A 72089-nucleotide genomic window follows, 5' to 3' on the forward strand; every position below is an offset into this window, starting at 1 on the left:
GGGTCCCCCCCAAATTGGATCACCAGTCAAGGTGAAGCGGACAGCTGTGGTCTGGTATTCTCAGGGTGGGAAGGTCCATAGTTATTGGGCCTTCACAGCCTAAAAATAGCAGGCCGCAGGCACCCCAGACGTGGCGCATCCACTAGATGCGCCAATCCTGGCGCTTCACCCCAGCTCATCCCGTGCCCTGGTGCAGTGGCAAACGTAATAAATCGGGTTGATACTAGCTGTAAAGTCACCTGAGATCAAGCCCAGCAGTTTGTGATGTCATGGCGTCTATTAGATACCCAACATCATAAACTGTCAGTACTAACAAAAAAGAAAAAAAAAAAAAAAAAATCGACAAAAGAAATTTATTTGAAAAAACAGTCCCCAAAACATTTCCTCTTTCACCAATTTATTGTAAGAAAAAAAATAAAGGGGTCCCACGACGACTCTGGACCGTCTAGAATATGGGGGTGGGAGACACTCAGGGAACGTATCCCCCCGGGTCCACAGCAGCAGAGTCCATGTCGTAATGGTTGCTACCAAAGCTGCAATGCCCTGCTCATGAGGTAAGGGCATGCCTAATCAGGAGAACTATTCTACATTTCCAAATATTGGTATTTGCTGATATTATTGCTATTCCACCTACTATATATTGGGGATAGGATCTTGGAGATGGAATACCCCCTTAAGTCCAGTTATCCAGCTGAATGAATACTTAACAACAGAGCTCGCTATTTAGATGTGTTTTCTTGTGACGTATAACGGACTTTCATGTTTGGTAGTCGTTCAGCAGGGAAACTATAAAAGCAAATCCCTCCATTTGGAAATGTAGTATATAGCTCTCCTGATCAACTATGTTCCTTACCTCATGAGCAGGGCATTGCAGTAATAATAATAATTTATTCATTTATATAGCGTTATTAATTCCATGGCGCTGTATGTCTTTGGAGTGTGGGAGGAAACCGGAGTACCCGGAGGAAACCCACGCAAACACGGGGAGAACATACAAACTCCTTGCAGATGGTGCCCATGGTGAGAATTGAACCCAGGACATCAGACCTGCAAGACTGCAGTGCTAACCACTGAGCCACCGTGCCGCCCATTTAGCTTCCAGATGCATAACCACCACTCACTGTGTCTGAACACAGGAAGCTGAGCTGACAGCCGCTCTGTGCATGCGGCAGTGTCTATTGTGAAGGAGAGGGCCGTGGGGGGATCAACGCTGCACAGGTACCGTGGGACACCGGGGAACACCGGTGGGGTTATAGGGGGTGACCTTGCAGGGCCTGGGGAGGAGTTTGGTACATGGCACATGCGACAGAAATCAGAGGAATAGGTGAATGCGGCCGGCGCGCTGCTGTGCGCGCGGCCATCTTGGATTTCTGGGAGGGCATCAGGGGGGGCACTTTGGCGACACCGGGGGACCGGAGGGGACCGGGTAGGAGATTTATCATGTTTGTTCATGCCAGATGGGAGATAAATAATTTTTTACCGGCGCTGTCATTTACTGTAACGTGATCATCGGTGTACGGTGTATACCTGTGATCACGTGAGCGGGGACCGGAAAAACCGTCCTGAATCATGATCTCCAGGGTCTCAGCTAGCCCTGAAACCCCGGAGATTTTCTGACGCTGGGGGGGCGTTATTCACTTATTTCTGCCTGCTGTTTATAAACGGCAGATCAGAATAAGGCTACATTAACACGACCGATCCATTTTTGTGGTCTGCAAAAAACAGTCCGTTTTTTTTCACGGGTGCATCCGTGTGGCATCCGTTTCCGTTCCGTAGACGGTCCGTATGTCATCTGTTTGTCATCCGTGTGCCTTCCATTTTTTTTGTGTACTGCAAAAAAACTGAAGGAGGGAAAATACATAAATTTACCCAGGATCCATAGCTTCATCCTACATGAGGCGGTCACATGTTCACTCCAGTGCCATTTTCTACTGCTTTTCACAGCGTAGAGCGCTCTGGTGATTTTCTTGTGCTTGTGCACTTCATATCAGTCTTTTCTGTCATTATAATGGCAGAAAGACACATAATGTCCCACTCTCCTGCATTTTGTAATTTTGCACCCTTTGGTGCCTTTCATGTGGCACTAAGGCAGGGGTGGGGAACCTTTTTACTGCCGGGGGCCATTTGGAATTTTCTACCAACCTTCGGGGGCCGCACCAAATTATCAACTTGAAAACGGCCAGGCTATATTTGGTCAAACAATTAATTAACTCACCCCTAATGTGGTGGCTGGAGCGGCTGTGATGTTCGGTGATATTGATCATTTTGTTTCTCACAACTGCTTTTCCAGGTTTGTCTTGGTCTGGAGAGGCTAGGGGCATACACATCCCAGGAGAAGCTGGGGCATATACATCACAGAAGACACTGGGGCGCATATACATCACAGGAGACACTGAGGCATATACATCACAGGAAACATTGAGGCATATACATCCCACGACAGGCTGGGGCGTATACATCACAGGAGGAGCGTATAGATCACAGGAGGGGTGTATACATCACAGGAGATGCTAAGCATGGACAGCACTAGTGGCGGGCACAGACAGCACTAGTGGCGGGCACAGACAGCACTAGGCGGCGGCACAACGGACAGCACTAGGCGGCGGCACAACGGACAGCACTAGGCGGAACAACGGACAGCACTAGGCGGCACAACGGACAGCACTAGGCGGCACAACGGACAGCACTAGGCGGCACAACGGACAGCACTAGGTGGCACAACGGACAGCACTAGGCGGCACAACGGACAGCACTAGGCGGCACAACGGACAGCGCTAGGCGGCACAACGGACAGCGCTAGGCGGCACAAAGGACAGCGCTAGGCGGCACAAAGGAGAGCGCTAGGCGGCACAAAGGAGAGCGCTAGGTGGCAGCACAGAGAGCGCTAGGTGGCAGCACAGGGAGCGCTAGGTGGCAGCACAGGGAGCGCTAGGTGGCAGCACAGGGAGCGCTAGGTGGCAGCACAGGGAGCGCTAGGTGGCAGCACAGAGAGCGCTAGGCGGCAGCACAGGGAGCGCTAGGCGGCAGCACAGAGAGCGCTAGGCGGCAGCACAGAGAGCGCTAGGCGGCAGCACAGAGAACGCTAGGTGGCAGCACAGAGAGCGCTAGGTGGCAGCACAGGGAGCGCTAGGTGGCAGCACAGGGAGCGCTAGGTGGCAGCACAGGGAGCGCTAGGTGGCAGCACAGGGAGCACTAGGTGGCAGCACAGAGAGCACTAGGTGGCAGCACTAGGAGGCAGCAGGGAGAGCACGATGTGGCAGCACTGACAGCACTAGGAGGCTGCACAGATTACACAGCACTAAGGGGTTACACACAGTACTGGGGGGTACACAGCACTGGATGGGCGGGCAGCGATGGGTTGCATACTCACAGTACAAGGGGAGGAGGAGGAGTTACATAGCACAGGTCCGGGAGGCATGTACAGCAGGAAGGCATCTGCACCTCTTCTGCTTTGACTGGAGCACAGCGCGCTGTTTACCCCGCCCTCAAGGTAAACCCTCAGCATGCGAGCACAGTCCCGGGTTCAGTCTAGAATGTACGGGCTGTAGTCAGGTCCCGAAAAGAGCCCGTACATTCTAGTACGGGCTGCAATCAGGATCTGTAAATAGCCCGTACATTCTAGCATCTACCCATAACGCACTGGGATTTTAAAGGGCCGGCGGCTGGCAAAAGCGCAAGTGCCGCTCGAGCACTGGGGTAGCCTGGAATGTGCCCGGGGGCCGCATTAAATGTCATCGCGGGCCGCATATGGCCCGCGGGCCGGAGGTTCCCCACCCCTGCACTAAGGGGTGCTTGCTTAGCTTTGTATTTAGCCAAAAAAATAAAAAAAACAAATGACGTAGGGTTCCCCCTATTTTTGTAGCCAGCTAGGGTAAAGCAGACGGCTGCAGCCTGCAGACCACAGCTGGCGCCTCACCTTGGCTGGTAATCCAAAACTGAGGGCACCCCACGCTGTTATTTTAAATTAAATAAATAATTAAAAAAAAAAAAAACACGTAGGGGTCCCCCCAAAATTGGATCACCAGCCAAGGTAAAGCAGACAGCTGGGGTCTGATATTCTCAGACTAGGGAGGTCCATGGTTATTGGACTCTCCCCAGCCTAAAAATAGCAAGCCGCAGCCGCCCCAGAAGTGGCGCATCCATTAGATGCGCCAATCCTGGTGCTTCGCCCCAGCTCATCCCGCGCCCTGGTGCGGTGGCAAACGGGGTAATATATGGGGTTAATACCAGATGTGTAATGTCACCTGGCACAAAGCCCTGGGGTTGGTGAGGTCAGGCGTCTATCAGATACCCGACATCACCAACCCAGTCAGTAATAAAAAAAAATAGACGACAAACACATTTTTATTTGAAAAAACACTCCCCAATACATTCCCTCTTTAACCAATTTATTAGAAAGAAAAACAAATCCAGGTCTGCTGTAATCCAAGGGGTTGCCATGACGATCCACACTGTCCCAGTCAATGAAGAGCAGGATGTTCCCCATTGGCTGGGAGAGCAATGCAGTGACCTGAGCTAACATCAATGGGTCAGCCCAGGTCACTGCAGGGGATGACAAGTGCTGCTGTCAGCGAGGTACATTACCTGCGCTGATCTCCTGCACACTGACTTCAATCATCTTCACAGCCAAGTATCGCGAGCGGCCCGTGACGTCACTGCTAGTCAGTCTCGGGTCGGAAGCGAGAGAAGGTGATGTGACAAGCGGCGGCCATGGAGGACAGTGACAGCGCTAAGGTCGGGACTTCATCACCGCAGGTTAGCCGAGCGGGACCATGTGTGTAGAGTGCCAGGTGGGCGGAGCCTAGCGGCGCAATGTGTGCAGAGTGCCAGGTGGGCGGAGCATACCGGGACCATTTGTGCAGAGTGACAGGTGGGCAGAGCCTAGCGGGGTAATGTGTGCAGAGTGTCAGGTGGGTGGAGCCTAGCGGGACGATGTGTGCAGAGTGCCAGGTGGGCGGAGCCTAGCGGGACCATGTGTGCAGAGTGGCAGGTGGGCGGAGCCTAGCGGGGTAATGTGTGCAGAGTGCCAGGTGGGCGGAGCCTAGCGGGACCATGTGTGCAGAGTGACAGGTGGACAGAGCCTAGCGGGACCATGTGTGCAGAGTGCCAGGTGGGCGGAGCCTAGCGGGGTAATATGTGCAGAGTGCCAGGTGGGCGGAGCCTAGCGGGACCATGTGTGCAGAGTGACAGGTGGGCGGAGCCTAGCGGGACCATGTGTGCAGAGTGCCAGGTGGGCGGAGCCTAGCGGGACCATGTGTGCAGAGTGCCAGGTGGGCAGAGCCTAGCGGGACCATGTGTGCAGAGTGACAGGTGGGCGGAGCCTAGCAGGATCATGTGTGCAGAGTGCCAGGTGGGCGGAGCCTAGCGGGACCATCTGTGCAGAGTGCCAGGTGGGCGGAGCCTAGCGGGGTAATGTGTGCAGAGTGACAGGTGGGCGGAGCCTAGTGGGGCAATGTGTGCAGAGTGCCAGGTGGGCGGAGCATACCGGGACCATGTGTGCAGAGTGACAGGTGGGCGGAGCCTAGTGGGGTAATATGTGCAGAGTGTCAGGTGGGTGGAGCCTAGCGGGACCATGTGTGCAGAGTGACAGGTGGGCAGAGCCTAGCGGGACTATCTGTGCAGAGTGGCAGGTGGGCGGAGCCTAGTGGGGTAATGTGTGCAGAGTGACAGGTGGGTGGAGCCTAGCGGGACCATGTGTGCAGTGACAGGTGGGCAGAGCCTAGCGGCACCATGCGTGCAGAGTGCCAGGTCGGCGGAGCATAGCGGGGTAATGTGTGCAGAGTGACAGGTGGGCGGAACCTAGCGGGACCATGTGTGCAGAGTGACAGGTTGGCGGAGCCTAGTGGGGTAATGTGTGCAGAGTGACAGGTGGGCGGAGCCTAGCAGGACCATGTGTGCAGAGTGACAGGTGGGCAGAGCCTAGCGGGACCATGTATGCAGAGTGCCAGGTGGGCGGAGCCTAGCGGGGTAATGTGTGCAGAGTGACAGGTGGGCGGAACCTAGCGGGATCATGTGTGCAGAGTGACAGGTGGGCGGAGCCTAGTGGGGTAATGTGTGCAGAGTGACAGGTGGGCGGAGCCTAGCAGGACCATGTGTGCAGAGTGACAGGTGGGTGGAGCCTAGAGGGGGTAATGTGTGCAGAATGACAGGTGGGCGGAGCCTAGCGGGGTAATGTGTGCAGAGTGACAGGTGGGTGGAACCTAGCGGGACCATATGTGCAGAGTGACAGGTGGGCGGAGCCTAGTGGGGTAATGTGTGCAGAGTGACAGGTGGGCGGAGCCTAGCAGGACTATGTGTGCAGAATGACAGGTGGGCGGAGCCTAGCGGGACCATGTGTGCAGAGTGCCAGGTGAGCGGAGCCTAGCGGGACCATGTGTGTAGAGTGCCAGGTGGGCGGAGCCTAGCGGGGTAATGTGTGCAGAGTGACAGATGGGCGGAGCCTAGCGGGGCAATGTGTGCAGAGTGTCAGGTGGGTGGAGCCTAGCGGGGCCATGTGTGCAGAGTGACAGGTGGGCGGAGCCTAGTGGGGTAATATGTGCAGAGTGTCAGGTGGGTGGAGCCTAGCGGGACCATGTGTGCAGAGTGACAGGTGGGCAGAGCCTAGCGGGACTATCTGTGCAGAGTGACAGGTGGGCGGAGCCTAGTGGGGTAATGTGTGCAGAGTGACAGGTGGGTGGAGCCTAGCGGGACCATGTGTGCAGTGACAGGTGGGCAGAGCCTAGCGGCACCATGCGTGCAGAGTGCCAGGTGGGCGGAGCATAGCGGGGTAATGTGTGCAGAGTGACAGGTGGGCGGAACCTAGCGGGACCATGTGTGCAGAGTGACAGGTTGGCGGAGCCTAGTGGGGTAATGTGTGCAGAGTGACAGGTGGGCGGAGCCTAGCAGGACCATGTGTGCAGAGTGACAGGTGGGCAGAGCCTAGCGGGACCATGTATGCAGAGTGCCAGGTGGGCGGAGCCTAGCGGGGTAATGTGTGCAGAGTGACAGGTGGGCGGAACCTAGCGGGATCATGTGTGCAGAGTGACAGGTGGGCGGAGCCTAGTGGGGTAATGTGTGCAGAGTGACAGGTGGGCGGAGCCTAGCAGGACCATGTGTGCAGAGTGACAGGTGGGTGGAGCCTAGAGGGGGTAATGTGTGCAGAATGACAGGTGGGCGGAGCCTAGCGGGGTAATGTGTGCAGAGTGACAGGTGGGTGGAACCTAGCGGGACCATATGTGCAGAGTGACAGGTGGGCGGAGCCTAGTGGGGTAATGTGTGCAGAGTGACAGGTGGGCGGAGCCTAGCAGGACTATGTGTGCAGAATGACAGGTGGGCGGAGCCTAGCGGGACCATGTGTGCAGAGTGCCAGGTGAGCGGAGCCTAGCGGGACCATGTGTGTAGAGTGCCAGGTGGGCGGAGCCTAGCGGGGTAATGTGTGCAGAGTGACAGATGGGCGGAGACTAGCGGGGCAATGTGTGCAGAGTGTCAGGTGGGTGGAGCCTAGCGGGGCCATGTGTGCAGAGTGACAGGTGGGCGGAGCCTAGCGGGACAATGTGTGCAGAGTGCCAGGTGGGCGGAGCCTAGCGGGACCATATGTGCCGAGTGACAGGTGGGCGGAGCCTAGCGGGACCATGTGTGCAGAGTGACAGGTGGGCGGAGCCTAGCGGTACCATGTGTGCAGAATGACAGGTGGGCGGAGCCTAGCGGGACCATGTGTGCAGAGTGCCAGGTGAGCGGAGCCTAGCGGGACCATGTGTGTAGAGTGCCAGGTGGGCGGAGCCTAGCGGGGTAATGTGTGCAGAGTGACAGATGGGCGGAGACTAGCGGGGCAATGTGTGCAGAGTGTCAGGTGGGTGGAGCCTAGCGGGGCCATGTGTGCAGAGTGACAGGTGGGCGGAGCCTAGCGGGACAATGTGTGCAGAGTGCCAGGTGGGCGGAGCCTAGCGGGACCATATGTGCCGAGTGACAGGTGGGCGGAGCCTAGCGGGACCATGTGTGCAGAGTGACAGGTGGGCGGAGCCTAGCGGTACCATGTGTGCAGAATGACAGGTGGGCGGAGCCTAGCGGGACCATGTGTGCAGAGTGCCAGGTGGGCGGAGCCATGTGTGCTGGCGGCAGAGTGCGAAGTGGGTGGAGCCTAGCGGGGTCATGTGGCGCTGAGGACGTCAGTGTCGTGGACTGCTTGGCTGGGGACAGGTGTGTGTGAGTGTGTGTGTGTGTGTGTGTGTGTATGTATGTGTACATGCCGCGGGCAGGAGGGGGCGGAGTGAGCTGAGCGGGGAAGTGTGGGCTTCCTGCACGTAACTAGGATAAATATTGGGTTACTAACCAAAGCGCTTTGCTTGGATACCCGATGTTTATCTTGGTTACCAGCTTCTGGCAAGCTGCCAGCGATGGCTCCTGCACACTGTAGCTGTAAAAAGCCCTGCTTTTTGCTGCTAGAACCGTTCTCGAACGTAACTAGAACTATCGAGCTTTAGCAAAAAGCTCGAGTTCTAGTTCGATCTAGAACACCCCCCAAAATCACTCGAACCGCGCTCAACTCTACACCTGACCCTGCGTCTCTTCCAAACTCTTCCCTTGAGGAAACAACGGAAATATTCACTTGTAGATATCGTAAGATGCCAATTGAGTGCATCTTTCATTCACCACCCCCTTACACAAGAGCGCACCTATTCTTTGTATGAGAAAGTTGCCAACAGACATGTTGGCCAATGTCTTATCTCCAGGTGAGCAATGCAGTCGGCAGTCTGAAATTGGACATGCACGATCAACATCTCTCCCGACTATGGGGCATTCCTATACATATTAGACCATTGGCTGAAACTGTTGATATCAGTGGGTTTGTCTGACATTAGTATAATGAGTATACAGGCATTTAGAGTCTAAGGGGAAAACCTTTCTCCTTGTGGAGACTGACAAACCAATCTGGCATAAATCTTAAATCATATGACAAGACTCGTTCATGGGTTACTTTTGACTTTTAGGATTGCTACTTCCATCAGCGGGCATCTAGAATGACAGCACCTAATCAGGGTTTGCAGACTTTTCCCTGACAGTGGTGTCACAGGACATCAGATTAAGACAGTTTAAAAATCCAAACCTGTAATTTCAGGTTAGATAGCCGCTGCCAGTTTTGCCTGTCTGTGAAGTTTTCTCCTCCCCAAGCGTTCATATTTATCATTTTTCTATATGAATCATTAGAAGCTGTGGAAATGAAAAAATGGCGCTAATCCATGTTAGTATATAATATACATTTTTTCAGCAATTTGGTTCCTAGCACTTACCAAATTCAGACTATGCTTATATTTTGAATTATACTTTTACTATAATTTAGGTGTTTTTTTACACTATAAACAGTTATGATTAAAGACATGTCCTTCTGTTATTTTATCCCACTATGGTATTTTGTGATGTTACATTGCATTCACAGAATACTGCTTTGTAGTATCTTATCACAGAATACATGGCTAGAAAATAAAATATGATTCTGTGTAACAGCTATATAGTTTGTGTTTGTCATTTAGGCTATGTGCGCACGTTGCGTCGGAGTACCTGCAGTTTATTCTGCACGTTTTCCTTTCCTTGGTTTTTGACCAAATGGCTTTTGACCATTTTTTAGCGCTAAAAACGCATGCGTTTTTACCGCGTTTTTAGTGCGTTTTCAGCGCTTTTTACCTGCGTTTTCACCTGCGTTTCTGCAGATGCGTTTTGTAGATCAAGACACTGAGAAATAAAGTTGAAATAGTCAAAAAGAATGAAAAAAGAGAAAAAAAGTATAAAATTAACTTTTAATAAAAATATATGGGAAATTATCAATTTTAATGAAAAAATAGCGGTTATGCACATTTTAACAGAAAAATAAGTGAAGTTTATTATTTTTTAACATTTAAATTTTCAGTTATTGTGTGTGTGTAAAGGAACATTAGAACCCATTAATTTTTGGCCAGAAAAGCATGCGTTTTTGGAGCCAAAAATGCAGTGGAAAAGCAGGTAAAAAGCATGAAAAACGCAGGAATTGTGCTTTTGGGTGCATTTTGCCATTTCTCATTGACTCCAATGTTAAGGAAACGCTGCAGAAATGGCAAAAACAACTGACATGCTGCTTCTTTTTCAGCATGGTTTTTGACCACAAATATGCAAATTAAACGCTGCAGAAAAAAAAGCAAAGTGCAGACAGGATTTCTGCTTTTCCCATAGACTTTGCTGGAAAACAAAAACGCATGCGTTTTAGCGCAAAAACGCTGCTGCTAAAAACGCTGCAGAAACGCAGTAAAAAACGCAACGTGCGAACATAGCCTTAGACAAATTCCTTTTTTAGCCCAAAGCAATGAGCTGTGCACAATGTTCTATGAATGAATTACGGTACACCTTATAGTTTTTAGTTGTGTAACTACTATTGAGGAGAGGGGTTCTTGATGGTTAGCATTATCTAATTTCTCCATAATAAATATAATTTTCTATATTGCTGCTGTTCCTCTTTAATTTACCTTTGTCTTTAATTCTCAGAATGATATGTTAATATGTGGTTTATGTTCCCAGTCATGTCAATGTGTCATGTGAAACAACGGTTTTCTGTCTGTTCCTGCTGAGACTGTTTGCCTTTATTTTTTTCTATCTTCCTGAAAAACCTTGGCCTCAGAACATGTGTATCTTTCACAACACACCTCAGGCTCACATCCTTGCTGAATTCATCTATCATTTGGTAATGTTGTGACTGTTCCTGTTCGTAACTGAAAAAACTGCAAAAATGAACTGAACACATCACACAGCAAAACATTAGGACCCGATTTTTCAAAGGGTTTGTACCAGAAAATCGGCATATAACACTTTGAAAAGTCTTAAGATTTTTGCACAACGATGTAACTACATCACTGTGTCCGTAAAAGTCTGATGTATCAAAAAATAAAATAATTAACCCTAGCTGTTATCACCATAAGAAGAAAAAAAAGTCAAAATGCCAAAATTGTGTTTCCGGTTCTAGCAATGGCACAAAAAATGCAATAAGAAACTATCAAAATGTTGTATGTATTACAACATGGTATCTATAAAAACATCTACTTGCCCTCAGACAGCTCGTCTGATGAAAAATAAACGGGTTCCAGAATTTTTTTTTATCCATTTTTTTTACAAATTGTTTATGATTTTTTTTTTAACCACTACAGCAGCAAAAAACCTCCAAAAACCTGGCAAGTTTGGTATCATCACAATTATCCTGACATGGAAAATCGTAATACCAGATCATTTTTACCATATAATGAACATCAGAAAAACAAATTTCAACACGGGTAGAATTTTATTTCCATTCTTTCAGGACATTTGTATGGTAAAATAAATTATGTTATTCAAAAGAACAACTTAGCTGTCAAAAAATCAAGCCCTCATGTCGGTGTGGATTGAAAAATAAGCAAATTATAGCTCTTAGAAAAAGGAGGAAACACCCGTCGGTGGCCGAGAAATTGCCCCGTCTCAACCTTTTCCAATTTTTAGGCGGGCTTTGCACGCTGCGACATCGGTAACAATGTGTTACCGATGCTGCAGCGATAGTCCCGCCCCCGTCGCACGTGCGATATCTAGTGAAAGCTGCCGTAGCGATTATTATCGCTACGGCAGCTTCACACGCACATACCTGCCGTGCGACGTCCCTCTGGCCGGCGACCCGCCTCCTTCCTAAGGGGGCGGGTCGTGTGGCGTCACAGCGACGTCACACGGCAGGCGGCCAATTGAAGCGGAGGGGCGGAGATGAGCAGGATGTAAACATCCCGCCCACCTCCGTCCTTCTCATTGCAGCCGGGAGGCAGGTAGGTGATGATCCTCGCTCCTGCGGCTTCACACACAGCGATGTGTGCTGCCGCAGGAGCGAGGAACAACATCGCACCTGTCGCTGCACCGGCATTATGGAAATGTCGGAGGCTGCAGCGATGATACGATAACGACGCTTTTGCGGTCGTTCATCGTATCAAAAAGGTTTTACACGTTGCGATATCGACTGCGACGCTGGATGTGCGTCACTTTCGATTTGACCCCATCGACATCGCACGTGCGATGTCGCAACGTGCAAAGCCGCCCTTAATGGCACCCACCAGGGTTGCCCACTTTCTCCATTGCTCTTTGCTATGTCTATAGAACCTTTGGCTGCGAATATCCACCTTAATCCAGATATAAAAGGAGTAATGATAGAGATAAAGAATTTAAACTATATTTATTCATTGCCGACGTGCTATTGACTCTGACCCAACCGCATACTACCCACCCCAACTTACATGCACTTTTGAAAGAATTCAGTCAGCTCCCGGGCTATAAAATTAATAAAACAAAAATGGAAACCCTTCCTCTTCATATCCCAGACAGGTTATTGAGCTCATAAAAAGGCAATTATAACAACCTGAAGAGATAATGCCCTATAATATTTAGGAGCTCAGCTATCCTCTAGCTACAAATTATTATTCAAGCAGAATTACTCCCTACTGTTTGCAGAATTGAAACAACTACTGTATATTTTGTTATAAGATGCACCGGATTATAAGACACACCCCAAATTTAGAGAGAAAAAAGGGAAAATATATGGGATCCATCGACGAGACCTCATCTGCACATGCATCACCTCGAGACGCCATTTTCTTTAAGTCCGATGCAGGGAGACCAATGGGCTGGAGGCGGCGCGTGCGCAGATGAGATCTTGAGCCAAGAGCTCCATGTGCGCATGCGCCGACTCTGGACACCATTATTTGTAGTTTTCAGAATGGTGGCCCCTGCCTCACAACCCACAGCACAGCCAGTGTATTTCCCGCAGTAAGCCTGTAGCACTGTGCACCGCCCGCAGCACAGCACACCGCCCGCAGTAAGCCTGCAGCACAGCGCACCACTCACAGCATCTCCCCTGCCTCTTGTGACCCCACTCCTCCACCCCCCTGTAAGCTACATTCGGTTCATAAGACGCACCCCTCATTTTCCTCCCAAATTTTTGGAAGGAAACGTGTGTCTATTAATCCTAAAATACGGTACTTAATAACTGGAATAACTTACCACTATCTCTGTTTGAGAGAATATCAGCAGTTAAAATGGCTATTCATCCAAAGCTATTATATTTATTTGAGACCTTGCCAGTTCCGGTCCCTAATAGAGACCTGAAGGGTATTCAGTCCTCTATGATCCACTTTATCTAGGATCATAGGAGGCACAGAATCAAAAAATATATTATGCTAGCTAGTAGAGATAGAGGGGGATTGGGTGTCCCGGACATCATTAAATATTATTGGGCAACTCTTAAGATGCATTCCGACCTGGTCTGTGGCTAGGTCATTCTCTAGGTAGATGGAAATAGAAAAGTTTTGGGTAGCTCCAGTCCATCCAAACTCTTACCTATGGGCAACTACTGTACATCAAATAAACCCTACTCTCACACACTGGGACCAATAGCTTATGGCAGGGGATCTGGAGAAGAGCTGCTAAGACCTCCACCTCTTATATGTATAAGGAAATCAATATAAATTACTTATGTTCTGGTATCACACTCCTTCATTATTGCATAAACTTAACCGTAATATACCTAACCAATGTTGAAGTTGTGGATCCAATGATGGAGACTTAACCCATATTTTTTGAGAGTGTTAAGGTGGTGTCACACACAGCGACAACGACGTCGCTGCTACGTCACCATTTTCTGTGATGTTTCAGCGACGTCCCGTCGCTGTCGCTGTGTGTGACATCCAGCAATGAGCTGGCCCCTGCTGGGAGGTCGTTGCTCGTTGCTGAATGTCCTGCTTCATTTTTTCGTCATCGCTCTCCCGCTGTGAAGCACACATTGCTGTGTGTGACAGCGAGAGAGCGACGAAATGAAGCGAGCAGGGAGCAGGAGCCGGCGTCTGGCAGCTGCGGAAAGCTGTAACCACTGTAAACATTGGGTAACCAAGGGAAGACCTTTCCCTGGTTACCCGATATTTACGGTACCTTCGTTACCAGCCTCCGCCGCTCTTGCTGCTAGTGCCGACTCCTGCTCTGTGCACATGTAGCTGCAGTACTACACATCGGGTAATTAACCCTATGTGTACTGTAGCTAGGAGAGCAAGGAGCCAGCGCTAAGCAGTGTGCGCGGCTCCCTGCTCTCTGCACTGTGACATGTAGCTGCAGCACACATCGGGTTAATTAACCCGATGTGTACTGTAGCTAGGGGAGCAAGGAGCCAGCGCTAAGCAGTGTGCACGGCTCCCTGCTGTCTGCACTGTGACATGTAGCTGCAGCACACATCGGGTTAATTAACCCGATGTGTACTGTAGCTAGGAGAGCAAGGAGCCAGCGCTAAGCAGTGTGCACGGCTCCCTGCTCTCTGCACTGTGACATGTAGCTGCAGCACACATCGGGTTAATTAACCCGATGTGTACTGTAGCTAGGAGAGCAAGGAGCCAGCGCTAAACAGTGTGCATGGCTCCCTGCTCTCTGCACTGTGACATGTAGCTGCAGCACACATCGGGTTAATTAACCCGATGTGTACTGTAGCTAGGAGAGCAGGGAGCCCTCGCTAAGCAGTGTGTGCGGCTCCCTGCTCTCTGCACATGTAGCGACGTTATGATCGCTGCTGCGTCGCTGTGTTTTACAGCTAAGCAGCGATCATAACAGCGACTTACAAGGTCGCTGTTACGTCACAGAAAATGGTGACGTAACAGCGATGTCGTTGTCGCTGTCGCTATGTGTGACACCAGCTTTACGCTATACAAAGGTTTTGGAATTAGGTCAAAAATTTAATCTTTGAGGTCACGGGCCTCCACATTCCATTAGACCCTAAATTCTACTTGCTTAATATTCCCCCATTTCGGATTGGTAGTTGGACCGAACAGATTCTTCTGCATTTGACTACAGCCGCAAGATGTTTAATGGCAAGGAATTGGAGGTTGGCTCGTTGTCCTTCACTCTGTGAGTTGAATTCTCAGGTGCAGAACATTTGAAGTGTGGAACATCTCACAGCTTTAATAATTAACATGTCTGAACATTTTACAGCAACATGGAATCTGTGGGATGTCTACTGGGCTCAGAAGGTTTAATAAGGGTGATTACTTAGCAAATAATATCATCAACCCTCTGGGTTCTTCCCCCCTTTCCTTCCTCATGTTTCAATGTCTTGTTAATTCTATTTGTTTTTATTAAGTTTGTTACATGGTTTGCATTTAATTTCTGTGTGCACTGTATAAAAAAAAGAAAAAAGGGAGGAGAAAACAACATACAAAAACTGGCTTTGTTGGAGAGGGTTAATTGTTAAATTGTTCATGTAAAAGCTGAATTCCATATACCTTCCAGAGGTAGAAGATGGAGTTACCAATGACAATGTGGGTGAAAAATCACCTTTTTTCCCTGCATGAAAATTGAACAATTTTGCTTACGCTTGTCTGAACACAGCCTAGTCCTCCAATGTCATACAGAGACACATGTAGGTTTTTCTGTTTGATTATATATAAATAATAATAAGAAACGCATATTCCATGTTATCTTATAGGGTCTCATTTATCATTGCTGTCTAACAATAAAATGTTTGTCGCCCATAACATCCAATCAGAATTGAGCTTCCATGTTTCCAGCTCTCACTTCCTATTGATTAACTTGTTTGGTTTGAAGGCGTTTGGTTTGAAGGCGTTTTAACTTGTTTGGTTTGAAGGCGCATGGGATGTCACAACCCCACGTGAGCCCTGTCAATGCGAGCCAAAACATCGCTGGAAAGGCACTGGCATGTAGAGGCGGCAACGGGCAGTTGTAGTGACAGGCAAGGGTGGACCCTCGCTGCAGGGTAGCCCATCATATTCAGTCTCCACCACAGCCACCTCCACAGTGAAATGGATGAAGTGTGAATAACATCTTCTCAAACATGCTTCTTACAGAGCCCACAGTCTTTAAAAACAATCTTTGATTGGTAACGTCTGGTAACTTCCAAGTACTGGGTCATTACGGGCATTTGTCTTAACCATTACAAAAATAAAGGGGACTACAGGCTGATATTAACAGGCGGGGAAAGCCTATGGTTATTTGGGCCTTCCCAGCCTAAAAATAGCAGCCCGCAGCCATCCCAGAAGTGGCGCATCCATTAGATGCACCAATTCTGGTGCTTTGACTGGTTCTTCCCAATTGCCCTGGTGAGGTGGAAATTCGGATAATACTTTAGGGGTTGGTGTCAGCTGTGAATTAACAGTTGGCAACAAGCCCAGAGGTTAATAATGGAGAGGCAACAATCAGACTACTTACTTACCATTACTAACCCGCTAAGTAAACTGTTAAAAACTACATACATTGGAAAAACTAGTTTATTTGAATAAATACTCAATGAGACTCCCTCATTCATCAATTTATTAATTTAAAAAATCCTTGAAGTTCCAAGATAATCCAATGGGGAAAAAGACTCCCTCACACTCCTTCTTTCACCAATTAATTAATTTAAAAAATCCTCTAATTTCTGATGTAATCCAATTGTGCAATGTCCCACAACATCCATTGAATCCTATGGAACCTCATTCTTAGAAAGTAGGTCACTCCCAGTCAGCGGTAGAGTGAGACATTCTGTACCTGCCGCTGAGCTGGAGTGACCTATGGATCGTCACTCTGAGAATGTTCTGAGAATGCCGGAGGGTGTTTATAAGAGAAGGGGCATGTGACTTAAATTTAAAGCGCCACTCCATCACTGAAAAAAAAGCAAACAAATGCGGGAGTGGTGCTTTAAGGGTTGTAAGTTTCTAAGACCATTAGTTGACAAATAAAGAATATTGCTAACTCTGCAGCATTGACTAATAAGTTACTTTTACAGCCACAGATCACCTCAGCATTGAACCAGAGACTAGCAATTAATTGCAGGAAACCAGGACAGCAAAATATTCATGGAAAACATTAAAGAACAGCAGGAAATGGGATGGAAACCTAAACAGTGTAACATGTGATCAGCACCCTGCCAGGCTCTACACTGCTATGTAAAGGGACTGGTATACTGGCAGTGACTCTAAACTGAGGTTGTGTAAACCTTATTAACATGTAACAAAGATAAGAGCCCCTACATAGATATATAAGGTAAAGTGAAGAAATGCAGATAAAAAGTGTCCTAACTCATGATTTCTATACACTTTAGTTCAATTTAATTTTAGTGCAATTCCCGTATTTATTGAGAATGTCCTTTATGGGACGAACAAATCTTTCCCATGATATTTGTGATCTTTTTCTTATTTGTAAACTGTCCATCTACCATTTGTCATGGTGGGCTAATTAATAAATATAATACCCCATTAGAAGTGTTGAAGAAAGGAAACCATTAACCAGAAACCTGGTTTAGATCTTTGTAGGAAGACGGAATCGCCGAAATGAGAAATGACGGTTGACAAATGGTCACACTTCATCCTCCAAGGACTGGGAAATCCACCACAGCACAAGGATTAAGTAACTTAGAATCATCCCACAGATATACATATAATGTATATATATATATATATATATATATATATATATATATGTATATATATATATATATAATTTGTATATATATATATGTGTATATATATATGTATATGTATATATATATGTACATGTATATGTATATGTGTATATATATATATATATGTACATGTATATGTATATATATATATATATATATATATATACAGTCATATGAAAAAGTTTGGGCACCCCTATTAATGTTAACCTTTTTCCTTTATAACAATTTGGCTTTTTGCAAGAACAGCTTCATATATCTAATAACTGATGGACTGAGTAATATTTCTGGATTGAAATGAGGTTTATTGTACTAACAGAAAATGTGCAATCCGCATTTAAACAAAATTTCACCGGTGCAAAAGTATGGGCACCCTTATCAATTTCTTGATTTGAACACTCCTAACTACTTTTTACTGACTTACTAAAGCACTAAATTGGTTTTGTAACCTCATTGAGCTTTGAACTTCATAGGCAGGTGTATCCAATTATGAGAAAAGGTATTTAAGGTGGCCACTTGCAAGTTGTTGTCCTATTTGAATCTCCTATGAAAAGTGGCATTATGGGCTCCTCAAAACAACTCTCTAATGATCTGAAAGCAAAGATTATTCAACATAGTTGTTCAGGGGAAGGATACAAAAAGTTGTCTCTGAGATTTAAACTGTCAGTTTCCACTGTGAGGAACATAGTAAGGAAATGGAAGAACACAGGTACAGTTCTTGTTAAGCCCAGAAGTGGCAGGCCAAGAAAAATATCAGAAAGGCAGAGAAGAATGGTGAGAACAGTCAAGGACAATCCACAGACCACCTCCAAAGACCTGCAGCATCATCTTGCTGCAGATGGTATCAATGTGCATCGGTCAACAATACAGCGCACGTTGCACAAGGAGAAGCTGTATGGGAGAGTGATGCGAAAGAAGCCGTTTCTGCAAGCACGCCACAAACAGAGTTGCCTGAGGTATGCAAAAGCACATTTGGACAAGCCAGTTACATTTTGTAAGAAGGTCCTGTGGACTGATGAAACAAAGATTGAGTTGTTTGGTCATACAAAAAGGCGTTATGCATGGAGGCAAAAAAAACACGGCATTCCAAGAAAAGCATTTGCTACCCACAGTAAAATTTGGTGGAAATTACATCATGCTTTGGGGCTGTGGGGCCAATGCCAGCACCGGGAATCTTGTTAAAGTTGAGGGTCGCATGCATTCAACTCAGTATCAGCAGATTCTTGACAATAATGTGCAAGAATCAGTGACGAAGTTGAAGTTACGCAGGGGATGGATATTTCAGCAAGACAATGATCCAAAACACCGCTCCAAATCTACTCAGGCATTCATGCAGAGGAACAATTACAATGTTCTGGAATGGCCATCCCAGTCCCCAGACCTGAATATCATTGAAAATCTGTGGGATGATTTGAAGCGTGCTGTCCATGCTCGGCGACCATTAAACTTAACTGAACTTGAATTGTTTTGTAAACAGGAATGGTCAAATATACCTTCATCCAGGATCCAGGAACTCATTAAAAGCTACAGGAAGCGACTAGAGGCTGTTATTTTTGCAAAAGGAGGATCTACAAAATATTAATGCCACTTTTATGTTGAGGTGCCCATACTTTTGCATGGGTCAAATTTTGTTTAAATGCGGATTGCACATTTTCTGTTAGTACAATAAACCTCATTTCAATCCAGAAATATTACTCAGTCCATCAGTTATTAGATATATGTAACTGAAATAGCTGTTGCAAAAACCCAAATTGTTATAAAGAAAAAAGGTTAACATTAATAGGGGTGCCCAAACTTTTTCATATGACTGTATATATATATATATATATATATATATATATATACAGTATATATGTAGAAAGCAGACTTTATTGGAGACATAACTGGAGATTATAACTCTCTGAACAGCAATTTTGAAATATGATTTTGAGAAAAAAACAATGCAGATTTTTTTTCTGTAATAATACTGCAAATTTGCGGCACATTTTGTCCTTTGCATTCCAATGTGTGAAATACAGTGGTATCCGCAGTATAAATTGACAGTGTGCATCAATTTACATGGAGGATTTTCTGTATGCATTACATTTTATGAAATGTTACATACATGCTGCTAGTATATTACGCAGCAGATTTTCACTGAATGTATCTGAAAGGCTTATACAGCTTGTAGAAATATGCCCTCATTTTGAATGTATATTGATGTCATACTGGTACATTGTTTAACGTATGACAATGATATAGCAATAAATAAGAACCTGTTTATATGTATATCCAATCTTAATTTTAAATAGATGGGGACTTTATTAGCCCTTGCAACTATTTGGTCCTGTAAGTTAGGGCTTGCAAATGGCTGGGACGATGCATAGCCCCCTCATGTGGAAATTCTACGCAATGCAATTTTTTCTTTGAAGTCTAGTAAGGAGGTTCAGTTATCAGGATCATGGAGATTACACCCACCCAGACTCCCATTCACAGTGCTGCTTCAGCCATGAAGGCAATGTCTCACAAGAAAATGTGGTGCTAAAGAGTCGCCCAGGGAAAGGGGTACTCGGTCCTGGGCGGTTACAAATGGGTAATGTCACTTCGGGTGGCCGTTGCCCTGTCCCGTGCCTTGGGGATGCTTAATGAAATGGCAGGGGCTATTTACAAGGGATAATGAAATTAATGTTCATGACGCCACCTGCGATAGTGCGGCAAGGGAATGGGTGCCGCCACTGCTGCTTGTGAGGGACTGTAGCTGATGAAATCAGCAGCGAGTGTGTCATCTCCCTCCGCAGGTATGGTAAACCTCAGTGTCCTCTAGGTGCTGGATGAGGTGGATAGTGCAGGAACAGGCTATGAGACTTCTTGGTGTTGGATGAGGTACACAATGCAGAAAACAGGGACACACACTGCTGGTTACCGTGGTGCCGAATGAGGTGCAAGCTGTAAGGAATCCAAACAGGTAAAGTCCGAGTGAAACAGGGAGTCTCTACTGATGATTTTTACTCACAGGTTACACTCCCCTGGTGCTGGGGACAGATTCTTGGTTCACTTTGTCCCGTCTCTGTTTGTGTAGCCTGGCTATGGCCCCTCCGTGCACTTCTCTTGCACAGCTCTGTCAGAGTCCGATGCAGACCCCGCAGCCAGCTTCTTCTCCTCTGGGCCTTGTGCGATGATCCTCAGGCCTCGCACCCAGACCTGACACCCAGCCGGGCGTCCTCCTCCTTCCTTCTCCTCTCTCTGTCACTGTCTGGACTTGTCTAATTTTCTCCTCCACTTCACTCACCAACCCCTCCCCTTCCCTCTAGGGACCTAGTTACAGGAGGGTTGGATTTACACCTCCTAGGCAACCTCCACTTCCTAGACAGGCTTTACACCATAGGATGGCCAACCCTCTTATGGTTCAGGATTGTGTGAGTGTTTTAGGTGTGTGCGGGTTTAGCCAGAGCTAGGACTCTAGGAATCAGGTTGCAGATTTTAGTAGCATGACCGCAGGGGCGCTACACTAACAGAAATTGTGGTCGCTACGATCATGCAGAGTGGAAGTGTTTAGGTCTGACAGCAACAAGCAGCCTTTTGTTTGAGGGGCATTATGAACACATGACAGGTCCATATGACAACTAAGCAGGAGCAGAGAATAGGATAAGTGGTGCCTCACCGGAAACCAAGGAACACGGGGGCCAGGAACAAGTGGCTGGAACAACTCCTTAGTAGAGTTGATCGAATCCGCCAAAATCTGGGAACAGCGGATCCCTGCTGGATTGAAAAAAAATCCGGAACCACTCCGGATTCCAGTGCCTATAGAAGTCTATGACGACCAGAATCTGGAGATTAAAAACGGTGGTGGAAGGGATAGGGGGGTAGGAGCGCACATGCGGTGTACTCCCCCGAGGCTGTGTCATGGCGGCACACTCCTTCCGGGTCACGCTTTTCCCTTCCAGAGCCGACAATTCAATATTCATCAATGTATAAAGAGAAAAATCCGGGGCACTACTCCGCATTGGTACATAATGGCATGAATCAGTACAGCTCTGGGGTGCACATTTGTGTGGAGACAATATAACATCAACTTGCAAGAGAGAATGGCACTCACCAGATGTATGCTGTGTAGAAAACGAATTTATTCAAACTTGGAGGTTACATGTACAGGGCGGATAGGTGGGGAGGGGGAGCTGAGCACGTCCGACGACGACCGTTTCGCACTTACAATTACCTTACCTGTAGGACGAAAATGGTGGTGTACGTCATATATTGTCCATGCCATTATTTTTACATCGGCAAAACTATACGACAGTTATTTGTCAGGATTAGAGAGCACATAAACTCTATTATGAGTGGAGTGGGGGCTATGCGATTAATCAATCATGTAAAAATTTACCATGAAGCTGACTGTAATGTCTTGACTTTTGCAGGTATAGATTTGGTTGAACCCGCAGCTAGAGGTGGTGACACCCATAAGACTTTACTTAGACAGGAGGCAGAATATATCATGAAATTCAATGCCACAGGCTCGCTAGTTTTAATTACAAGAATGATCTGAGTGTGTTCCTAGGATGATTCTTCTGTGATTTTTCTATTGTAGAAAATTATATCTTGTTTAATTGGCTGTTATATTTCCAAGTTTTGGTGAAATACTATGTTTTTACCTATTTAATTACCTGACATCAGCCACATGTTCCATGTGGATAAAACGGACATGATGTCATGTTTACCCAGACCAGCTGAAGCACTTTGTAAGTGCCAAATGGCCGTCGTCGGACGTGCTCAGCTCCCCCTCCCCACCTATCCGCCCTGCACATGTAACCTCCAAATTTGAATAAATTCGTTTTCTACACAGCATACTCACAATGGTGAGTGCCATTCTTTCTTGCAAGTTGATGAATTCAATATTCATTGTTTTACCCGGCCAATGGTGCATTTAATTAGTTGCGGTTAGATGCGCCCCCACCCTGAGTGTCAGCGTGGCAGTTGACTGCAACCAATCACAGGCGGCAGGACGGCTGGTGGGCAGCGAAAGCAGTGCAAGTGTCTGCGGGTCAGTATGGTGAATGTGCATGTGTTTCAGAAACACATGCACGCTCATGTCAGAAGTGTATGCGGCTGTGTCGGTGATGTGCTGTCAGACTTGTACAAGTCTGACATGACATCAGCCGGCACAGCCTGTGCTCTCTGAGCATGAGCGTGCATGTACACAGAAACAGATGCACGCTCCTGTCAGAAGTGTGCGCGGCTGTGCCGGTGATGCGTTGTCAGACTCATAACAAGTCTGAGCATGAGCGTGCATGTACACAGAAACACATGCACGCTCCTGTCAGAAGTGTGCCTGCCAGTGATGCGACTTCATACTTGTGCTAGTCTGGCATGACATCACCCTACACGGCCTGCCGCTCTCTGTACATGAGCGTGCATGTACCTAGAAACACATGCACGCTCCTGTCAGAAGTGTGTGCGGCTGTGGTGCAATGTTAGACTCGCGAGAGTTCCTCGCAAGTGTGACTCTAGCCTAAGAGAAACCGCATGCAGCTTTTTTTTATTATTATATAAATAAATAATAAAAGAAAATGATGTGCGGTCCCCCCAAATATTGATAGCCATGATAAAGCCGGCTGGAGGCTGGTATTCTCAGCTCGCAGCCACCCGGTATTGCTGCATCTGTTAGATATAACAATCCTGGTGCTTTATCGGCTCTTCTCGGTGCCCTGGTGCGGTGCCAATCGGGTTAATAAGGGGTTAATAGCAGCGCACAGCTGCTACTAAGCCCTAGATTAGTGATGGGACAGGTGTCTATGAGATACCTGCATCACACTAATTTGTAAATGAAAGTAAATAAGCACAAACACAGAGAAAAATCCTTTATTTGAAATAAAGTACAAAATGCACCCTCCTTCACCTCTTTATTAACCCCCAACACCCTGCAGGTCCGACATAATCCACATGAGGTCCCACGCCGCTTCATCTCTGCTACATAACACAGCCAGCGGCCATAGACCACAACCGCAGGCTGTGCAGACAATGACTGAGCAGCAATGACTACATGGCAGGCAGATCCTGTCACAGGCTGGGGCGCGTCTGCTGCAACCAATCACAGACGAGAGAACGGTCGGTGGGCGGGGAAAACACAGAAAGCTGTGTGTATATGATGCACAGTACAGGAAGTGAATGCGCGACCTGGAAGCAGTGTGCCGACTTGACACCAAGTCTCGGTAAGTCTGAAACGCTGTTTTATTTCTGTTTTTCTTTATCTTTCAATTATTTTCCCCAGTGCCGGATCTGGATCATGAACCCGGAATTCCGGATCCGGGTCCGGCACCCAGAAATCTTTGAAACCACACGTATCCGGACTTTTAAGTTCGGATCCGCTAAGCTATACTCTTTGGCACAGGAAAGAAAATTCCAGCACCAGGGTCTCTTAATTAAAATCTTCAATATTTTAATTCCATGTCAAGATTAAAAAATTCATGTGGGGACGCAGCCCGAAATGCCTGACGCATTTTTAACAAAGTTCTTAATCATAGGCATAAGAAAAATAAATAAAAACACCCTTATATACCCATTCTATTAAGTAAAATCATGTACACCTGTCACTTGACACAGTTAATTATTAGGGTTGATCGAATACCTCAAATATTCGGCTACACCCATATTCGACGAATAGGTCGCCGCTATTTGACTATTTGCGAATATGCGATGCTCAATGTAAGTCTATGGGAAATAGCAACTATTCGGGCTTCTCATAGACTTACATTGCGCATCGAATATTCGCATAGCGGCGACCTATTCATCGGATATTCACGAAGCCAAATATTGCCGAATATTTGTGATATTCGATCATCCCTATTAATTATCCTACACTACAAGTTAAATGTGAGACAGCCTACCAAAACTCATGATGCCTACATAAACCATCGCCTATTAATCTACTCAAAGAGTTCATAAAAGATATTTCTAGATTCCCAGTGTTCAAACATTATATGTATTTCGTTGGGAAGAAGAAAAAAAAATGTTTGAAAAGAATTTTTCAAACTTTTCAAAATTTTCAAATGTTTGAACACTGGGAATATAGAAACCCTGTATCAACCCAACTTCCAGCTATGGACATATTTCAAACAGCTATTGAAAATGAGGTAATTAATCTGTTAAAATCTGATGCGGTTTATGTGGATAATATGACTGTTCAAGAGAAACAGGCATGTAAAGAGTTACGTGATAATTCCTATATTGTTATTACGTCTGCTGACAAGGGGGTCGGTGGTGGTGCTGGATAAGACTTTATATCAGAAAGAAATTTTATCATTGTTGTCTGACACCGCCACTTACGGCCCCCTACGTGGTGACCCTACTGCAAAAATGCAAGAGGAGTTACGTTGTGTTCTTGGGGAGTGACTGCCACTGGGGGCTATATCGAATAAAATGTCAGATTATTGATATGTAGAGAAGCCTGTTTGTCCTGTGTTTCATGCCCTCCCCAAGGAGCACAAGGATCAATTTTCTCCTCCTTTTCCTCTGATTTGTGGCCGGGATCGGGAGTTTAAATGAGAGGCTTTCTACATGGGTAGATAAAAAATTTCAGCCGATAATAAACTGTATGGTGGGTCATATTAAAGACACTAAACATTTGTTGTCTAATATTAAAAATGCTACTTGGTCGCACGATTACTCATGGATAACATTTGATATTATTTCTCTCTACTCATGTATTTTGCCTAAATTGGCTGTAGCAGCTATAAGTGATGCTTTGTTTCAGACCAACTTATATGCAGCTGACACAAATAGATTCATTATCATGGTAGTCCAGCATTTACTGGTTACAAATTATTTTAAATTTGATGCCTCATACTATCTACAAGTGCAAGGCTATCCAAATGGGGGCGAGTTTTTTGCCCTCATTGGCTAATATTTACATGGCTCAGTAGCAAAACAATTTGTGTACAGTCCGTTGAATTCCTATTTAGAACATCTGGTGTGGTGTAAGAGATACATCGATGACGTCATTATCTTATGGCGGGGTTCCATCGATTTGTCCCCCCATACCCTTTTGTCTGATTTTATTGATTACTTGAATGAAAATCAGCTCAACATTAGATTTACCTATGAGGTTCATGGTGAGGAAGCTCCTTATTTGAATGTTGACCTGACAGGTAATGCAGAGTTAGGCATTATTCACACTGCCCTGTTTAGGAAACCAATTAGTGGCAATTCCGTTTTACACGCGGATAGTTGTCATCCTCCGCATGTGATACGGAATTTGCCCATAGGGGAGTTGGTGCGAGCTAAAAGATTATGTTCTACGCATTAGGCTCTAAGCAGAGAAAATCAAAGGATTGAAAGGAGGTTAAGGAATAGGGGTTATAAGAAATGGATGCTGCAAAGGGCGGATACTTTAGTTAAAGATAGAACTAGAGACTCTTTACTTGGTCATGAAAATTGAGTATTTAAGGCTAATACACATAATATACTGTACCTACATTTTCAACTGCCTATAGTGTGGATTATAACAACATTGTCGCACTGATGCATACGTTTTTGCCCATCCTGTACCAGGATGTGGTTTTGGCCAAAAGTTTGAAGAAAGGCTATTGTTGTGTTCCCAGGTCTGCCAGAACACTAGGAAATACTTTGTCCCCAAGTCTTTTTGTTAGTGCAGAACGGAGACCCACATGGTTGACACAAAAAGAGTGTTATAAGTGTAGAGGGAGAAAGTGCACCTTGTGTAGACATATGGATATGGAGAAAACAACTGAATTTTATAATAATGTGACTAATAAGAGATATTTGATTAAAGTGGGATGCCCCTAAACTATTCAGGGCATCACAGGGTACTGCACTTCCTGCTCTTTGGTGCAGTATTCAACCCCTCATGGTTCTGGGTTTCCAACCTGTGGTACTGCCTCCATCAGCATCCAAAATCCCAAACCACACCTCACACCCCTGTCAGGCACACCAATGGGCTGCTGAGCTGGAATAGGGCCGCCCACCTAGGGGTCATGCAGACTGGTGGGAGGGAAGTAGTCGGAGTTGAATGGTAGCCCTCAAGAAGTGAGGAGCTGGGGAATGTGTGGTTCCCTGTTTGTGACAGGTTGGGTTGCGGACGGTGGTCTGGGCTCGCAGGATTCGGAGACCCAGTCGCAGGGTATTGAGGCTGTGTGCCTAGACCTGGTCTTGGAGAACAGGAGGCATCTCAGTCTAATAACCGGTCCAAAAGCACGGCAGGGTATAGGACCCTAGGTCGGGGAGTAGCTTCAGGCAACCTGGCAATTAACCTGTGGAGGATAGTGACTTTATGGACTGTCCCCAAGAAGCTCAGAGATCAGGGGCACTAGCGCAAAAGGGGGATAGGGCTTTCCAACCCCAGCAGGCCACAGAAATCCCACGCATGAGCCCTTGAGAGCACAGCTCCACTACCAAAAAGGAGGGAGCGGGGCCCGGATAGCTTTATGCCAACGGGCCACCAGGACACTTTCAAAATTTTTGCAAGGAAGCAGGCTCTGGATCACCGACAGTACTATAGGGGACGGATACCTGTTCGGGCTCCCCCAAGAGGGCAGCGGCACCCAGAGACTTGGTTCACCTTGTTGTCAGAGTCTGCTTTGTTGTCGCACCACCATCGATACTGCCTGAGTGAGTACATGATCCTCCCCTGCTTCCAACTGGCCCTGCGCAGCCCCGCTCCACCATCATCCAGAGTCCCAGGGCCTCCCCTACCCATGGAAGGAATGTCATCTGGCTGCCCCGCTTCATCTCCCCCGGGTACTCCCATCGGCAGCGGCGGTACTCCCTTACCACGAACAGTGGTAAGTGGTGGTGTTACAAACTCTTATCCCCTGTAAATAGTCCCCCTTTTTACATTTGAGTTGCCGCAAGCCCCGAGGTCCGGAGACCCTCGAGCCACAGCAGCGACCACTGATCTGAGCGGTTCGACCGCATTCAGGGGCAGCACAAAAGCATTTGTTAATTGCAATAGCACGCATGTTGTTTATATGGCAATGTGTGGTGTGTGCGATAAATACTACATAAGGTGCACTGGAAGACCCCTTAAAAAGAGGATTGGTGAGTATATTACGGCTGCTAAACCTGATAGGACTGTGAATCGAGGTGGATGGTCGGGACTTTCTAGGCATTTTCACGATAATCATAATGGGGATGTGAGTTCCCTTTGGGTTAAAGGTATAGAGATTCATCTCCTATCTATTCATCTAACTCTTATCTACCCTTTATCTATCTATTAGTGTTAAAGGTACCGTCACACTAAGCAACATCGCTAGCAACATCGCTGCTGATGCACAACTTGCAAGCGATGTTACTTAGTGTGGCATCCAGCAACAACCTGGCCCCTGCTGTGACGTTGTTGGTTGTTGCTGAATGTCCTGGGCCATTTTTTAGTTGTTGCTCCCCCGCTGTGAAGCGCACATCGCTGTGTGTGACAGCGACAGAGCAACAACTAAATGTGCAGGCAGCAGGAGCCGGCTTCTGCGGACACTGGTAACCACGGTAAACATCAGGTAACCAAGAAGCCCTTACCTTGGTTACCCGATATTTACCTTCGTTACCAGCGTCCGCCGCTCTCAGCTGTCAGTGCCAGTTCCTGCTCTGTTCACATGTAGCTGCACTACACATCGGGTAATTAACCCCATGTGTACTGTAGCTAGGAGAGCAGGGAGCCAGCGCTAAGCGGTGTGCTCTGGTAACCAAGGTAAATATCGGGTAGGTTACCCGATATTTACCTTAGTTACCAAGCGCAGCATGCTTCCACGACGCTCCAGCAATCCCTGCCAGGTCAGGTTGCTGGTGGGATCGCTGGAGCGTCGCTTAGTGTGACATCTCACCAGCGACCTCCTAGCAACTTACCAGCGATCCCTATCAGGTTGTATCATTGTTGGGATCGCTGGTAAGTTGTTTAGTGTGACTGGGCCTTTAGTGTGTGTGCTCCTACTGCTGGTTACTCAATTGAGTATCTGGTATTTCCAGCACAACTCTAGTACTGAGTATAATGGAAATCAAAGGGAAACTAGAGCATTTTGAAACTCAGATGCTCGAGGCTCAATCAAGTAACAAGCAGTAGTGAGCTTGCTTGCTCATCACTATCATCCATCTCTTATCTATCTATCTAGCTATCTAGCTATCTATCCAAGTGACTCGCCCACCCCAGGGCTATGGGACACCCGGTGACGGGCCGGACTAGTCCGGTGGTAGTCAGTGGTGGCTGGGCCCGGCTCCGTGGCCCTGGTGGGTGTCAGTAGAATATGTGGCTGACGACTTTAAGTTTGTGTTCGTGACGCCACCTGTGGTATGCGGCTATTAAGCCGCCGCTGCTGTGTAAGGCCTCCGGGGTGATGAAGTGGCAGCAATGGTGATACTGCTCCCCACAGGTGGAGCGGTGCCCCGGGACACAGTTGGTGCTTGTGGAAGTCTATGGTGTTGTGTGACTAACACGGTGCAGGGCCGACAAGCAATGAAAGAAACAGGCACAAACGGTAGTCTCTTTACCTTCTCCTCTTTTACTCGTCAGAAGTGTAGTCCAGGGAGACCGTCACAGATGGTAAAGATGGTCCGGCCGGCCTGGAAGTGCCTGGGGTGATCTTTGGCCAGTTGAGTATGAGGCCTACTCCCTATCTTCCTCTGCTGTTTTAGGACACTGCACTTTGAGTTCGCAATTGCCCTCTTGCTGCTGGGACTGGTTGTTCGTCCCTGTTTCTGTGTGGTAGACTGCGCAGGCCCTCTCTGGTGCTTCTCTGTTGGATTCTACACCGGGCCCTTGGAATGCAGATGTACCTACAGATTACTTCTGGGCCAGGGGGCTTGCAGCTCTCCTGCCCTCCGGATTCAGCTACCAGGGATGGATTTTATGCCCTGGCAACCACAGACTCCGATGTCCGAGTCTCTGCTGTGCCTCTCTGCACCTCTTGCTTCACTGGGCCAAGCTATCCCAGCTCTAGGCCCCAGTTCTACAAGGCAGCACTACTCTGCGTCTGTCCTCCTTCACTCCTGTCTACAGACTAACCACTACTTCCTCCCTCCAGCCAGACTTAAGGAATCTCCCTGAAGTTCCAGGTTCAGAGCTCCCCCTGCTGGCCAGAGGGAGAACTGTGTTGGGTGTTAACTTACTGGCCAATAGATCTCCCAATTACCTCCAGGCTCAGCATTAACCCTTTGGGAGGGCAATGCTGTTGTGGCGACCAGGTCCTGGGGCGCCACACTCCCCCTTAGTTAAATTCAGTACTCCCGGACTGTAGAAACAAACATGACATGTTAAAACATTTCATCCCATTATGGGAGGCGCATTACTTGAACGTTACAACCTTAAACATTACTATAAGAGTCCAGTGTGGCTCCCTGCTGGGTGTCCATTACACTGCTCCATGGGGGACCCGCCGCGTTCAAACCCCCAACGTAGGCTCTGGGCATGTGTCAGAGCATTGATGACCCCACTCTATGCACGCCGGACGGGTTTTTCTTCAGGGGTGTTGAGCACACTGGTGCTAACTATGAACAATTTAGGTGTTGGCCACCCATAGTCCAGTGGCCCAATTGTCCATTTTCGCAATCAAAGAAAAAGAAAAACATTTTGTACACAACATGACAGACATTTTGCATAACTATTTACATTCTAATAAGTACTCTTTCCCTTATACAGTTGACTCTCTATACCTTGGAGGGGGTTGTCCCCGGGTGCTGCGTTGAGACCTGCGTAGCTCTGGTGTTTGCCCCTGACTACTTTGTGTGTCTTCTACCTCAGCACTACAGGTAGGCCTAACCCCGATAGGTAAGCGTGATGATTGCCTATGTGGTCTAAGAGTCGCCAAGGGTATGACAGGTTCACCACTGACAGGGGGTTGATCCTCCTGCTCCACTGCTGGCGTGTCATCTCGTGTTGGAGCGGACGGTTCTTTAGGTGGATTCGGAACCTCTTCTGTTTCTGGCTCGACCAACTGCGGAAACGTCAAAACTGGTACCACTATGGCATTGTTTATTCGGGTCCAAGTTTTGGGGAATTTTCCAAGGATTGTTTGGATCATCTCCCCCTCTCTCTCTTGACTTTGGGGACTTCCTTGTACTTCTTCCATTTCTCTTTGGATTCTGCACCGTTCAGGGCATGCTTTCAGGCGGTCTCGAGAGATTGCTTGATAGGTCTTGCCTTCATCCTTGCTTATGAGGCATACCTTACTGTTGTCAAAGTTGGAGGGGATAATGGTGTAGGGCTCGTTTTCCCACTGATCATCCAATTTATGCGTCCTCCGCTTCTTCTTGAGGACTTGTTCTCCAGGTGCTAAGGGAGTTGCTGGGGCTGTTTGATTGTAATGCTGCTCTTGTCTCGTTCTTGCTTGAGACAGGGCCCTCTCTACGCATTCCTGGACCTTACGGTACCGCTGCTGCCGCTCTGTATCCCAATCTTCCATTTCCTGAACCGCCTCAGGTGACACAGTCCCCATCTCAAAGTCTACAGGTAACTTGCCAGGTCTGGCTCGCATCAGGTAAGCAGGGCTGCAGTTGGTCGAATTTACCGGGATATGGTTGTACAAGTCTACCAGATCTGGTAACTTTTCTGGCCATTGGTTCCTTTCTTCCAGAGGTAGAGTCTTGAGCATGTCAATAACCACATGGTTCATCTTCTCGCACAATCCATTGGTTTGGGGGTGGTATGGTGTGGTTCTGATTTTCTTACAACCGTACAGGTTACAGAACTCTTGGAACACTTCTGCCTCGAATGCAGGACCCTGATCAGTCAGTACCCTTTCAGGGTAACCGTGAGGTCGACAAAAGTAGGCCTGAAATGCTCTCGCTGCTGTTCGGGCTGTCTGGTCCTTCACGGGCACTACTACCAGGAAACAAGAGTAATGGTCCACAATGGTGAGGGCGTACACATAACCTGACCGGCTTGGTGTTAACTTCACGTGGTCCAGAGCCACCAACTCCAGGGGCTGCTTTGTGACAATTGGCTGTAGGGGAGACCTCTGGCTAGCATCATCTTTCCGCCTCAGGTTACACGGACCACAGTCTCGGCACCACTTCTCGACTGTCTTTCTCATGTTCACCCAGTAGAACCGATCACGGAGTAGGGTCTCCAACTTCTTCCACCCGAAGTGTCCTGCATTATCGTGATAAGCTGCTAGGACCATTGGAGCATCCCTCTGCGGAACCACTATCTGCCAGACGAGTTCATTCGTTCGCCAGTTGACATATCTCTTACAGAGCTTGCCTTGATAGGTGAACAGCCGTCCCCTCTCCTTCCACAACTGCTGGGCTTCTTCTGGAGCATCTGGGCCAAGATGAGTCTCAGCTTGTGCTAGCTTTTCTTTGACCAATCGCACGGCCGGGTCACCGTTCTGCGTCTCTTCCCAATTATGGTGGAGTAATGGGTTGACCGAGACTTCGTGCTGGCTCGAGCGCTTCACTCCTACAGCATGCTCACACTGGGACACACCTTGGTGATGGAAAGCCGGTAACTCTATTTCTTCGAGTTCATCCAGGTCTTCTCCAGACTCGGGTAAGTGCGGCATTCTGGACAGCGCATCAGCATTGCTATTCTTCTTGCCAGCCCGATACTTGATGGTAAAGTCAAAGTTAGACAGCCGGGCCATCCATCGCTGTTCCAACGCACCTAACTTGGCTGTTGCCAGTTGTGTCAACGGATTGTTGTCCGTGAAGATGGTGAACTTAGCCGATGCCAGATAGTGCTTGAAGCGTTCAGTCACTGCCCAAACAATAGCGAGGAACTCCAGCTTGAAGAAACTGTAGTTTTCTGGATTCCTTTCTGTGGGCCGTAGCTTCCTACTGGCGTACGCTATCACCCTCTCTCTACCTCCCTGCACCTGGGACAGAACTGCTCCCAGTCCCACGTTGCTGGCGTCTGTATACAGTACAAACGGCTGGCTGTAGTCAGGGTAGGCCAGAATCTCTTCTCCCGTGAGAGCCCCTTTCAGCCGGACAAAGGATGTTTCTAGTTGGCTGCTCCATTCAAATGGAGGGCTCTGCTTCTTAGCCTGCTTTGGCTGGCCCACCAGGAGATCTTGAAGGGGCGCTGCTATCTTGGTGAAACCATCAATGAACCTTCGGTAGTAGCCCACCAGCCCAAGGAACTGCCGCACCTCCTTTACCGTGGTGGGTCTTGGCCAGTCCTTGATTACGGTGACTTTCTCTGGATCAGGTGCCACACCTTCCGCGCTGACCACATGACCCAGGTACTGTACCTTTGGCTTCAAGAGGTGACATTTGGACGGCTTTATCTTCAGGCCATATTTCGACAAGGACTCAAACACCTCTGATAAGTGCCTCAGGTGGTCTTCATAAGTCTTGGAGTAGACTATAACGTCATCCAGGTACAACAGCACGGTTTCAAAGTTGTGGTGGCCCAAGCAGCACTCCATCAGCCTTTGGAATGTCCCTGGCGCGTTGCAGAGCCCGAATGGCATACAGTTGAACTCACAGAGGCCCATTGGTGTCGTGAATGCAGTCTTCTCCTTGTCCGCCTCTGCCACGGGAACCTGCCAATACCCACTGGTGAGATCCAAGGTGGAGAAATAGTTAGCTGACTTTAAGGCTGTTAGTGACTCCTCTATTCTGGGCAGTGGATAAGCATCTTTATGTGTAATGCGGTTAATTTGCCTGTAATCTACGCACATTCTCATTGTACCATCTTTTTTCTTTACGAGCACTAGGGGAGCTGCCCAGGGGCTACAACTATCTCTGATAACCCCAGCCTCCTTCATTTCCCGTAACATTTCTTTGGCACGCTGATACTGTGCGGGGGGCACAGGGCGGTATCTCTCTTTAATGGGATGATGATCACCCGTGGGGATTTGATGTTTAACCCCTTTCACCTGCCCAAAATCTAGGGGGTGTTTGCTGAAGACCCGCTCGTACTCCTGTACCACCCGGTAAACCCCATGCTTTTGGTGTGAGGGGGTGGAGTCGGTGCCCACATGTAAGTTTTGGCACCAGTCTTCCAGCTGCCCCTTGGAGCCATTGTCTTCCGCCTGGTCGGACGGGATCAAGGGTTCCACTGCTTTAATGGTATTGTTGCTGACAGTGTACAGTTTTGCTACAGTGGCGTACCGGGGCAATTTGGCCTCCTCCTCCCCACAATTCAGGACACGGACGGGCACTCTCCCCTTGCGGACGTCTGCTACCCCTCTGGCTATCAGGACTCCCGGCCTACTGTCTGAATACACCGGTTCTACCAAGGCATGGTAATCCTGACCCTTGAGGCCTATTGCTGCCCAACACCATATCAACATTTCACTTCTTGGGGGTATTGCAATGGGGAGGGGGTCACTTACCCTCACACTGCCAATTTCTCCTCCGGCCAGCTCTACCTGCTGCCTCCTCATCAGGGCTCTGATCTCCCTCTGTAGGGCACGCTGCTGCCCGGAGCTGGCGGTTTCAGACGCCTGTTGCAACAAAATTATCACTTCGGCAATACAATTTTCTATCACATTTGTACCAATGGTTAGCAGTGGTTCAGATTCTTTGCGATCTATATCTACAATTATCATCCCCTGACATGGCAATTCTACCCGCCCCACTTTAATGGTTACTTCTTTGTACCCAATTTGGGGTAAGGGCTGACCATTACTGGCCACAATTGTTAAATCATCATCTGGGCCATGGTCAATGTCTGAATCAGCCCAATATCTTTTGTACAGTTTGTAGGGGATGGTTGTTACCTGGGACCCCGTATCCAGGAGGGCATTCAAAGGGATCCCGTCCAGCACAATAGGAAGGACCGGGCGTCCTCCCACATACTTGCTGCGGCTGGGGGTTGAGCCGGGCTTCCTCACACCTGGGGGTTGGCTCCTGGCCCCAGGCTCGGCCCATTTAAAGGACAGCGTCGTGCAATGTGGCCCGCCTGGCTGCAGCGGCGGCAGATCGGTTGTCCCGTTGAATCATACCGGTCTGTGTCTCTGCCTCGGGTCGGCGGAATCCTCCTCTGTCGCATCCAGGGGACGTCATCTGGGCTGGAGGCCAACTCGAGTCTTGCAGGCGATGGGGTCACTTGTAGAGACTGCACGGTCTTGGCCAGGGCAGCTACAGTCTTGGTCAGCTCCTGGACCTGCTGTCTGAGCTCTGCAGTGGGGTCCTTATCCAGGGACTGCGCCTCAGCCCCTGCAGCGGCTCGTGTTGCAGGCACCACCCCGGGGTACGTGATAGCAAGAGGCCGGAGGGATACTGGGTCATTCGGTGTAGATTCTCTCAGTACCCGGATGGCCTGGTCCTTAAACTTTGCAAAGTCCAGAGCAGGGTTCTGCAGGACCATGATACGCAGCTGTGTCCTGTGGGCATCTGACAGGAGCCCTTCTATGAACTGCTCAGTTAGGAGTTTGTGTTCTTCACGTACACTCTCTGGGTCCACCTGTTTAACTGCTTTCAGGGCCTCCTGCAAGTTTAGGGCATAGTCCCTTATGCTGTCTGTGGCCCGTTGCTTGCACCCAAAGAATCTCATCTTTATCTCTGCTGCGGTGCGGGTGTCAAAAGTACTCTTTAGCTTGGCCAATATCTGGGTTACTGTCCCTTTATCTGTATCAGGCCAGGACTTCACTTCACGCTGGGCTGCGCCGGCTAGCTGTCCTATTAATATGCCCACCTTCTGGCTCTCAGTCAGAGGATACACCCGAAACAAGCTGTGCAGGCTTTCCCTGAAGTCGCTCAAGGTATGGGACTCCCCGGAGTACTGCGGTAGCCATTCTGCTCCCGGGATGTACGGCATTGTGATCGGCATTACCGGCGCTGCAGCGGGGGCTGGGGCGACGGCGACTGGGATTGCTTCGGTTGGTGCTGCGGCGTCTCGGGCTATGGCAGCCACCTGCTCTCCCGCTGAGTCGGACATCTTCCTCCCCCTTAGTGAACCTTACCAGGCTCCGTTCACTTTTCAAATTTCCTTCCGGGTCGCGCGGGGTTAACAGCGCTCTGCTCTGATGGCGCGCTCCCTTCGCGCTCTTTGTCAGGCACGCCCCCCTTCTTCCTGCGCTCGGCGAGGCTAATGGCGGCGGCGGTTTGCAGACAGCACACAGTCTTTTAAGCACAATTCCTGCAGGCGCACAGTACCCGGTGTGACCGGGCACGAAATCCTGTTCGTGACGCCAAAAGTTGACTCGCCCACCCCAGGGCTATGGGACACCCGGTGCCGGGCCGGACTAGTCCGGTGGTAGTCAGTGGTGGCTGGGCCCGGCTCCGTGGCCCTGGTGGGTGTCAGTAGAATATGTGGCTGACGACTTTAAGTTTGTGTTCGTGACGCCACCTGTGGTATGCGGCTATTAAGCCGCCGCTGCTGTGTAAGGCCTCCGGGGTGATGAAGTGGCAGCAATGGTGATACTGCTCCCCACAGGTGGAGCGGTGCCCCGGGACACAGTTGGTGCTTGTGGAAGTCTATGGTGTTGTGTGACTAACACGGTGCAGGGCCGACAAGCAATGAAAGAAACAGGCACAAACGGTAGTCTCTTTACCTTCTCCTCTTTTACTCGTCAGAAGTGTAGTCCAGGGAGACCGTCACAGATGGTAAAGATGGTCCGGCCGGCCTGGAAGTGCCTGGGGTGATCTTTGGCCAGTTGAGTATGAGGCCTACTCCCTATCTTCCTCTGCTGTTTTAGGACACTGCACTTTGAGTTCGCAATTGCCCTCTTGCTGCTGGGACTGGTTGTTCGTCCCTGTTTCTGTGTGGTAGACTGCGCAGGCCCTCTCTGGTGCTTCTCTGTTGGATTCTACACCGGGCCCTTGGAATGCAGCTGTACCTACAGATTACTTCTGGGCCAGGGGGCTTGCAGCTCTCCTGCCCTCCGGATTCAGCTACCAGGGATGGATTTTATGCCCTGGCAACCACAGACTCCGATGTCCGAGTCTCTGCTGTGCCTCTCTGCACCTCTTGCTTCACTGGGCCAAGCTATCCCAGCTCTAGGCCCCAGTTCTACAAGGCAGCACTACTCTGCGTCTGTCCTCCTTCACTCCTGTCTACAGACTAACCACTACTTCCTCCCTCCAGCCAGACTTAAGGAATCTCCCTGAAGTTCCAGGTTCAGAGCTCCCCCTGCTGGCCAGAGGAAGAACTGTGTTGGGTGTTAACTTACTGGCCAATAGATCTCCCAATTACCTCCAGGCTCAGCATTAACCCTTTGGGAGGGCAATGCTGTTGTGGCGACCAGGTCCTGGGGCGCCACACAAGCATCTATCTATCTATCTATCCATCTCTTATCTATCTATCAATCTATATATCTCTTATCTACCTTTATCTATTTATTAGTGATGAGTGAATGTGGTTGTACTGTTCGTCGCTTGATCGAGCATTGGGTTTCTCTGACGCAACACGAGTACTGAGTATAAAGGAAGTCAATGGGAAACTAGGGTATTTTCAAACTCGGTAACGAGTATCGAGTAACGAGCAGTGGCGAGCACGCTCACCCATCACTACTGTCAATGTGGCAATACAAGAGGAAATGTGTCTCCAACATGGCTACCTCCAAAGAAGGATTTAAAAATGTATATAATGCCCAACATATAACTAAAAAAGAGAGAATGATAAGTGGTTCACGGCATTGAGGTTTTATTCAGGGCGCAGGAGTCGGGTTCCACTTTGTATTCCAGCATAGATAAAGAACTCAGTACTCTTTATTAAAGGCAGTTTAGATGCTTTATTCATGTGCAATCCAAAAACAGAAATAACTTTTCGATCCCCTATTTGGACCTTCATCTGACCAAAGCAGATTGAAGGAGGGAGGAAGGAAAGACAGTGGTAGAAGGAGGTGAACAGCACAATGGTAAACGCAACCTCCGTTGCTGTATAGGTTGGCGCTACACATACAGCGATGGAGATAGTGATTACCAGTGTGCTGTTCATCTCCTTCTACCATTGTCTTTCCTTTTCTACTGCAATCCGTTTTGGTCAAATGAAAGTCCAAATAAGGGACTGAAAAGTTCCTATTTCTGTTTCTGGATTGCCCACTAATAAATCATCCAACCTGCCTTTCATAGTAAAGTGCTAAAACATTTTTTTCACAGATTTAAATTTAATAAATTAAATTAGAATAAATATCTGAGACATTCATGTTAAGAAAAACAATTCTGACGACATTTTAAAAGGAATTCACAACAATATTTTTTATTATTCTGACATTGGTGTTTCTAGCGTTGATCAACCGAGACTTAAATCATGGAAGGAGAAAGGAAACAAAAACTCTGGAAACTTTTTCTTTTAGATACTGTTACCCTTTTATTTAGAAACATCTGTTTCAGGTTACTCTTCTTTGTATTCATGTTCTTTACTATAAATTACTATGTATTTAGAGATGGGTCGATTAATTAAAGGTGCCACACTTATAATTACCATTTATAAAGCAGCAAAATTGTCCACAGCGCTGTACAATTATATTCATTAAATCAGTTCAGAGGTTATTAAACCCACAGCAGTAGGCATGCATGTGCTAATTATTGTGCGATTCTAGAATAATAAAAAATATACGGGAAATATTGGGTTGAGTAACTTATCTACAGTTTAATAGTGATGTATGATTGAATACATCAGTTTTTATTTCTCAAATGTGAAAAACAGTCCAGTTTCTTAAGTGGACTGGATCCATTTTGGTCCGTATCAATTTTTACAGTGTTTGCCACATCCATTTTTAAAGGGAACCCGATGCACTGAAGAGCCTGCTATCAGTCAAAGTGCATGCTCACGTCTGCATGCAATGTCCCAATGACTGAAAGCCGGCAACTCCCAGGAGAAAATTTTTCACCATTTTTTCACCATTCTTCCTTCTTTTTCTTCTTCTTCCGAAAGACGTAACTTTTTTATTTTTCAGTCAATATGGTCATGTGAGAGCTCATTTTTGCCGAACGAGTTGTACTTTTAAATGAAACCATAAGTTTTACCATATCATGTACTGGAAAATGGCAAAAAAATTCCAAATGCAGAAAAATTGCAAAAAAAGTGGGATTTGTTTTTGAGATATTTTATTCACTGTGTTCACTATATGGTAAAACTGATGTGTGGATGTGATGCCTCAGGTCAGTGCAACATCATAGACATTAAACATGTATAGGTTTACTTTTATATAAGGGGTTAAAAGAAATCGGAAGTTTGTACGAAAAAAGTGGCGCACATTTTACGCCATATTCCTTAACCCGTAGCGTTCTCATTTTTCAGGATCTATGGCTCACTGACAGCTTATTTTTTGCGTCTCGAACTGATGTTTTTAATGGTACCATTTTTTGATTGCCTGTTATTACATTTTGAGCAAAATTTGTGGCGACCAAAAAAAGTAATTTTGGCGTTCGGAATTTTTTTGCCACTACGCCGTGTACTGATCAGATTAATTGATTTTATATTTTGATAGATCGGGCGTTTATGAACGTGGCGATACCAAATGTGTGTATATTTTGTTATTTTTTTTAACCCTTTAATTTTCAATGGGGCGAAAGCGGGGTGATTTGAACTTTTAGGTTTTTTTTAATTGATTTTTTAAAACTTTTTTTACCTTTTTTTTATTTTACTAGTCCCCCTAGGGGACTACATGGATCAGCAATCCGATCGCTCTGCTATATCTGCTGATGACAGCTATACAGCTGTAAACAGCAGATACCCTCATTTTCTGCTTCACTTGGCTCAGGGACGAGTGAAACCGAAAGTAATTCATGTGAGCTACAGGAGTCATCACATGACCCTGTGCTACCATACAACCACCGGAAGTCACGTGATCAAGTCACGTGACTTCCGGTATCGGCCGGTAAGTAAATGTTTAACGCCAATGCCGTTATAATGGCGCTGTCACATATTGACAGTGCCATTTAAGGGGTTAAACGGCACAAGCAGATAACGATTCTGCTCGTGCCTAGCAGGTACACATATCAGCTGTGAAAATCAGCTGAGATGTGCGCCGATCGCGGCATGCTTCCAGCAGCAGACCGCGGGCAGTAATACTATGACCGCTAGGACGTAATATTACTGCCCGCTGTCGTTAAGGGGTTAAAGAGGTTTTCCACTACTTTTTCACCCACTTGCCCTATATCATAGTTCTTCAAAACAATACCTTTTGTAATATACTTGTATTAGATGTACAGCTTTTATGAGCACATCTCAGCAGGGATCACATAGGGTTGGATTGCTATGCAGATTCTTCTTCAATACTTCCTTTTCCAGCACAGAAATCAGACCAAATGAAAGGAAGTTGTCACTGGGCTCCTGATGGTGGTGTGGACATTTTGGAGTGAATCACAATTAGTCCGTGTCACACAGAGATTTGCACAAACTTCAACGACTATCATGGTAGCATCGATGACTATCATGGTTACATCAGGCTCTGTTCACATTGCAGATTCTGACACTCTTCCCAATGGTTTCTCTTGGTGCCTCTGATCAACCCAGGCAGACTCAAGCGTTGACGTGCTCTGTACTCAGTCATAGTCAGGCTAGTAAGAGTTAACCTCTGCAAGCCTGCTTGTCAGGCTCCTTTGATCACATGTTGTGCAGAAGGCAATTACATCTGCTCTTCTCATGTTTACGCTGGATGAAATCTTTTACCCATGCCAACTATCGTTTATACTGTGTTGGTCTGTGTGTTTAGGTGTCCCAGACTATCTGGAAAGTGTTGCTTTGCCTGGAGTTGTTGTGAAGTTTACCCATCATATTGCTGTTTCCTCCCCACTCTTGTTTTCTTCCTTATTCTTTATTGTCTTATATCTCTGTGAGCATGTACTGTGTGACAAAATTTTCGTTTCCCATCTGTCTATTTTTATGGATTTAATCTCACTCCTGTCTTGGTCCCCCCTGGGGGTGGGGAGGGGTGTCAGATCAGGACTTCTCAGTAACAGGGCCAGGAAAGAGACTCAGGCATCCCCACTTTTATAGTATCCCTGAAACTAGGGATAGAATAGGGCCCCAAGCCTGGGGGTCAGCTAAGGAGCCTCAATTTCCTGCTATCCCCATAGTCATTGTGACAGTCTGAGTTTCATTCAGCAGTAACAGCATTAGCTGACACCTGTGCTTATGAAATGAAGATCACAGCACTTCACTAACAAAAAGTTTAGGTAATCCAATCAGCTGAAAAGCACCAAAATTTGCATAAGAAACACAGTGATAGGGCTGTAGTGGCCATCTGGCAATTGCCAAATGGGCTGGTACCTACTGTTTGCTGCTCTGACACTTTGTATCTCCCTATATCTCCAGCAGCACAGGGTGGAGACAGGAGAGAGTGAGCTAAATGCTAGATCACAGGCTACTGCATTATGGAGCACAATAAACCTGGGAAGAAGAAGGGATGAATATAAATATAGCACCCATGGGGCAGGGGGTCCAGGTCGGGTCTCGTACCTGTTTACTCATCACTGGGCCAGTGTGGAGGTCTGGGATGTTACGGTGGCCTGCCCGGTTTCATACCCTGAGGTGTCCACAATAAAAGAGGGATATGACGTGGATGATGGTCGTGACGCCACCTGCGGTACGAAACCAGGGAATAGCTGCAGCTGCTGTTGCCGTCCTCTGGGGCTGATGGTAGAAGCAGCGAGGATGGTATGGCTCCCTACAGGTGGAAAGGGCCCCAAGGAGGTTGATGAGGGGATGTAGTGGTGGCGGTGGCCATTGGCGCCAAGGCACGGTGCACCGGTAATAAGAGTCCGAGTCAGCCACTGCGGTTCCAGGTGTCTTTACTCACAGTTCTTTAAGTAACCCATTTGCTGCTGCTGAAGTACTGGCCACCGCTGTGATGGGCCCCGTTGAACCCGGATTCCTTTGGAGGTCAGTCCGGTGTGGTGGTCGGTGGGCCCCTTCTTCCTAGGGCCATGTAAGTTGGATCCCCATGGCTTAAAGCTACTTGGGGACCCCAGCTCATTTTGAGTGAAAACTCTCATCCTGTTTGCAGGTGCCGCAGGTCCGCAATGGGGCCTATCTCTGATCCAGGCCCTGGATCCTATATGGCACTGTGTTTCAGGCACTGTGTTGGCCAGGGAGACGTGCAATCTCCCCATCCCAGCAGATTCTGGAAAATCCATGTGAAGAATGATCTTCCCTAGGGTCCTGCACCCTGTGTGGCGCCGTTTCTGAGGGAGCAATGAATCTCTCCACTCAGCAACCATATGAATTCCTGTGTCCCACCAGAGCCACCGGTGAGACCATCCGCTCCCTTCCTCTCTTGCTGGAGAACTCTATAACTGTTGTGTTTGCTCCTAACTCCCCCTGGTGGCTTCTCCTCTCCCGGGTCGCTGTCACTAGGGGGTGGCTGCCCCCCATGTTTGGAGACTGCCTTAAGACCCAACCCTAGCCCGGTCCCCAGTGGGGCGGGCAACCTGGTTGTGTATCTGAGTTGTGTAAGTGATGAAACTAGTACCGACCTCCTCTGGATCCGGGCTGAGCACCACACCTTAAGTGAGGTGCAGTACCCTGTGGCGACTGAAGCCTAAGAGGCACCACATAAACATCACAGCTGCTTCTGGCAGGCACCAAATGATGCTATCTGTTTGATAAGAAAAAAATTATATTCTTATATATTGGGGCATATACATCACAGGAGGGGCCTAGCCCTTATACATCACAGGGGGGGCTGGGGCATATACATGTCCCCAGCCCCTCATGTGATGCAAGTGTCTCCAATGTCTACTGTGATGTCTATACTGCAGTCCCAATGTCTTCTATGTGATATAAATGATTTACCAGTCTTATCATCAAAAAGAGTAGACTGCACTCCAGACAGAGACAAACCTGGAAAAGTAGTTGTGAAAAGCAACATTATGTGCTCAATGTCACCGAAAATTAACTGCCGCACCAAAGAGAAGCAGCTCCAGCCACCACAGTAGGGGTGAGTTAATTAATCGTTTAATCAAATATAGCCGGATAATTTTCACATTGATAATTTTGTGTGACCCCAGAAGGTTGGTAGAAATTTACAAATGGTCCCCGGCAGTAAAAAGGTTTCCCACCCCTGCTTTACAGCTTTTGAAAAATAGAGGGGATCCCACACTGATTTTTGTGACTATTTGAACAAATAATTAAAAAAAAATGTCGTAGGGTCCCCTGTGAGGCAAATCCCGGGATATGAAGATGAATTATGACTTCCAGTCATAATCGCTCATCACTCCCTGGCAGTGCCCCCCTCCCTTCTTGTTCTCAATGTCCAGCATCTGTGAAGGTGTTACACCTCCATGGCCATCTCCTGTGATATGGAGATGAGATGATGTGGGAACAATGGACACAGGAGGACTCCCTGCCGTGACCCTGTGGTAGGAGCTGCTATCTAATTAGCAAGCTTGGAAGTATCCAGACAGAACGACTCCAGTAAAAAATGGTTCATATCTCGCAAGCCATATTTCCGATAAATATGGCAACCATAAAAATGGTGTCTCCGCATGCGGACGATGCTGGCACACCCTTTTTATGGGAGCGGGAGCTTGGGAAATACCCCAGGCGTGATATCAGCCAATGTGGAACTAGTAGACGAGTCATGAGTCCTCTCATTCTGTAGCTAAATTCATAACTGTCACAATGAGAGCATTGGCGTCCGCCTACGACGCTCCCAGGCAAAGTTATGGCCCATATTCCATGTTGTGGATTGTCCATAACTCCAGCCAGGGGTGGAGCAGTGCTCCCTCTGAGGTCACTAAGGTAGGAGGGGACCTGGATTTGCCCAGGTTGATAACCCTACTTCGGCCATTTTCCAGGGTTCTTTCGCTGGGGGTCACGTGTAGGAAACATCTGTGGGAGTTCCTGGAAACCTGGCCTACAGCGCCCCCCTGTGGCCAGACGCACAAGGTAACTGCGGGAACTGTGTATGCCTGTCTGTAAACCATGCTTTATCTGTAACTGTACTCTGACATATGTATATTCTGTAGATTCCCTATTGTATATATTGTAGTTTCTAGTGTGGCTTTAGGCTGATTAAATTATATAATTAATCTTGGGCTGTTCTGTTATCTCGATCTTGAATCCCACGTCTGTGTGTTCGGCTAATAGTTACCGTGAAGCGGTTGGTGGCAGCGAGTTGTGCCAAGGATTATTGTGGGGAGGCCAGTGAGATTCGGGGAGGTTTTATATATTCCGCCCGCGGAGGTCGGGGGAATATATACCCTACTCTCACCGGGGACCCTTCAATAATCGGCATAAGTAGTATAGCGGCCTCCTTGCTTATTGTTGGGCAATTCCATAATTGGCCTGACTATAAGAGGGGCGCTAGAGAGCGCGTCACGTGCTCTGTCTGTCGGTCGGGAGGTATAAAGGAGGGGTGACCCCCACTTGTTACCCCCCGATTGTGACGTACTGGTAGCCAGCGCGGGGGATTTCTGAGTGACCCCCCCGGTGGTTTGTGACATATTGGTGGCATAGCGGTGGGATCGAGATAATAGTGTGTGTGAGTGTGAGACCCATACTCCCAGACACTAAAGACTGCCTGCAGCAGCTGTGGCTGCTGGGGTCTTCAGACTAGCTCAACACTAGAGTGTCAGAGTGCAGATACTGTAAGGTGTGTGGAGGCATCAGGTGTCAGTTCTGTGTCAGTGACCAAAAGTCTGCAAGAATGGCTGAGAGCACCAGGAGCAAAGCCAAAGGAATGGCCGATGCTAAGGCCAGAGACGATGAGGAGGTTGTCCACGAGTCCTCCAGGAGCCAGACGCCAGAGAACAGCTCTGCAGAGGACATCGCACAACCTGGCACTGCTGGACAAAATGAGGAGGAGCTCGCCCAAGGGTCCTCAACGAGCCAGATGCCAGCCCTCCGCTCTGAAATGGACAGTGAATCACCTGGCTCTGCAGCGTGCCGCAGATCACCACTTGCCAATCCCTCCGGCCTGAGAGGTGCAGAGGCCCTCCTTCAAGCTGCCTTGGCCAGGCTTATGGCTGGAGACCGGGATACCTACGAGATACTCATGGCCGAGCGTGGGCGACAGGCAGCGCGTGACGCTGAGGCTGCGGAGCGGCAAGCAGCGCGTGACGCTGAGGCTGCGGAACGGCAAGCAGCGCGTGAGGCTGCGGAGCGGCAGGCAGCGCGTGAAGAGCGAGAGCGAGAGCGACAGGCAGACCGTGACTACCAGCTGCAGCTAGCTCAGCTCCGGCCCTCATCAGCCACATGTGACCTTCAAAACACCAAACTTCCAAAGGTCCGTGTTGAGGACTTCCCAGTGCTGGAGAAGGATGGAGACTTGGACTCTTTCCTGACTGCTTTTGAACGGACTTGCTTGCAGCACCATCTGGACAAGGATCAGTGGGCCAAATACCTGACCCCCCGTCTAAGGGGTAAGGCCCTGGATATCCTTGGGGACTTGCCTGCTGAGGCAGATCAGGGCTACGACACCATCAAGCGGGCCCTGATCCAACAGTACAACCTCACTCCAGAGTCCTACCGCAAGAAGTTCCGGACCCTGCAAAAGGGACCAAAGGACTCCTGGGCTGACCACCGGCGGGCACTTGCCCGAGCTGCCGACCACTGGACCCAAGGCCTGCAGCTTTCCACCGGACCGGAGATCCTGGACTTGTTCATCACGGAGCAACTCTTGTGGAACTGCCCTGAGGATCTCCGCCAGTTCATCCGAGACCAGAAGCCAAAGGGGTCCACGGCTACAGCTGCCCTGGCCGATGACTACACCAACAATCGGGCTCCTGAGGCCAGGAGAGCAGCCACCAGCAGCACCTGGAGAGGGGGTAAGATGAACTCTGCGACTGCCCCACCTGCCCCTAGACTGCAGGGGGTGTCCCCCTCAACTCCCCTCTCCAGGCCCGTGGCAGAACCAAGACGGTGCCACCAGTGCAACTTACCTGGACACTTCAAGGCCATGTGCCCTCAGCGTCCCAAGGCCCCGGCTCCGTCCCCGTCCCAAGGGCCGCCCAAGGTGTATTGTGTGGGTGGGGGTGGTGGTAGGTCCCTGGACAGCTTCCAACCTGTCACCGTCGGCCGGTCTGTGACCATAGGACTGCGAGACAGCGCCTCGGAGGTGACTCTGGTGCGGCCTGACATGGTGTCCCCCCAAGACTTGATCCCGGGAAAAACCCTCGCTGTCTCCGGGATTGGAGGCATTGACCCGGCGCTGCCTGTTGCTGACATTTATGTGGACTGGGGCGCAGGGCGAGGGGTGAGGGAGGTGGGGGTAACTGATCGGATCCCTGCAAACGTGCTACTTGGGACAGATTTGGGGCAGATAACCTCCCAGTTTGGGCCCCCCCCAAGGGCTGAACCTTCAGCCCGTACTGACATGACTCCTAACAATGTTAATGTGTTATCTATGAATGATGTAAGGGAGGAGGGAGTGAACTCTGATATTTCTGCTTGCATAGACACCATAGACACACACTCAGCTGCAGCTGTGACAGGGGAGGGGGTCAGAGAAAGGTGTGACAATGCCTCTACAAGTAACCAGCCAGTGAGCTGGGATCTGTTGCCCTCTGCAGGGATAAGCAGAGAGCAGGGTGCTGCAGGGGGAGGACCAGTGTGTGGGGTGGGGGCTACCACAGCAAATGTGGGGTCCCCAGAGATTTCACAGCGGGGTTCTGTTGCTGCAGGAGGGGAACAGGCAGGTGAGATTGGGGCCGGTCCAGGAGCGGAAGTGCTCCCAGGTAAGATCTCGGTGCATGGTTCCCCCACAACCGGGGTGTCAAGAAGCCAGGTAGGTCTGCCTGAACCGGCGACTTGGTCAGGAACGGAGGAGGAGCAGGCACGACCCACGGTCGCAGCGGCTGTGGCCGCTGTCACCCGCAGTGGGAGTGCTGGAAGCCAAGGGGCCTCCCGGAGGTCCGATAGCTCTTCCCCTTCTGACCAAGTGGCAGCCGAGTCAGGCGGAGGCCAGGACACAGGTCCCGGGGTACTGACCGAAGATGTGACAGTCTCGTCGATTCTGGCCACATCTAGTCAGGGGTTTCAGGCAGCGTTAGAAGCTGACGACAGCCTGAAAGCTCTTAAGGAGCAGGCGGCACAGCCTCCCTCGGACTCGGACCCGGAGCGAGTGGTCTGGGACCAAGGACGGCTGTACCGGGTCACGGTCCAGCAGGGTTCACCGGAGGCGTGGCCCAGGGACCGACAGTTGGTGGTACCCTATCCGTTCCGGACGGAGTTGTTGCGGATCGCACATGAGATTCCAATGGCCGGACACCTAGGGATCGCTAAGACCAAGGCCAGGTTAAACCAGCATTTCTACTGGCCAAAAATGGGGGCCGATGTGGCTGCCTACTGCCGTTCGTGTGAAACCTGTCAGAGAGTGGGGAAGGCGGGACCACGCCCCAAAGCCCCACTGGTATCTCTGCCCATCATCGATGAGCCTTTCAGGAGGGTGGCTGTGGATCTGGTCGGCCCGCTGGCCATCCCCAGCAGCTCCGGGAAACGCTTCATACTGACGGTAGTGGACTATGCCACCCGGTACCCAGAAGCAGTGGCCTTGTCGTCCATTCGGGCTGACAAGGTGGCCACCGCATTGCTGGAGATTTTCTCCCGAGTGGGTTTTCCCCAGGAAATGCTCACTGGCCGGGGGACCCAATTCATGTCCCAGCTGATGGAGGCCCTCTGTAAGCAAGTCCAGGTGCGACATCTGGTGGCCAGCCCGTACCATCCACAGACTAATGGCCTGTGCGAGCGGTTCAATGGCACCTTAAAGCAGATGCTTAAGATGTTGGTCGACTCCCATGGGCGTGACTGGGAGCGGTATCTCCCACACCTGTTATTTGCTTACCGGGAGGTTCCACAGGCCTCAACAGGATTCTCACCATTTGAGCTCCTGTACGGGCGACGTGTGCGGGGCCCCCTGGCTCTGGTGAAAGAGGCTTGGGAAGGGGATTTGGCCACCCCTGGAGTGTCGGTTATCGAGTATGTCATGCGCTTCCGGGACAAAATGCAGGCCTTGACGCAACTGGTACACGACAATATGGCTCAAGCCCAGGCCGATCAGAAGCGTTGGTACGACCAGAACGCTTGTGAGAGGACCTACCAAGTGGGTCAAAAGGTGTGGGTACTGGTCCCCGTACCACAGGACAAGCTTCAGGCAGCCTGGGAAGGCCCATACCTCGTGTACCAGCAGCTCAACCCTGTGACGTACCTGGTCACCCTGGACCCTGCCCGTGGAAGGCGGAAGCCCGTCCATGTGAACATGATGAAGGCACATCATGAGCGGGAGGCATGTGCGCTCCCCGTGTGCAACCTGCCCGAGGAGGGAGAAGCGGAAACCCTCTTGGATATGCTAGCCCAGGTTAGGGCAGGCGGATCCATTGAGGATGTGGAGGTTGGCCACCAGCTCTTGGAGGACCAACGGTCCCAGCTGTGGGCCACCCTACTCCCCTTCCGGGGGTTGTTTACCAACCAGCCCGGAAGGACTGACTTGGCTGTCCATCACGTGGACACTGGGGATCATCCCCCGATCCGGCGTTCAGCATATCGTGTCTCCCTGGAGGTGCAGCAACACATGCGCCAGGAGATTGACGAGATGCTGAAGCTGGGGGTGATCCAGGCATCCAACAGCGCTTGGGCCTCGCCTGTAGTCCTCGTCCCTAAGAAGGACCGAACCACTCGGTTCTGCGTGGACTACAGGGGGCTCAATGCTGTCACGGTCGCCGATGCGTACCCAATGCCACGCATCGATGACCTGCTCGATCAGTTGGCCGGGGCTCAGTACCTGACCATCATGGACCTGAGCCGGGGATATTGGCAGATCCCCCTGACTCGCAAGGCCAGGGAACGCTCTGCCTTTATTACCCCATTTGGACTATACGAGTCCACGGTGATGCCATTCGGGATGAGGAATGCCCCTGCCACTTTCCAGCGGATGGTCAACACCCTGCTCAAGGGACTTGAAGGGTACGCGGCCGCGTACCTGGATGACATTGCCGTCTTCAGTCCCACCTGGGAGGACCACCTAGAGCATCTAGCACAGGTGCTCAGGCGGATCCACCGGGCAGGTTTGACCATCAAGCCGGGAAAGTGTCAGCTGGCCATGAGCGAGGTCCAGTACCTCGGTCACCGGGTAGGCGGGAGAACACTGAAGCCCGAGCCTGAGAAAGTGGAGGCCATCGCATCCTGGCCCACCCCCAGGACCAAGAAGCAGGTGATGTCCTTCTTGGGGACCGCCGGGTACTATAGGAGGTTTGTTCCACGCTATAGTAGCCTGGCAAAGCCCTTGACGGACCTCACCAAGAAGAAGCTGCCCTCTGCAGTCGATTGGACAATGGACTGCGAGACAGCCTTCCAGGCCCTAAAGGACGCCCTGTCCAGCCCGCCCGTGCTACAGGCAGCCGACTTCACGCGGCCGTTTGTAGTACAGACCGACGCCAGTGACTTCGGCCTCGGTGCGGTGCTCAGCCAGGTGGACTCTGCGAGCCAAGAGCACCCAGTCTTGTACCTGAGCAGGAAGCTGTTACCAAGGGAAGTGGCCTATTCCACGATGGAGAAGGAGTGCCTGGCCATAGTGTGGGCCCTGCAGCGTCTGCAACCCTATCTATACGGGCGCCACTTCATCGTGGAGACGGACCACAATCCCCTCAGCTGGTTGCACACCGTCTCTGGGACGAATGGGCGATTGTTGCGATGGAGCCTTGCGCTCCAGCAATACAACTTCACCATTCGCCACAAAAGGGGCCGTGACCACGGTAACGCAGACGGGCTGTCCCGACAAGGAGAGGTCGCGGACGGGCGCACGGGGGAACACCGGAGTGTGCTGCCCCCTAGCGCCCTCAAAAGGGGGGAGGTGTGAGGCAAATCCCGGGATATGAAGATGAATTATGACTTCCAGTCATAATCGCTCATCACTCCCTGGCAGTGCCCCCCTCCCTTCTTGTTCTCAATGTCCAGCATCTGTGAAGGTGTTACACCTCCATGGCCATCTCCTGTGATATGGAGATGAGATGATGTGGGAACAATGGACACAGGAGGACTCCCTGCCGTGACCCTGTGGTAGGAGCTGCTATCTAATTAGCAAGCTTGGAAGTATCCAGACAGAACGACTCCAGTAAAAAATGGTTCATATCTCGCAAGCCATATTTCCGATAAATATGGCAACCATAAAAATGGTGTCTCCGCATGCGGACGATGCTGGCACACCCTTTTTATGGGAGCGGGAGCTTGGGAAATACCCCAGGCGTGATATCAGCCAATGTGGAACTAGTAGACGAGTCATGAGTCCTCTCATTCTGTAGCTAAATTCATAACTGTCACAATGAGAGCATTGGCGTCCGCCTACGACGCTCCCAGGCAAAGTTATGGCCCATATTCCATGTTGTGGATTGTCCATAACTCCAGCCAGGGGTGGAGCAGTGCTCCCTCTGAGGTCACTAAGGTAGGAGGGGACCTGGATTTGCCCAGGTTGATAACCCTACTTCGGCCATTTTCCAGGGTTCTTTCGCTGGGGGTCACGTGTAGGAAACATCTGTGGGAGTTCCTGGAAACCTGGCCTACAGCGCCCCCCTGTGGCCAGACGCACAAGGTAACTGCGGGAACTGTGTATGCCTGTCTGTAAACCATGCTTTATCTGTAACTGTACTCTGACATATGTATATTCTGTAGATTCCCTATTGTATATATTGTAGTTTCTAGTGTGGCTTTAGGCTGATTAAATTATATAATTAATCTTGGGCTGTTCTGTTATCTCGATCTTGAATCCCACGTCTGTGTGTTCGGCTAATAGTTACCGTGAAGCGGTTGGTGGCAGCGAGTTGTGCCAAGGATTATTGTGGGGAGGCCAGTGAGATTCGGGGAGGTTTTATATATTCCGCCCGCGGAGGTCGGGGGAATATATACCCTACTCTCACCGGGGACCCTTCAATAATCGGCATAAGTAGTATAGCGGCCTCCTTGCTTATTGTTGGGCAATTCCATAATTGGCCTGACTATAAGAGGGGCGCTAGAGAGCGCGTCACGTGCTCTGTCTGTCGGTCGGGAGGTATAAAGGAGGGGTGACCCCCACTTGTTACCCCCCGATTGTGACGTACTGGTAGCCAGCGCGGGGGATTTCTGAGTGACCCCCCCGGTGGTTTGTGACATCCCCCATTCTTTAAAAACCAGCCAAGGGTTAGCAGACAACTGGAGGTTGATATTATTAGGGTGGGAAGGGCTATGGTTATTTGGCCCTTTCCAGCATAAAAATAGCAGTCCACAGTCACCCCAGAAGTGATGCATCTATTAGGTGAGCCAAATCTGCTGCTGTACTTGGCTCTACCCATTGCCCTGATACAGTGGCAAACGAGGTAATATATGGGGTTGATTCCAGCTGTGAATTGCCATCTGGCATCAAGCCCTGGTATTAGTAATGGGTGGCCATTTATCAGACACCCCCATTACTAAATCATGTAGTTTGAAAAAGAAAGAAAAATGTATTTCAACAAACACACCCTAACTACTGCCCTCATTCAACATTTTACTTAAAATTTTAGCATAAAAAGGTCTGCCATAATCACATGTTGCAGATTTTTTTCTTGCAGATTTTGGTGCAGGAAAACACTGAACCAAACAATTGACATGTCAATTATTTCTCATTTTTTTTTCCAGCGTTTTTTCTATCACAATGCTTAAAAAAATGCATTAAAAACTGAGGCCAAAAACACGTTTTTTCTGCTGCAGTTTTCCTGCTAAGAGATGCAGGTTTAGGTGCAGAAAAACGACACACAAATCTGTAATGTGGGAACATACCCTTATACTGTTGGAATCCTTCTACCCATGCCAGCTACAATTTATTCTCTGTTGGTCTGTAATATGTGATGTTCCAGGCTCTGTCTAGTGAATGTTGTGTTTAGTGGTGCATTTTTTCTTGGTGCGATTGTGGAGTGTATCCCTCTTGTTTTGAACTTCCTTTCTGCTTTTGTTTTTCCTCCTGAATCTCTTATTGTCTTATTCTGTGTGTGTGGATGGTGTGTCACTGAAATTTGGTTTTACCCTTGTCTGTCTTTTTCGGTGGTTTCAACACACTCCTGTCCTGTCCCTCCCTGGGGGAGGGAAAATCAGATTATGACTCATCAGGAGCAGGGCCAGGAAGGAGACTCGGGCCTCTCCACTATTAGGAGTATCCCTGAGAATAGAGATAACATAGGGCACCCTAGCTTGAGGGACAGCTTAGGAGCCTGAGTTTCCCACTATACCAAAGTCACTGTGACAAAAGAATGGATATCTGAATGAGACCTTAATATTGTACTGACAGGCAGCCTATTTCGCCTCCTCCATAACAACTCATCAACATTGCAGGCGTGCCGAAAGGCTTATATATAGAGCCCTCTCCCTTCTCGAGCTGCTTAGTTGCTGTTGTCAATATTTTTAGCCAGGAAAAAGAACTTGGGAATGCATCCCAGAGAAGTGAAAAAGAGGAAAGTTGTATTCTTTGATTCTCAAACTATAAAAAAAATACTCATCTGAAACCTAATACCCCTATAATCCACTGATGTTTGTTGTTAATACAAATTATCCAAATCAGAAGCTGCAATAATTAAAGCAAAGGCTGTCAGGAAGTGTACAAGTAATGAGAAGTAGAGCTGTCATTTGCCTTCATTTCCTAAGAATTGGGCTTGTGCCACCTTCAGAGAGTTTAATTACTGATGAAAGGTGGAATACTTAGCAGGACCCATAATAATGTGTTTCAGGTCACTCTTCCTGCTGCTATAAATAGGGAGTCTTGTATAGAAAACTGTTGTGAACACGCTAGTTGACCTGGATAGTCCTGTTCTGTAATTACTTGTTTAACATAGTCTATTGAAGATTTAATGAACTTGACTAATGGTAGGTACATTAGTGGGAGACAAAGAATTGAGCAGGTACCACAACAATCACAAAAGTCTTTGTTGTGGCACATTCTAGATGTATAATACACAAAATATAGACATATACAGATTTCTGGTTATAGACCCACCTTTTTGATCCAGAATGGAAAGCCGCTACAGAGAGAACCTTTGCCGAATATTGTAAGTAGTTGCTGAGGTGTAGCTTTACTGACTCTATGAATTTGTGTGTTGGCCTTGGCGCTATCTGAAGGTAAAACATCTCTGCACAATGAATAGCAATATTTTTAGAAGTGCCACATTACAGGAAGTTTTTGTGTAGTGTACCAGAGATTTGCCAACTCTTCCACAAATCTGAGTGGTCTCCCCTTTTTTCAGTAGCCTCTGGGATGTTTTAGCAGAGTGACAAGTATAGGACAGAGTGTCTACGGCTTTGGCAAACCCAGTCCATCCATGTTTTCATCTAAAAGGGAACCTGTCAAGTCGGATAAAGCAATTAACCTGCAGATATAATTTAATTTGCAGGTTGATAGTTTTGATATGATTAAAAAGGTGCCCTGACACTGTACTACAAGTATGTTACCCGAGAAAAAATTAACTTTATTTCTACCGGCTGCTGCCAACTTTCAGTCATACTGTTATGCCTCGGACTTGATCTGGTAGCCTTCTATGCTGTGGTCTGTTTTTCTCTCCACTGGACTATAGTCAGATTCAGTTGTTATCTGGGTTCTGAACAATTTCTCTTTGTGTTTACACATGTTGTATTCATGTGAGAGTGTCACGGATGTAAGCACACCCTGACACTCTCACTGACAGGTAGATCTGCAGTGCATCAGTGAGGACTAGTGATGAGCGAGTACTAAAATGCTCGGGAGCTCGAGGCTCGGGCCGAGCATCTCAAAATACTCGTGTATTCGGCCTGAGCACCGAGCCCAATGTTATCCTATGGGAGACCCGAGTATTATTCTGAAATGACCCCCGGCAGCATGTAGAAACCATAAAACTTTAAATTAAAATAAAAAACGTGCGTGTGTGTGTAAGCGTGCATATATATATACACGCGGAGTGGAGTGCGGGAGGGGCTGTAGCCGAGCGGGGAAGTGTCGGGCTAAAGGCACGGTCATGCTGTGAGGGCCGGCCAATCACTGCAATTCCACAAGTAACAGGGCTGTGGCATTGCAGTGGTCTGCCAGCCAATCCCTGCATAAGGGATGGCTGTAAAAAGAGCGCCAACATGAAGACCACGAGTACAGCACGAGTATCGCGAAATTACTCGGTCCCCGCCGAGTAGCCCGAGTACAGTGATACTCGTGCGAGTACCGAGTAGTGACAAGCATACTCGCTCAACACTAGTGAGGACATAATGTTAGAGGGCATAATAAGGGAGGACATATTGTGAGAGACAATCCCTGGTATTTTGTAGTAATGCAGGGATGATGTCAGCAGAAGATGTGCATAATTAGGTGTCATCAGCATAGAGACGGTACTAAAAACAATCTGCTGAACCCTAACGAACCCCAACTGTAAAGGGATCAGAAGGGGGAAGAAAAGTCGGCAAATGACACATTGCAGGAACAGTCAAAGAGGTAAGAGGAGATCCAAGAGAGAGCAGGGTGCTTGAGATTCATAGAGCACAGTGAGGAGGAGCAAATGGTTCACAGTGTCAAATGCAGCAGAGAGATCCAGGATAATCAGCAGGGAGTAGTGACCATTTGATGTAGCTGTTAGTAGATCGTAACTGCTTTAGTAAGGGCAGTTTCTGTTGAATGCAAAGAGCAGAAACAGGATTGTGAAAGGTTAAAGGCAATCCACAGAAGGAAATATCATTGGTTCAGCTTGTGCAGCTGCACAGGGACCCAAGAGATCAGGGCCCCCATTTCTACCTCTAAGGTCTGTTTCACACGTCAGTGATTCTGGTACGTATGTGCTAGTTTTTATACGTACCAGAATCATGGACATACGTAGACTCATTAAAATCAATGGGTCTGCGCACACATCAGTTATTTTTCACTAACCATGTTTCCCTGCAGCGCACATGCGTGTCTGTGATTGCCGCACGGAGACATGTCCATTTTTTCTGGCATCGCTGATGTCCCACGGACCACATTATGGTGTGATCCGTGAAACACGTAGCAGAAAAACACGTACATTGAAAATAAAAAAAAAACATTTTAAACTCACCTTCTCCAGTGCTGCTTGTCTCCATCCTCTGCTGCCTCTGCTTCAGAGCCGGCTCATTACTGCATGCATATTCATGTATGCAGCCACAGCTGACCCGGAAGTAGCTGCAGTGGAGGTCAGCACCGTCCGGAAACACAGCAGAGCCGGAGAGTTCAGCACCACGGACAATAGGAATGGGACAGGTGAGTATACGTCCATGTGCAATCACGAATAATGGAAATGGATCACGGATTGCACATGGACAACCCATGTGTGCCATGAATCATGGCACATGGAAGGACATATGAGTTTTTACATATCAGTGAAAAACGTCTGTGTTTTTCACAGATGTGTGAAACAGGCCTAAAGTAGGTGTAATTGTGCATTATGATGAACTATTGGACCCCAAAGGGCCCAATAACTGTTCTTGCACAGGGACCCTTTACTGTCATTGTCCGCAAGTGAGGCAATGTGTCAGTAAACTAAACCCTCCTAAGCTGTCTATATGAGTATTTAGGTGATAGAAACTTTAATAAAATGATACCTTTGCTATCTGCGATCCAATGTCTTTCTCCAAAGAAATACTGTACATGTTATTCTTCTATGCAAATGAGATTTAAAATCTATGGGCACAGATCTCCCTGAGAATTTACATGAAATGGGGAGTTACCAGTGTGAGACATGTAATAACTGACGAATCAGAACTAAAATTACAGTAGAAGTGACGTTTGTCTCATTAAAAATACATTTGCAGCTGCAGTCTACTCACTGGCTCTAGTTTCCATCTCACAAGCAGCCAGTAAAGCAGTGACATGTGTGTGAGACGACTACTGCAAATGTGCTTGTCATGTTTGTACTTGGACAAGCTCCAACTCTTCTCTGTGTTAGTTAAAATGAAGCACAGCTCTGCAGCAAAACTGACAGTGCTATGAGAGGACAAGTGCTGTCAATGTTTGTACTGAGACAAAATTCACTTCTGCAGTACTGTGCAATCTCTGATCTCACTACAGAGCTGTGTGTGATTATGAGAGCAAAGCATGAGAACACAGTGTCAGTCATTACATGTCTCACACTGGTAATGCTCCCTTCTTTTTAAAATAATCTCTGGAAGTGAATTCTCAGGGAGATCAGTGTCCACCCATAGATCTTAACAGCTCATTTACATATAACAAAAAAGTGGATTTCTCTGAAATAACACATCAGATCACAGATATCAATGTATCATTTTATTCAGCTTTCGAGGACCTACAGTGCTGGCCAAAAGTATTGGCACCCCTGCAATTCTGTCAGATAATACTCAGTTTCTTCTTGAAAATGATTGCAATCACAAATTCTTTGGTATTATTATCTTCATTTATTTTGTCTTCAATGAAAAAAAAAAAATTGGCATAAAGCCAAATTGGATATAATTCCACACCAAACATAAAAGGGGGTGGACAAAAGTATTGGCACTGTTTGAAAAATCATGTGATGCTTCTCTAATTTGTGTAATAACAGCCCCTGTAACTTACCTGTGGCACCTAACAGGTGTTGGCAATAACTAAATCACACTTGCAGCCAGTTGACATGGATTAAAGTTGACTCAACCTCTGTCCTGTGTCCTTGTGTGTACCACATTGAGCATGGAGAAAAGAAAGAAGACCAAAGAACTGTCTGAGGACTTGAGAATCCAAATTGTGAGGAAGCATGAGCAATCTCAAGGCTACAAGTCCATCTCCAAAGACCTGAAAGTTCCTGTGTCTACGGTGCGCAGTGTCATCAAGAAGTGTAAAGCCCATGGCACTGTGGCTACCCTCCCTAGATGTGGAAGGAAAAGAAAAATTGACGAGAGATTTCAACGCAAGATTGTGCTGATGGTGGATAAAGAACCTCGACTAACATCCAAACAAGTTCAAGCTGCCTGCAGTCCGAGGGTACAACAGTGTCAACCCATACTATCCGTCGGCGTCTGAATGAAAATGGTACTGTATGGTAGAATATCCAGGAAGACCCCACTTCTTACCCCGAGACATAAAAATGCCAGGCTGGAGTTTGCCAAAACTTACCTCAAAAAGCCTAAAACGTTTTGGAAGAATGTTGTCTGGTCAGATGAGACAAAAGTAGAGCTTTTTGGGAAAAGCCATCAACATCGAGTTTACAGGAAAAAAAAAGAGTCATTCAAAGAAAAAAACACGGTCCTTACAGTCAAACATGGCGGAGGTTCCCTGATGTTTTGGGGTTGCTTTGCTGCCTCTGGCACTGGACTGCTTGACCGTGTGCATGGCATTATGAAGTCTGAAGACTACCAACAAATTTTGCAGCATAATGTAGGGCCCAGTGTGGGAAAGCTGAGTCTTCCTCAGAGGTCATGGGTCTTCCAGCCGGACAATGACCCAAAACACACTTCAAAAAGCACTAGAAAATGGTTTGATAGAAAGCACTGGAGACTACTAAAGTGGCCAGCAATGAGTCCAGACCTGAATCCCATAGAACACCTGTGGAGAGATCTCAAAATGGCAGTTTGGAGAAGGCACCCTTCAAATCTCAGGGACCTGGAGCAGTTTTCCAAAGAAGAATGGTCTAAAATTCCAGCAGAGCATTGTAAGAAACTCATTGATGGTTACCGGAAGCGGTTGTTCGCAGTTATTTTGGCTAAAGGTTGTTCAACCAAGTATTAGGCTAAGGGTGCCAATACTTTTGTCTGGCCCATTTTTGGAGTTTTGTGTGAAATGATCAATGATTTGATTTTTGTTTCATTCTCTTTTGTGTTTTTTCTTTGCAAGCAAAATAAATGAAGATAATAATACCAAAGAATTGGTGATTGCAATCATTTTCAAGAAGAAACTGAGTATTATCTGACAGAATTGCAGGGGTGCCAATACTTTTAGCCAGCACTGTACATGCCCATTTAGACGGCTTAGGAGGATTGATCACAATGACAGATTTCCTTTAAGGAGAGAGTTATCTGAAAGATGAGAATAGATATCGTATGTGGTGTTTTTGAAGTGTTTTTTAGTACATATAGAAAGTTGCTTTTTACATTACCAACAAAAGGAATGAGATTTCAGAAATGTCATGCACACACAGCTTTATGTTTTCTGACTGAATTTGAGCTCGGCAGCTCTTTTGAAAATTTACATCATTTCAATTCTTTCACCATTATTTACCCATTAATCATCGGGAGAAAGGGAGAGATGATGAGATACCGGTAGGCAAGTCATGCATAAAATATCTAGGCATTAAACTTTGCAGAAGGACAGAACCAGTATAGAGTTTAAATATCTCTCCGGTTATTGCTATAGTGGAAGCAAAACTAGAGAGGAGGTGTGCCGCCCCCACGTCAGCAGCCGGGCTGCTTGGATCCGGATCCACGGTGGCTCGAGGGGCGTCCTGACCCGGGGGTCGTGCGGCCACTCAAATAAAGGGGGTATTTACAGGGGATTGTGTATTTACAATTCGTGACGCCACCCGTGGTGTGTGGTAAGGTGGAGTACCACCTCTGCCATTGGGGAGTACCTGGGGTGATGACAGGGGCAGCTAGGTGTTGCGACCCTCCACGGGTAGGAGGAATGCCCCGGGCCTCAGTGGTGATGTTGGGGAGTGCCATTGGGGGAGAAAGGGTCACTTGCGTACTCACTCATTCCATAAAGCTGACACCGACAACTTGGTAAACCAAAGTTCTGGACACTGCTGCCGCTAAGGGGAGCTAGTTTGGGTTCCGTCCCCGATGGTTTTGTCTGATGATCTGTCACCTTTTCCCTGGCACTTAGTTCTCTTGCTAGTTGGCCCCTGTAGTGTAAAACTAGTCGGGTCCCGCTCCTCACTATGGCTAACTGTGGGAGGGTTGCTGTCAGGGTTCACGCTTGGAATTTTCTGGACCGTTTTTGTGGAAAGTCTCATCCCCCTCATTGCGCTAGTACCCCGATTTTGGAGCGGGTGGAGAGCGGATCTTGAAGGCTCCATTCTCGTCGGGTAAATTGTCAGGTTGCCTGAAGCTACTCCCTGACCTAGGGTCCACGTACCTCGTCTTGCCCTGGTCCCATCCTGGTGATGGTGCAAGGCCGCCGGCTGTCCTCCTCGACAGTTCCGTGCCCCTTGTCACGATCCCCTGTGATCGGGGGTCCAGCTCCTACTAGTCTCAGACCACCGTCTGTCACCTAGTTACTTCCAAGGAGCCCGGCTCCTGACCTCCTCTCTCTTTCACACGTCACTCTCCCTTTTCTGACTGACTCCTGACACTCCTGACCTCCCTTTACCAACCCTCCAAGTGGGCAGCTCTATTCCACTCAGGCCATCCACTGGTGTGTTTGGTGGGTGTGGTGCAGAGTGTTCCTAGGATTTTGATTGACTGCTGTTGGCAACACCATAAGTTGGGGACCCGTAACCAAGGAGGAGGTGGATATTGCACAGAAGGGCAGATTGCACAATACCCTGTGACAACCTGATAGTCCAGGGGCGTCACAAATGCAGAGCTTACCATTACGTTTTCTGGGCAGAATACATCTTTTGATAACAATGAGTGTTTCCTTATTGCCCTACAAACAAATCCCATTCTTTTAACCCCTTCACGACCCTGGACGGATCTACCCGTCCAGGATCGTGTCCCGTTAAGCCCTGCCCCCTGCCGCGGGCAGGCGGCGTGGATCGGCACACATATCAGCTGTTTTCAACAGCTGACATGTGTGCCTGCTAGCCGCGGGTGGAATCGCTTCCACCCGCGGCCATTAACCCCTTAAATCTTGCTGCCAAAGTCTGGCAGCAAGATTTAAATGCGCGCGGCCATGTTTGTTACTCACCGCCGCCCCCACCGGAAGTCACGTGTGTTATCACGTGACTATCGGTGGTTGCCATCGTAGCACAGGGTCATGTGATGACGCCTGCTGCTACGATGTTTCACTTTCATTTTCCCTCGGCCGAGAGCAGAGGGAAAACCAAAGTGACTGAATCTGCTGATTACAGCGGTATAGCTGTGATCAGCAGATAGCGATCAGCAATCGGATTGCTGATCGCTATAGCCCCCTAGGGGGACTAGTAAAATAAAAAAAAATGTAAAAAAAAAAGTTTTAAAAAATAAAAAAAAAAACAAAAAACCTAAAAGTTCAAATCACCCCCTTTCCCCCCATTGAAAATTAAAGGGTTAAAAAATAAATAAATATACACATATTTGGTATTGCCGCGTTCAGAAATGCCCGATCTATCAAAATATAAAATCAATTAATCTGATTGGTAAACGGCGTAGTCGCAAAAAAATTCCAAACGCCAAAATTACGTTTTTTGGTCGCCGCAAGTTTTACGCAAAATGCAATAACAGGCGATCAAAACGTAGCATCTGCGCAAAAATGGTACCATTATAAACGTCAGCTCGAGACGCAAAAAATAAGCCATCACTGAGCCATAGATCCTTAAAAATAAGAACGCTACGTGTTTCGGAAAATGGCGCAAAACGTGCGCCACTTTTATTGGACAAACTTGTGAATTTTGTTAACCCCTTAGATACAAGTAAACCTATACATGTTTGGTGTCTACAAACTCGCACCGACCTGAGGCATCACATAGATACCTCAGTTTTACCATATAGTGAACACAGTGAATAAAATATCCCAAAAACTATTGTACGATCACACTTTTTTTGCAATTTTTCCGCACTTGGAATTTTTTTGCCGTTTTCCAGTACACTATATGGTAAAACTTATGGTTTCATTTAAAAGTACAACTCGTCCCACAAAAAACAAGCCCTCATATGGCAAGATTGATGGAAAAATAAAAATATTACGCCTCTCAGAAGAAGGGGAGCAAAAAACAAAAACGCAAAAACGGAAAGTGCCCGGGGGCTGAAGGGGTTAAAACATGTAGATGTAAAAAAAGATATTTACTGCTATTAGAAATTTTTTTGGGAGAGTGAGGAATCCTCGAACAAAATTATGCATACTAACAGTTTCTAGGGAGGAGGGAGGAGTATGTGACGCTCTGGCCTATCAGGTTGTCAGAAGGGTGCCGTGCAATCTGCCCTTCTGCATGGTACCCGCTCCTCATTGGTTACGGGTCCTGTCCCTTTGGTGTTGCTAAGAACAGGTATACACAAATCCTGCGGAACACTCTGCACCACACCCACAAAACACCCATTGAGCAGCCTGAGGGGAATAGGGACGCCCAGATGGTGGGATGGTAGGAGTGCCAGAAGTGTCAGTGTGCAGTGACAGGAAAAGGTCACGCTGCGGAGCTGGGCTCCTGTACCCGTCCCAGGTGCCAGATGTTGGCCTGGCCTGGAAGGAGCTGGAACCCTGGTCGCAGGGGGTTGTGGCAAGCTTTGCAGGAGAATGCGGACGCAGTTCCTGTTCATATTGAATCACTGGAGGGAAGAGATGAGGAGTCTGATGGTGGCGGTGCGAGCCCGTGAGATCAAAATCCCACGTGAAGAGAGGGTAAGCGGTTACCCAGTCCCTGATGATTACCTTAATCCGGCCATGGTGGCTGAGGGATCCGGTCCACCCCCGCTTGCGGCAACCACTCCTTGGAGGACGCCGAGCTGCCATCACCCATCCCGGCAGCGGAACCTGCAGTAGTCCTATGTGAAGCTCCAGCAACAGCCCCGATGTCTACTGTCATCCCAGTTACGTCAGCGGTCACCCGGAGCCCGGCCATATCAGACCCGGCCGCATCACCGGGCCCGTCCTCAGAGGCGCTCCGCCTCCACCCGAGCCCTGCAACCCCCCGCTGCGGAGCAGTCGGGTTTTCTGCCTACAGCAGCGGGAGTGGGACCTTCCAGTCCACCGGTTCCACTACCGCGCGGCATCCCGACGGCTGTTGGGGCCGCACCAGTACTTTTAAAGCCAGAGCCAGTCAGGGAGCTGAGGCCGGACGCCGACGCCCCCTGCTGGGAACGACCACAACAACAGCTGATACCGACAATGACCCTGGCAGATCAACGGCAGCGGGAGATGATTACTCGTACCCAGAGAGAAAAGGATCATCTGAGGAAATCTACGTTCCGTGTCCGAGGCCCACCGAGGAGGGGCATGGTGCATCGTTTTGACCCTGAGAAAGGGTGGGGTTTTCTGTCCGAGGCCTGTCTTGCCAAGGAGGTGTTTGTTGCAAGAAGAGATGTCGAGCAACACCTCCCAAGAGATCACCTGAGCCGCAACCTGGAGCCTGGGGAGTTGGTCAGCTACCCCCGGCACTGGAGCGAGCAGGGCTGGTATGCCCTAGAAGTGAAACGGCTTGCTATGGTGGATGAGCGGGTTGTGCCAGCTGCCGCTGTTGGTTACCAGTCTCCCAGGGAGCGGTACCAGTAAAGTAAAAATGTTAATACTGAAAAAGTTAACGATGCCATAGAATTGTTAGGTATCGGTGCTTTCGTTTGTTGTTTTTCACAGTTTGTTATTTTTCATCTAGAAACTACTAGAAAATGAGTGCTTTAATGAAACAGTCTTAAGTTAAACGGGAAAGTAACCTGATTTTCCTCTAGATTTGCTACAAGTGTACACCGGTACATAGACTTTGCTAATTTTTCAAGGACTTCGTTGTTTTAAATAGCTAAGTAAAAAAATGGACCACGGTCACAGGACTGGCGTGACCAACTCAAACTTATGTCTTGTACATAATTGCACCTCCTGTGCCACCAGAGTCGTCTGACACATCCCGGGACCTTAACCCGGTCAAGGGCCAACCTTAGGTTTCATGGGGGAGCAGGTTGTTTGGGTGGGGGGGTTATTGAGATGCGGGATGTTGGGACTAGACTGTCGTAGGAAGGGACCGCAATGGGGTAGGTTGGGTCCCCGCTGCCATCAAAACCGGTGGTGTCCCCCTGTTGACAGATGAACTAAAAAAAATGTTGCAACGTTAAAGTAAAAGTGCCTCCCTCATTAGGGAAGAATCTGTTAATAACTGTTAATTATGTTAACCTTTTCCCTTTCTAGTTTAATAAATGCTTGGCGTCCTGTAGCTCACGGACGAGCTACGTTTAACCGAGGGGGAATGTAAAGCCCTGGCCTATCAGGTCGTCACAAGGGTGCCGTGCAATCTGCCCTTCTCCATGGTACCCGCTCCTCATTGGTTACGGGTCCTGTCCCTTTGGTGTTGTTAAGAACAGGTATACACAAATCCTGAGGAACACTCTGCACCACACCCACAAAACACCCATTGAGCAGCCTAAGGGGAATAGGGCCGCCCAGATAGTGAGTGACAGGAAAAGGTCACGCTGCGGAGCTGGGCTCCTGTACCCATCCCAGGTGCCAGACGTTGGCCTGGCCTGGAAGGAGTTGGAACCCTGGTCGCAGGGGGTAGTGGCAAGGGGCACGGTACTGCCACGGAGAGCAGCTCGGCGCCCTTGTGCTACAACCGGGCAGGGGCAAGGGCACGACGGGGTACGCGAACCCTAGGCTGGGACGTAGCTTTATGCAGCCCAGTAATTCACCCGACGAGGACGGAATCTTCATGAACCGCTCTCCACCCACTTCAAAATCGGGTTACTAGGTCAATGAGAGGGATAGGACTTCCCAAAACTGTCCAGAAAATCCCAAGCGTGAACCCTGAGAGCAAGCTCACCCTGCTAGCCACGCAGGTGAGCGTGACCTGAGTAGTTTTAGGCGAAAGGGATCCACTAAGACTAAACACAGTGCCAAGGGACAAGGCTTCAGACCAACTAGCAATGCCAAAAGGGCACGGACCCAGCGTGTTTCAACTAAAGCTGCAGTGCGTTCAAGACTTTGGTTTACCCGGTGTTAGTGTCAGCATCTCTGGACTGTGTGAGTATGTTGTGCCCTTTTGCTTCCAACAGGTTCCCAGCCTACCATCACCGAGCCCCGGGACACCACCCCCTGCTCACGGATGGGTTAACATCACCAGCTGCCATCCCATCGCTCCCGGGCGCTCTGCCTCATTCCTAAACGCAGCAGCGGTGGTATCCCATTTTACTATGACCCGTGGGTGGCGTCACGAACACTATCCAATCCACCCTTTCTTCCCCTTTTTCATTTTCGAGTGGCCTCGCGACCCCGCAACATAGAAAGAAGGAGGAAATTGAGTGTGTCATGGAGGCTTTCCAGAGATTTACCACTATGGGGGAACTCCGCCTTTCCGCACATATGTAAAAATAAACTGTTTAAGAATAGAAAAAAAGGGATACAAAAGGTGGCGCACCTTCTTCACAGAAAAGAGAGTAAATGGATGATGAGGAAAGAATTAATAATAACAAAATTTAAATTAATCATACAGCAATGTCTGCAATATGGGCAGATTAAAGGGAAAATGATGACAAGGATACCTAGCACTCAAATGGTATGAAATGATTTCCAATTTTTATTATGAAAGTGTTTCCAATCTATAATAAACAATTTGGTTACAACTGGACCTTCATCAGTAGGGATTGTCAGAAGACACATGTGTAAAACAGCATGATGGTGTGGCATCCACCACTTACTATAAGGCGTGCCACAAGCTGGGAGGCACTTTCGGGTTATAGTGTACTGGTCCTTTAAGAGCAGGGAAGGTGCGCGCACCCTAAGTGTGTTCCTGGGGGACCTGTGTGGCATGTGTAGGCGCTGGAAGCAGGAGAGCACATGTACAACTGTGAAGAGACGGGGAGGACACAGTCTGATGGCGGCGGGAGAATGTTGGCGTGCCTGCTACAGGAGAGAGGCAGGATAGCGCAGGGACGCTGGCATAACATTAATAATGGTCTTGAATTTCCTTCATTTGTACATACTAGGGGAGAGTACAGAGTTGTACAGGGAGGAGAAAGGCCATGTCGCGGGCGGAGGAGGGGACGCCGCGCTCTCCCACTGCTCGGGTCCGGCTGCCGCGGCTGCTGCGGCCTGCTGCTGCTCGGTGGCTCGAGCGATGGGCCGGATCCCGGGGACTCTAGCGGCGCTCCTCGCCCGTGAGTGAAAGGGGTTTGGTTGTGGGGATTGTTTATTGTCCGTGACGCCACCCACGGTTGTGGTGATTATGTGTACACCACCGCTGCTCTGGCTGGGGATCCCGGGAGTGATGGTATGGAGCAGCCGGTTGTTGTTGTGCCCCTCCGTGGGTAGGGGTTGGTGATCCCGGGGCCCAGTGATATGGTGTTGGATGGTGGACAGGCGGGCTATGGGGCCTGTGGAGGTGCAGGGGCGCAGGGGCAGCGCTGTGCCGCACGGCATGGAGGTACTCACTCAGCCAGTAAACACGACACAGTTCTCGGTAAACAAACGGCTGGTTGGACAGGTCCTTCGGACGGTTGCACTGTTGATATCCCCTGCAGGTGACGGTGACGGCCTTTTTCCTGCACCTATGTGTTGTTGTTTGGTTGCGATGGGTTCCCACCGGTAACCCGCTCCCCAGCTTGGATATGAGCCGGAGGAGCCCTTCTCTTGCCCGCAGGCACTGGCCCTGGGAAACTGGTGCCTTGGCGGTGTCTCCCCTTAGTGGTTGGACTGTTGCCTTCAAACGGGACTTGGTTGTTGGGAGACAGTTGTCCCCTTCGCTGACGGATTTGGCAAATTATGGCGACTCCTAGCCTTGCCGGGATCCGAAAGGCCCCTGCCCTGGTGCTGACTGTTCTTTGTATACCGCTCCGGTACCGCCGGGTCACCACCCGTCCACGGTCCTTTCGGCAACCTCCGAGCAATCTCTCCTGCAGACGGTCACCGTCGTCTGCCAACCTTGCTGTCTCAGTCCGGGGCACACACCCGGACCAACTTCAGGCTTCTTGCTGTCACTTTCTCTTGCTCCTTTACCACTTCCTTCCACTTCACTGTTTACTCCTTCACTTCCCTAGCTTAACTCCAGCTCTTCCCTGAGATAACTGCCTGGTTTTCCCGCCTCCAGGGCTGTGAACTCCTCGGTGGGCGGAGCCAACCGCCTGGCCCACCCCCTGGTGTGGACATCAGCCCCTGGAAGAAGGCAACAAGGATTTGTGTTTGACTTCGGTGTGCCTGCAGGGAATGTGGGGTGCGTGTGGTGTAGTGACCTGTGACCCCTGGCTTGCCCAGGGCGTCACAGCCACAGCTTACAAAAACCGGATCCAGCCTCTTAACTGCCCAGGATCGACCGGAGTCTCTGACGGTGAGGACCAGCACCCCGGGTGCGATACCACCTGAGCCAGTAAATAAAGTGACTGGAACCCGCACCTGGTGACTCCGTGAGTAAGTGCCACTGCCCTGCACTTCAGTGCTCCCGTGGACTGCCGCCCCTGTTCTCACAAACCTCCCGGGGTTCCCCGCTCCGCCCGTGGGGAGCGACACCATCCCGGCTGCACCTAACACCTGCTCCAGAGAGAGACTGTGCAGCGGCGGCTATTTCCTGGCCGCATAGCACGGTTGGCACTATGAAGCATCCCTGTTCCCCATCCAGTACTGCCTCTGGGGGAGGACTAGTCGCAGGAAGGTTCGGCGGGGAAGGAGGCCAAGACCCCAGTCACCACTGCAACTGTGAAGCCACATTAGCTTCAGGTCGCCTCAGGGTCTTCACGTGTTGGGAATCTTCTGGCCACAGGCAGGTCAGGTTAACTTCAATAGGAATCGTGATGCCACTCTCGGTAATTGTGGTCAGGGGGCGACCACCACTGCAGTTTAGAGAGCTTCTGGGAACGATGGTAAATGCAATCTGGTGTTATGGCCTTCCGAGAATGAGGCTGGCCCCAGGGGCTCAGTGTAAGTGTGTAGTACCACAAGTCGCAGAAGTTGTGAGACAACCTGGGCGATGCTATGATGAACCAGGTGGAACCAGGTATCCTTGAGGCTGATCCAGGGGTGACTGCTGACTCGCCTTCCTAGCCCTTCTTTTTTGGGGTGACCCCTGACTTGTAGTACTGCGGGAATCACCCAGGGAAGTCGCAACTGCCATTCTCCCCTTTCTGGCCCGTTTGATGACAGCGAGGACCCACTGCACCACTGGGTAGCCGCACTCCCTCATCAACAGCCACTACAGGTGCAGGGTCTGACAGTGTCCTGCTCTTCTGCTCTACACCTCAGACGCGGCTTCTCCACTCCACTCCTCAGACTGCCACTGCACACTCTCCAGCTTCCAGTCCCACTACTCCACACTAGCTGGGATGCGAGGGCTACGCCCCCTCCCTGGGTCTGCCCAGGGGTCCCCTCTAAGCTGTGTGTGTATCCTGGTTACTCCATGTCTGTGTGTGTCCACACCCTAGTCAGTGTGGAGCCCCAGGACCTGGTCGCCATAACAGCATTGCCCCTCCAAAGGGTTAATGCTGAGCCTGGAGGTAATTAGGAGGTCTATTGGCCAGTAAGTTTAACATCCAACGCAGTTCTCCCTCAGACCAGCAGGGGGAGCTCTGAACCTGGAGTTCCAGGGAGCATTCCTTAAGTCTGGCCTGAGGGAGGAGTTAGTGTTCAGTCTGTGGAGAGAAGTCATAGCAAGCAGACGCAGAGTAGTGCTGTCCTGTGGAACTGGGGCCTAGAGCTGGAGCAGCTTGGCCCAGTGAGGCAGGAGAAGCAGAGAGGCACAGAAGAGACTCAGACATCAGAGTCTGTGGCCACCAGGGCCTAAAATACTCCCTGGTAGCCGAATCCGAAGGGCAGGAGAGCTGCAAGCACCTGGCCCATAAACAGCCCGAAGGTACAGCTGCATCATCAAGGCCCGGTGTGGACTCCAGCAGAGAAGCACCGGACAGGGCCTGTGCAGCCTACCACAGAGGGAAAGGGACGTACCACCGGTCCCAGCAGCAAGAGGGCCATTGCTAAATTCACAGAGCAGGGTCCTATCACAGAAGGAAAAGAACAGGAGTAGGCCTCATACTCATCTGGCCAAAACGACAGCTCAGTTACTTCCAGGCCGGCCGGAGCCCTCTACCACCTGTAACGGTCTCCCTGGACTAACCGTTTGTGAAGTAAAAGAGGAGAAGGTAAAGAGACTGTTGTTTGTGCCTGTTTCTTTCATTGCCTTCGGCCCTGCACCGTGTTATCCACACAACACCATAGACTCTCACGAGCCCCAACAGTGTCCCCGGGGCACCGCTCCACCTGTGGGGAGCAGTACCACCATTGCTGCCATATCATTACCCCGGAGGCCTTACACAGCAGCGGCGGCTTAATAGCCGCATACCACAGGTGGCGTCACGAACACAAACCCCAAGTCACCAGCCATATTTAACTGACACCCACCAGGGCCACGGAGTCGGGCCCCGCCACCACTGACTACCCCCGGACTAGTCCGGCCCGGCACCGGGTGTCCCATAGCCCTGGGGTGGGCGAGTCAACTTTGGCGTCACAAACAGGATTTTGTGCCCGGTCCCACCGGGTACTGTGCGCCTGCAGAAACTGTGCCTAAAAGACTGTGTTACTGTTTGAAAACTGCCGCCATTAGCCTCGCTGAGCACAGGAAGAAGGGGGGTGTGCCCGAAAAAGAGCGCAAAGGGAGCGCGCCATCAGAGCGGAGGGTCGTTAACCCCGCGCTACCCGGAAGAGATTTTGAAAAGTGAACGGAGCCTGGTGAGGTTCACTAAGGGGGAGGAAGATGTCCGACACAGAGGGAGAGCAGGTGGCTGTGGTAGCTCAAGACGCAGCAGCACCGGCCGATGTAATCCCAGTCGCCGTCGCCCCAGCCCCCGCTGTAGCGCCGGTAATGCCGATCACAATGCCGTACATCCCGGGAGCAGAATGGCTGCCGCAGTACTCCAGGGAGTCACATACCCTGAGCGACTTCAGAGAAAGGCTGCACAGCTTGTTCATAGTGTATCCGCTGACTGAGAGCCAGAAGGTGGGCATATTAATGGGGCAGCTAGCCGGCGCGGCCCAGCGTGAAGTGAAGTCCTGGCCTGATACAGATAAAGGGACAGCAACCCAGATACTGGCCAAGTTAAAGAGTACTTTTGACACCCGCTACGCAGCAGAAATAAAGATGAGATTCTTTGGGTGCAAACAACGGGCCACATACAGCATAAGGGACTATGCCTTAAACTTGCAGGAGGCCCTGAGAGCAATTAAACAGGTGGACCCAGAGAGTGTACGTGAAGAAGACAAACTCCTAACTGAGCAGTTCATAGAGGGGCTCCTGTCAGATGCCCACAGGACCCAGCTGCGTATCATGGTTCTGGACTTTGCAAAGTTTAAGGACCAGGCCATCCGGGTACTGAGAGAATCTACACTGAATGACCCAGTACCCCTCCGGCCTCTTGCTATCACGTACCCAGGGGTGGTGCCTGCAACACGAGCCGCTGCAGGGGCTGAGGCGCAGTCCCTGGATAAGGATCCCGCTGCAGAGCTCAGACAGCAGGTCCAGGAGCTGACCAAGACTGTAGCTGCCCTTGCCAAGACCGTGCAGTCTTTACAAGTGACCCCATCGCCTGCAAGAATCGAGTTGGCCTCCAGCTAAGATGACGTCCCATGGATGCGACAGAGGAGGATTCCGCCGACCCGAGGAAAAGACACAGACCGGTATGATTCAACTGGACAACCGATCTGCCGCCGCTGCAGCCAGGCGGGCCACATTGCAAGACACTGTCCTTTAAATGGGCTGAGCCTGGGGCCAGGAGCCAAACCCCAGGTGTAAGGAAGCCCGGCTCAACCCCGAGTCGCAGCAAGTATGTGGGAGGACGACCGGTCCTTCCTATTGTGCTGGATGGGATCCCGTTGAATGCCCTCCTGGATACGGGGTCCCAGGTAACAACCATCCCTTATAAATTGTACAAAAGATATTGGGCTGATTCAGACATTGACCATGGCCCAGATGATGATTTAACAATTGTGGCCAGTAATGGTCAGCCCTTTCCTCAAATTGGGTATAAGGAAGTAACCATTAAAGTGGGGCGGGTAGAATTGCCGTGTCAGGGGATGATAATTGTAGATATTGATCGCAAAGAATCTAACCCACTGCTAACCATTGGCACAAATGTGATGGAAAATTGTCTTGCCGAAGTGATAGTTTTGTTGCAGCAGGCGTCTGAAGGTGCCAGCTCCGGGCAGCAGTGTGCCCTACAGAGGGAGATCAGAGCCCTGATGAGGAGGCAGCAGGTAGAGCTGGCCGGAGGAGAAATTGGCAGTGTGAGGGTAAGTGACCCTCTCCCCATTGCAATTCCCCCCAAAAGTGAAATGTTGATATGGTGTCGGGCAGCAATAGGCCTCAAGGGTCAAGATTACCAGGCCCTGGTGGAACCTGTGTATTCAGAAAGTAGGCCTGGTGTCCTGATAGCCAGAGGGGTAGCAGACGTCCGCAAACGAAGAGTGCCCGTCCGCGTCCTGAATTGTGGGGAGGAGGAAGCCAAATTGCCCCGGTACGCCACTGTAGCAAAACTGTACAATGTCAGTAACAATACCATCAAAGCAGTGGAACCCTTGATCCCGTCCGACCAGGCGGAAGACAATGGCTCCAAGGGACAGCTGAAGACTGGTGCCAAAAATTACATGTGGGCACCGACTCCACCCCCTCACACCAAAAGCATGGGGTTTACCGGGTGGTACAGGAGTACGAGCGGGTCTTCAGCAAACACCCCTTAGATTTTGGGCAGGTAAAAGGGGTTAAACATCAAATCCCCACGGGTGATCATCATCCCATTAAAGAGAGATACCGCCCTGTACCCCCCAGCACAGTATCAGCGTGCCAAAGAAATGTTACGGGAAATGAAGGAGGCTGGGGTTATCAGAGATAGTTGTAGCCCCTGGGAAGCTCCACTAGTGCTCATAAAGAAAAAAGATGGTACAATGAGAATGTGCGTAGATTACAGACAAATTAACCGCATTACACATAAAGATGCTTATCCACTACCCAGAATAGAGGAGTCACTAACAGCCTTAAAGTCAGCTAACTATTTCTCCACCTTGGATCTCACCAGTGGGTATTGGCAGGTTCCCGTGGCAGAGGTGGACAAGGAGAAGACTGCATTCACGACACCAATGGGCCTCTGCGAGTTCAACTGTATGGCATTCGGGCTCTGCAACGCCCCAGGGACATTCCAAAGGTTGATGGAGTGCTGCTTGGGCCATCATAACTTTGCAACCGTGCTGTTGTACCTGGATGACGTCATAGTCTACTCTAAGACTTATGAAGACCACCTGAGGCACTTAGCAGAAGTGTTCGAGTCCCTGTTGGAGTATGGCCTGAAGATAAAGCCGTCCAAATGTCACCTCTTGAAGCCAAAGGTACAGTACTTGGGTCATGTGGTCAGCGCAGAAGGTGTGGCACCTGATCCAGAGAAAGTCACAGTAATCAAGGACTGGCCGAGACCCACCACGGTAAAGGAGGTGCGGCAGTTCCTTGGGCTGGTGGGCTACTACCGAAGGTTCATTGATGGTTTCACCAAGATAGCAGCGCCTCTTCAAGATCTCCTAGTGGGCCAGCCAAAGAAGGCTAAGAAGCAAAGCCCTCCATTTGAATGGAACAGCCAAATAGAAACGTCTTTTGTCCGGCTGAAAGGGGCTCTCACGGGAGAAGGAATTCTGGCCTACCCTGACTACAGCCAGCCGTTTGTACTGTACACAGACGCCAGCAACGTGGGCCTGGGAGCAGTTCTGTCCCAGGTGCAGGGAGGCAGAGAGAAGGTGATAGCTTACGCCAGCAGGAAGCTTCGTCCCACAGAAAGGAATCCAGAAAACTACAGTTCTTTCAAGCTGGAGTTCCTCGCTATTGTTTGGGCAGTGACTGAACGCTTCAAGCACTATCTGGCGTCGGCCAAGTTCACCATCTTCACGGACAACAATCCGTTGACACATCTGGCAACAGCCAAGCTAGGTGCGTTGGAGCAGCGATGGATGGCCCGGCTGTCTAACTTTGACTTTACCATCAAGTACCGGGCTGGCAAGAAGAATAACAATGCTGATGCGCTGTCCAGAATGCCTCACTTACCCGAGTCTGGAGAAGACCTGGATGAACTCGAAGAGATAGAGTTACCGGCTTTCCATCACCAAGGTGTTTCCCAGTGTGAGCATGCTGTAGGAGAGAAGCGCTCGAGCCAGCATGAGGTCTCAGTCAACCCATTACTCCACCATAATTGGGAAGAGACACAGAACGGTGACCCGGCCGTGCGATTGGTCAAAGAAAAGCTAGCACAAGCTGAGACCCATCTTGGCCCAGATGCTCCAGAAGAAGCCCAGCAGCTGTGGAAGGAGAGGGGACGACTGTTCACCTACCAAGGCAAGCTATGCAAGAGATATGTCAACTGGCGAACGAATGAACTCGTCTGGAAGATAGTGGTCCCACAGAGGGATGCTCCAATGGTCCTAGCAGCTTACCATGATAAAGCAGGACACTTCGGGTGGAAGAAGTTGGAGACCCTACTCCGTGATCGGTTCTACTGGGTGCACATGAGAAAGACAGTCGAGAAGTGGTGCCGAGACTGTGGTCCGTGTAACCTGAGGCGGAAAGATGGTGCCAGCCAGAGGTCTCCCCTACAGCCAATTGTCACGAAGCAGCCCCTAGAGTTGGTGGCCCTGGACCATGTGAAGTTAACACCGAGCCGGTCAGGCTATGTTTACGCCCTCACCATTGTGGACCATTACTCTCGTTTCCTGGTAGTAGTGCCTGTGAAAGACCAGACAGCCAGAACAGCAGCTAGAGCGTTTCAGGCATACTTTTGTCGACCTCACGGTTACCCTGAAAGTGTACTGACTGATCAAGGTCCTGCATTCGAGGCAGAAGTGTTCCAAGAGTTCTGTAACATGTACGGTTGTAAGAAAATCAGAACAACACCGTACCACCCCCAAACCAATGGATTGTGCGAGAAGATGAACCATGTGGTTATTGATATGCTCAAGACTCTACCGCTGGAAGAAAGAAACCAATGGCCAGAGAAGTTACCAGATCTGATAGAGCTGTATAACCATATCCCAGTAAATTCGACCAACTGCAGCCCTGCATGTCATATAATGAAGTTATGGCAAATTTACCTTGAGACATGTTAAAGCTGTTTAGCAAGCAGGCTGGTGGTGATGGGCGGGGCCTCGACGCGCGTTTCACCGGGCGTGGCTTC

Source organism: Anomaloglossus baeobatrachus, chromosome 1, assembly GCF_048569485.1.
Source record: "Anomaloglossus baeobatrachus isolate aAnoBae1 chromosome 1, aAnoBae1.hap1, whole genome shotgun sequence".
NCBI lineage: Eukaryota > Metazoa > Chordata > Amphibia > Anura > Aromobatidae > Anomaloglossus > Anomaloglossus baeobatrachus.